The 72,089-nt window shown below is 37.2% G+C and overlaps 2 protein-coding genes and 1 non-coding gene across 3 annotated transcripts; 2 read left to right on the top strand and 1 right to left on the bottom strand.

Annotated features, from left to right (window-relative positions):
* Positions 1-38,975: 38,975 nt before the first annotated feature.
* Positions 38,976-60,914, top strand: LOC132619589 (uncharacterized). Its single transcript, XM_060334445.1, has 9 exons — positions 38,976-39,414; positions 57,686-58,547; positions 58,635-58,802; positions 58,889-59,317; positions 59,404-59,955; positions 60,040-60,138; positions 60,267-60,365; positions 60,452-60,550; positions 60,624-60,914. Exons 4-9 carry the CDS (start codon positions 59,297-59,299, stop codon positions 60,912-60,914), a joined length of 1,161 nt encoding a protein of 386 aa, XP_060190428.1. The 5' UTR covers positions 38,976-39,414; positions 57,686-58,547; positions 58,635-58,802; positions 58,889-59,296.
* LOC132620652 (small nucleolar RNA R71) lies at positions 49,248-49,353 on the top strand. Its single transcript, XR_009575089.1, has one exon. It is a non-coding gene; the product is annotated as a small nucleolar RNA R71 (small nucleolar RNA).
* Positions 60,915-62,984: 2,070 nt separating the features above from the next.
* LOC132619587 (uncharacterized mitochondrial protein AtMg00810-like) lies at positions 62,985-64,824 on the bottom strand. Its single transcript, XM_060334444.1, has 2 exons — positions 63,952-64,824; positions 62,985-63,008 (listed from the first exon to the last, which is right to left on the bottom strand). The coding sequence occupies exons 1-2, from the start codon at positions 64,822-64,824 to the stop codon at positions 62,985-62,987; spliced, it is 897 nt and encodes a 298-aa protein (XP_060190427.1).
* Positions 64,825-72,089: the final 7,265 nt, after the last annotated feature.

The raw sequence follows: 72,089 nt of genomic DNA, 5'->3' as shown, positions 1-72,089 counted from the left end.
GTACCATTAATGTTGATTATGTCAAATCTTGTGATAATCTTACAGATCCATTAACCAAGGCCTTGGCAAGAGAAAAGGTCTGGAGCACATCGAGGGGGATGGGATTGAAGCCCATAAATTCATGAGTCGTATATGAGGAAACCCAACCTGGGGACTAGAGATCCTATAACCAGGTTCAATGGGAAAAACGAATCATATGATGACTTGTTGAGAAAAATGCACTATTTTATTTATTTCCTCCCTATGATGTAAGTGCATTATTCTGTAACAATTTGTGGAGGTTGAGTTTATAAACTCTTAATGAAACTCTGTAGCTGGTATGAGTGGGGTGTTAAGTTACAGAAGCACTCTTGACAGATTTCACCTATGTGAGTGTGGAAGTAGGCCGCTTTCTATGAGAATTGGGCTCGTTCTCAAAAGCACTCATGAAAACCGGGATAGCACAAGGCCGTAATGTGCTGGCTATTAAAGCTCATGTCAACATCTTGATTATTATGTGTAAGCAGTAATTCTTTATTTCCCTAAAGCAGTCATAGTTCAAGTCTGAGACCACTACGGCTCTGGAGTAAAGATTATCGTTTTACTAAGTGGAGGTTCAATGCAGAGCACACCTTCATTATGCATATTAATCTACCTTCAACTGATAAACTCTCTTATGTTAATATTAAAATGAGTGGGGGATTGTTAGGTTTTTGAGCATTTTAATATTGCAAATATCTTTCATATTTTTGTCCAAATTCCTCACATGTTTTGTGCCTTGCCATGTAATTTTATTTTCATTTGGGTAGCCACAAAAGTTGACCATATCTTTCACATTTTTTGTGGAAAAAAATGTGAAGACCATGGTAGCCACCATATGAACATATTTGGTCTTAGTTTCACATTGCTTTGTAGTAAAAAATGTGACAATGTTTTTCACATTTTTTGTTGAACAAGTTTTTCACATTTTCATCCATTATAAAAGGATGAATTATGATTCACCATTTCACACATTCAAGAAAAAAATAAGTTCAATCCTTAAATTGTGGGTGTAGAGAGGAAAAGTGAGGAAAGTGAAAAATAAAAGAGTTTATTAGTTGAAGGAAGGTGTTCTTTTGGTGGAGCTTTGGACTCAACATCTTGTCCAGAGTTCATTGAGTTATACGACGTGTTCGGGCTGTTGTATCCTGGAGGGGACAAGTCAGAAAGATTACTGCTGGACCGGTAAATTTGCTGCAGTGGGCTTGAATCTCCTTAAAGAGAGCGAGATATCCGCGCCTCAGCCATAAAATTTTTTTTATTGCGTCATTGTTATTTTTCAATTGTAATTGTAATTTCACTGCAAGATCACCAACACTTCGCCAATTGAATTGAACTGCCGAGCTTTAAGGAATTTTTGTTCAGTTACAAACCGCTGCGAAATTAATATAAACTGCTGCTGTATAATATTTTGCGGTTATTCTCCCGATTGTCTAAACCGCCAGAAAATGGTTTTACAACAACTTATCAGGAGACAGGTCTAAACACTTGCTATTCTGTCACAAAATGAAGCAGCAAACTGCCGTAAAGAAGCGTCTTTTCTGTAGTGTTTTAGCCATCAAGCCTTGACCTAATGGGCCTCCCCGTAATAAGCTTATTAGGTTTTTAAACAGGGCCTACAATACTGTCAGCCCACACATATATATGAAGTGGTTCAGGCCCAACAATGAATTCAACATATAATTGTCCTAAGTCATGTCCCCTACTATATCTATTAAGCCCGTTTTGTAAATCACAATAATTAAGAATAATGTTAGTCCACATTTAGTAAATTCCAACACTACTATCCATTATCCAATATTTTAAATTTCATTGGAAAAAACTTGACATTCTTTGTGAGTTGATTAGTTTTAAAAAAAAAGTAATAAGCATTAGATTAACGAATATCATTTTTATATATTGCATAAAATAATAAGGATTAGAGTTAACAAATGTAGTTTGCATAGAGGAAGAATAATAAGGATGATTAATTCGGGCAAATTAGTCAAGTTGAGTGATTTTGCTAGTTTTTTTAAAATTGAGGGTATAAATCATATTTCATATTTTTTTAGAAAAAGTACCTTCAAACACCAAATATTATCAGTGGGGAAATTTCAATAATGTACAATCTAGCATAAAAAATTACATTAGCATAGCCATATTTTTAAATTACACCCCGCATAGCCACTTTTTCACAATGTACAACTTTATACATCTGAAGTAGACAATGTATCAACCTTGTATAAAAGTGTATAATAATGTATAGAATGTATAATAATGTATAAGAGGTGTTTATATCCAAGAAAATTCAATTGTATACAACATTTTTTCAATTGTAGTGAGGGTACAAATATACAACAGACTTTTAAAGTGAGGGGTACAAATTGAAAAATTTCGGCTAATTTTACTAACATGGGCTATTTCAGGTAATTATTTTTCCTAAATAGTCATAGACGGTTATTTTCTCAATATTTTATTTGCAAAAACTATAACTAAACACTACTCCGTCTTCAATTTCAACTTCAAAAATTCCAAATAAAGTGAAAATGGTTTTGATTTCTATGGCGAAACGCATATTTATTTTGCAATTTTTGCTTCTTCTGTTAAATTATGTAATTGGATCTTTAGGGAAGAATAACACGTTCTTCGAATGAACTGAGGAAGAGGAAAAACTGAAGGCATGCAACGCACTCTTGCCTAATTTCGTTGCACTTAATTAAACAGTGCACTTGTATCTTGTTTAACTTTATTTGTTATTTGTAACTATTTTTAACGACGGAAAGTTTACATAAAATTAAAGACGATAAAGGCCAAGTCTGATTAAGAAATAAGGAGCTTCCAGCTGATTCATGATGACACTAAAAACAGATAAGTCAAGTCAATTAACAGAAGTATAGATAGGTTGAAGACTTGGCTTACCATAAAGTACTTAAAAAAGATGTACTCCATATAAAAGGTGGAGGTGGGGAGCGGGGGTGGGGGGTTTGACCGGTGCATAGTATTGAAATATCTCATAATAATTTGCAACTCAAAGTGACGCCATTATTAGACCCCATTACTGATTCAAAATAGGATTTAAGTTTTATGCACTAACAAATTTATGGGTGTCAAGTGGGCCGGGCGGGGCCATTTTAACGTGGGCCACAAGGGGCCGGGCCGGGCCGTAAGTTAAGGGGCTGGGCTTGGAGAGCGAAAGGGTGTCCGGCCCAGCCCACCTCTGATAGGGGCTACACCTCGGGCTAACCGGGCCCGGTAGTGGGCCGAGCCGGGTTTTAGTTATTTTTAAAAAAAATTCTAATACTAAATTTATTAAGTTTTATACTTTAAAATCTAGTTGTTGTCCACTTTATTTTAACCATCAAGTTCCTTAAATTATACTTTGGCCGTATTTTCAATCTATAAATACCATTCATTCCTCTCCATATTATCTCACAATTCCCTACTCTCCTCTTTCTCAAAATTTCCTACTCATCTAAATGGGAACAATGCACATGAGTTTTGATACTAAACCAAAGTTCTTAATTTAATTATCTCATCTGATCCTAAGTCCTAATGTCATGTGCAGATTGTCACACCTCCATCATCGGCGGAGACATTTCAATACGCTAAAAAATATTTAATTATTATTATATATAAAATATTTGAAACTAATAAGATATATATATATATATATATATATATATATATAACTAATAGTTTATATTATTATATACTGTATAACTTATTGAAATATTTTTGAACTTGTGTAAGCCAACAACTGGATAGTAACTTAAAAGGGGTATTTGATTTATTTCACGCATCAGCAATTTCAGAGGCTTGTCATTTCACTGATTTTGTCAGCCTCTTATAATGTCTTGTTGCTTTTGGGCACTGATCAATGTTTGTCCCTCCTTGCAGAAATTTATCTTGGAGTTGCTGCTTGTGTAGGATTAGTTTTACACAATTACATTTATAGTTCTATTTTGACTGCGTACAGATTATTATTCTTGTAAATAAAATTATAAATAGAATTATAACACAAATTTGAAAAGAAATTCAAAGGCTCAGTGAGCCTTTAGTTTTATTAATCGATAATTGCAAAGTCGAATTTAAACTTTAAAGCTTACAAACTTACATTTACTTTTCTTTGATTTTGTAAACTTAAAATAGAAAAAGAAAATTCAATTTGACAACTCTTCAAATTTAAATCTACATATTTTCCACCATTTTATTCAATTCTTCCATATTAACATTAGGAGGAATTGACTCAAAATTTTCATAATCGACATCTCCATACATTGGAGATGTTTGTACCGATGTACATCTCCATATTAATATTTTCATAATCGACATCTCCATATTAACATTAGGAGGAATTGGCTCAAAATTTTCATAATCGACATCTCCATAATTAAATATTAACGGATCCGACTCCTCTCCATTTTCATTGTCTCCATTTTCCCCAAGTTCTTACTTGAATAAGAGACACATTACATGAGTTAAAATTAATGGTTAAGTTTTAATTAACTAAAGTAAGATTCTAACTATGGTTTGAATAATTAATAAATATTTCATATATTTGCTTCCAAAATTTTAAGAATCCCACAATTATAGCTACAGCTATTTTATTGGGATACAATGTTTTTAAAATACTTATTATTAGTAATAAATGTAGTACTTATCTTTTTTTTTTTTAATTTGAAGTGGGCCGGGCCGGGCCGGTGCCTCGGTGGGCCATCACCCGGACTACTGGTGGGCTGTCCACCTTGTCCGGTCCAGCCCCCTAATAAAACCCACCTAGCCCAGCCCCTTACACCTCTTAGTGGGCTTGGGCAGGGCCGGTGGTGGGTCGGGTTTACTGGGCCGGGTCCGAGCTGGCCCAGCCCACTTGACACCCAATATTAAGGAAATATATGTTATCCCTTTGAATAAGTCAAAGCTATATATCTAAAAATAAAAAGTAAAAGGAAACACATGCCAAAATTAGCCTTCTAACTGTGCAAAATAGAACAAAATTGTCTTCTGTTAATAGTTGAGGTCAGTTATGCCCTCGTCATTACTAGTTGAAGTCAAACTTGCTCCTGACTATGCGAAATGGAACAAATTTGCCGTTATTTTTAGACGGTGAAAGCTTAGCACTTGGTGATGCGTGTGTCACGCAGTTATCATAAATATTTTAAAATGAAGGGTTAGTTTGAATGTTTCGCATAGCTTGGGAGCAAATTTGACCACTCCTTGAGTTTTTAAAAATTTCTTGTTCCTCCTTCATTTCTTCCCATCACTACCTCTACCACTATCTACTATTTTTAATTCCTCCTTATCTCTCCCTCCCGCCATTGTCATCATCACCTCCACCACCACCGACTTCTCTTCCCTTTTTCTTTATCTTTTTTTTTTTTCTCCCTGTCACTCCAGCACCACCTACACCACTAGGAGGGAGTGTGTTAAATGACTTGAACATGCAATATAGACTACTATTTTAGCACAGGTGTATAGCCGCATAGGGGATAAAGGAGGAAAAAAGAGTGATTGGTGATAGAAGTAGTGTCGCGGAGAGAGAAAAAGAGGAATAAAATTTGACACCTATGCGGCTATACAATTTTTTATTCCTCTTTTCTCTCTGTGCTACTACCTCTAGCGCCAATCACCCTTTTTTTCCTCCTATGATCCCTATGCAACTATATATCTTCATTAAAATAGTATTTTATATTGCATGTTTAAATCATTTAGCATATTTCCTCCTAGTGGTGTAGGTGGTGATGGGGTGACGGCGAGAGAGAAAGGGAAAAAAACTGGAAGAGAAGATATGTGGCGAGTTGATGATGATAATGGTGGTGGGGAGAGTCAAAGAGGAAGGAGCTGGAAGGAGGAAGAAAGGGTGATTGGTGGTTAGGTAGTGTTGGGGAGAGAGAAAGAAGGAACAAAGAAAATTAAAAACTCAAAATTAGGGGGTATTGGTGAAATTTGATTCTTGAACTAGGCAAAATCGTCAAATTTGCCCCTCAACTATGCTAAAGGGTCAAATTTTCCGCTCAACTATGCGAAAGGGTCAAATTTATCCTCTGTTTTAAAAAATTAATCCTTAGTTGTGTGACACGTGGAGTCACAGATGCTAAGCTTCCACTGTTTAAAGATAAGGGTAAATTCCATTTTGCATAGTTCAGGGGCTAATTTGACCCCAAGTAATAACAACGAGGGCATATTTGACCCCAATTATTAAATGAGGACAAATTTATTCCATTTTACATGTATAGTTCAGGAGCAAATTTGATCCTTTTTCCCTTTCTAAAAATAGCAATCTGTTTTATAATACTATAACATAATGAAGAAAACTTTCCTACAAATAAGCCTATTTATACGAGGCTTGTAGCAATATAAGCTGACGATACCTGCTCCTGCATCATTCGATTCTTGTAAGATCTTTATGACAATAGCTAGGAAATTGAACCAACATTTACATGGTACTTAATATATAATTTTCACATTATAGGAATCTGCTTTAATTGGGCACTTGTCACTTCTGTGCTACACACAATTTAATGTGATGTCACATGTGTTGGAAATCAGGCATACACAGCGGAAGCAAAAAGCCAGGATCAAACTTGCATGTAATATAGACAACACATAATCAAGATATTAATCAAACATAAAATTGATACTTATCTCTTGAAGCGTGACCGTGACCAAGAATTGAATCTTCAACCACGAGCACACACTATCCAGTTGATCGTCATCCTTCAGTTCCACAGTCTTCTGCTGTGTAATCCGAATAATACCAGAATTTGTGAAATTCGTGTGGGCGAATTTCTATGGAAAAAGAGTAGAAACTTGTAAAACCCTTAGCCTCCTTATGAAATAAGACCCCTATTTTATAACTACAGGTTTAGGGTTTTCCCCTTTTTCAAAACCTATTGGGTCTTTATTTTCCACCAAGAAATAATATTCCATATAATTCTTTATTATTCGGGCACAACAGGGACCACAGAATTTAATTAACGAGGCTTCCTATTATGGAATTAATTCAAGAAATCTGAATTAATCATACCATAATAAATTACGAATTATTCCACTAAAAAATCGTAACTGCACTCCTCAGTTCAATTTCGAAATCATACATTAAAACTTATTTAACTCCCCATGTTAAGATTACAGATACCAATCAATTAAATTAAATTACTGACAATTTAATTCATTGAGTAATTGAATCCTTTATATCTCTGCTTAACTTACATCATGTAACGGATACAAAATCCACCTGCAGGGTTTTCACATGAGACTTATAAGCATCCATAAAGGGGTATCATCAATCTCAAAGTCAAGACATGGATTCTATCAACTAATTATTATTTCACAAATGTAATTTGTCATTATCCAATTCACCAGTAATACATAGACCCGCAATTGAGTCATACCTTTTAATAAATCAAAATAATGAACAAATCACATTGATCATAATAATTATATCAAGATTAAGAGTATAAGTACATTTAATGATGTCACGCCCCAAAACCCACCCTAGACGTGACCGGCATCCGACGTCCTGAACAACATCGGAAGAACCTAAACAACACAATAATAATACTTGAACCCGCCAGGTTCAACATTCGCCTCCAACAATTTATAAATTAAATGTAACAAATCATGAATACATGAATTAAATCAGCGGAAGTCTTTATACGTAAATAGTCATAAACGTGGCAAACACCCATTAAGTCGTACGAGACTTTGACAATCTACCCACAATTCTGACAACTATCTATGGAGCTTCTAAGAGACATAACCATCTTCTAACTTCGGGACGCAGCCTGGAAATCTAGAATAATAAATGAAACAGAAGGTGTCCCACGAACGAGGATGTGGGCTCACCAAATCAACAACAGCAGCAAGTTCTCCTAAGCGTCGATAGTATCACGAACCTGCTCTTCTCCGTTTCCTAACATACCATCAAAAACAACAATGGTATGCCTGAGTACTGGGTACTCAGTGAGTGTCTCGGGGACAACAAATATTATAAAAATAAAATAAAATAATACATAAAGAAATCAGTTCTGAGAAGATGGCATAAAAACAGTCATTCCACTTTTTGATTCTTAATATCATTTGTTAAACAGTTTACAAAACCATTAACCAATATAAAACAAGTATTCAGCATGTGTATCTCAATAAGAATTATCAAAACCGATTATAAAGTCTTTTGTCAAGTTACAACTTTCAATTATGCCTTTCAATTTGATCATGATTGTCAACAACAGTTCCATGAGAGATTACGAATATCACGCATGCCGATATAGGCCCAAGAATCAATCACATCGAGGGGATCACCATAGGGTTCCCTTGTCACAGCGCACCGCACCGGATTATAAAATCCTCGGTGACCACTCATCCTCCCGAATGGCTAGGCATAAACACACCAGAATATGAAATCCTCGGTGACCACTCATCCTCCCGAATGGCTAGGCGTAAGCACACCAGAATATGAGATCCTCGGTGACCACTCATCCTCCCGAATGGCTAGGCATAAGCACACCGGAATATGAGACCCTCGGTGACCACTCATCCTCCCGAATGGCTAGGCGTAAGCACACCGGAATATGAGATCCTCGGTGACCATTCATCCTCCCGAATGGCTAGGCATAAGCACACCAACAGAGTTCATAGCATAAAAGTCGAATTACAATTCATCTCAAGGTAGTCACATCACCATTTACCATTAAGGTTCGTTATGCCATATCGTAAAGATAAATCGTTTTAAAGAATGTCCTGAAAACGTTTCACCTCTTTAAACAAGTTTCAATTTCCACAATTCGTAATAACATACTTTTATGAGTCAACAACCTTTCAAGTAACTAGTTAAATCATCCATCAAGAGAATTCCAATATCATTACCATTCGTTATCCTTCATTATTAAGCATCTCTTATAGAGGAAGACATTCATAATATCATATACATATATAGGGGTTGTTACAATCTAGGTTTAATGTGGGTTTGTCCCCTCACACACATTAACCACCATTTAGTCATGAATTGGAGTTCAAGAACCATGAGAAGCATTACTTTTCCTTTCATTCATTACAGAATCTTCAATAAAATTAATACTTCCAACAATGGTTTCAAAAGTGATTTTAAAAGAGACATACAAATCACAACCAAAGAGTTAGTAAAAACCGATAGAAACAGTATGTTCAAAAGAGACATACAGATCACCTTTATAGTTAAAAAGGATTTTATTTTTGAAGAGACATACATTCAAAATAAGGTTTTTTAAAAGGGAGACATACCTTAATTTGTTAAACAAGATTTAACAATTCACTTTTCTAATGAAGAACACCCAAACCCTAGCTTGAATTACTTTGGAAGGAATTATGTTGCAAACCCTAGTTTTTGGTCACAATAATCATGTTAGAAAGGGATCAGGAACTTGAATTCAACCTAGAAACATGGTAACACTTACCTTGTATGGTTATTGAGGCTTGAGACTTGTTCTTATTGACTTTAGGGTAGTTTTTCGTGAATGGGGTGCTGGGGAAATAAACCCCAAACCTTAAATATAACTTAAAACGCGTAAACCAGAATTTTTGACCCGAATCTGACCCGATTCGTGATTGGTCCGCGATACGGGACCATCGCGCAATGTTCTTCAGCTCAATACTCAGACTTGCGCGATCGGCCCGCGATGCGGGGCTATTGCACGCGCCTCCACGCGCCTGAAAAGGCGGCGTGTGTCTGTTCTGCACAGTGTTCGGTAAAATGGACATAACTTCTTATACGTAGCTCCGTTTGGGCTGGGCGACCTACCGTTGGAAACATATTTCAAAGGGCTACAACTTTCATGAAGGAAGTTGTTCCAAATTCTCAATACATTTTCACGAAAATCGTCCAGAAGACAGACCTACCAAAACTTAGGCGAATTTAAGAGGCCTTAAGAACTTCACTAGTTGGTTTGACTTCAAAACGACCATCTCCCACTCGAATTCATCAAGAATGGATTCATATAGATATAATATCATCTTAATACTAGATTTTTACATATTCACACCTATTTCAAGTTTACGGGGTGTTACATTATCCCCCCCTTAAGATCATTCGTCCTCGAATGAAAGTCATGGCCAGGATTCTTCACTAAACCTCAAATTTCAGAATTTCAAGAATTCTTCTAGCAAGGTGAAACATCCTCAGAGATATCATACGACTATCCATATAACGAATGCATCATTCAAGCCTAAACACAATTGTGAGATTTATACTTCACTCTAAACTTTCACAGGAAAAAACATCTAAAAGGTTCAACACATACCTGTAGTAGGGAATAATATTCAAGGTAACACGGCTTGAATAATACTACAACAACTTGATAGAACTAAGTCCCTTTTTCATTTCACCCCGCAAGTCTTAAGATATGACATAAGTCTACTCCGAGTTTTTAACAATATCACTTTTTCACTCTATAACGGGTCCATCAGCAAATTCAAGCCTAACTATTTCTGATTGACAATCAAAAGTTTCATAATACTAGGAAATCTAGTCTATCCCCAAAAATCACATCAAAGTTTGCTATCTCTAATTCAAACACCTCAGTCGTAGCCTCACGTCCCTTAACTACAACTACACAGTCTCTATCAACTCTAAAAGAATTAATGGGCGCTAGCAGGGGTATTCATAGAGAAGGTTTCTAGCAATTATTTTGGTCCCACACAAAAAGAATCTAGGGGAAGATACTGAGTTATATAAGTAAGAGTCGAACTCGAATCGATCAGCAAATATGCTTCAAAAGAACATATGGTAAGAATACATGTGACCCCAGCATCAGGATCTTCTGCCGTCTCCCTACGAGTCAAACTATAAAGTCGAGCTTGTCCCCTATTAGCGGTTTTAGCAACCGTTTTACCAGTCCCATTACCACGAGCATTGGGGGTGTTGTTAGCATTTCCATCAGACGAATTATTCCTTTGGCCTGAAGAGTTAGCCATTTCACGAAGCCACTTCCTACAATATTTCTTGATACGAGCATTGGGGGTGTTGTTAGCATTTCCATCAAACGAATTATTCCTTTGGCCTGAAGAGTTAGCCATTTCACGAAGCCACTTCCTACAATATTTCTTGATATGACCCCTAATCCCACAATGGTGACGGGCACGATCCTCCCATCTAAATGCTTGTCGGTTACTACCTTGCGAATATCTGTTCTGATCATATTTCCTCTGACCTTGTCTACCAGATGGAACACCCATATTAGACTGAGAAACAAACTGTTGAGGTGCAGAATTTCCTTTCCATTGCCCTCCATCATACAAACCAGTGAAACCACCCGTAGATCGGGCCTTCTTACTTTGTTTCCGGTCTAGCCTTTCTTCTCCTTTCCAATTCTCTTGCTCGGAAAACCCAACCAATGAATTACCGTTCTTGACCCCAGCAGTGGTACGGTTAGTGACCGTGGCGGCTCGTCCGCCAGTCGATGAGTTAGAAGCACCATTGTTTCCCTGATTACCAGTCCTCGCAGGAGTTAAAGCCATTTCTGCGAGGCACAGATTATTGGACACTTCAGAATGATCCTAATGGCAGTTCAAGCTCTATAGCACAATCTAGAATAAAGAAGAATAGAAAACACCTATAAATGCCCTGGTAGTCTTTCGATCATGCAGGTGATCAGGCTGCATAAGGAAGACTCCGCTAGACACAGCTCCTCAGACACAGACAACTCCTAGGACACATTTAAACCTAGGCTCTGATACCAAGCTTGTCACGCCCCAAAACCCACCCTAGACGTGACCGGCATCCGACGTCCTGAACAACATCGGAAGAACCTAAACAACACAATAATAATACTTGAACCCGCCAGGTTCAACATTCGTCTCCAACAATTTATACATTAAATGTAACAAATCATGAATACATGAATTAAATCAGCGGAAGTCTTTATAAGTAAATAGTCATAAACGTGGCAAACACCCATTAAGTCGTACGAGACTTTGACAATCTACCCACAATTCTGACAACTATCTATGGAGCTTCTAAGAGACATAACCATCTTCTAACTTCGGGACGCAGCCCGGAAATCTAGAATAATAAATGAAACAGAAGGTGTCCCACGAACGAGGATGTGGGCTCACCAAATCAACAACAACAACAAGTTCTCCTAAGCGTCGATAGTATCATGAACCTGCTCTTCTCCGTTTCCTAACATACCATCAAAAACAACAATGGTATGCCTGAGTACTGGGTACTCAGTGAGTGTCTCGGGGACAACAAATATTATAAAAATAAAATATAATAATACATAAAGAAATCAGTTCTGAGAAGATGGCATAAAAACAGTCATTCCACTTTTTGATTCTTAATATCATTTGTTAAACAGTTTACAAAACCATTAACCAATATAAAACAAGTATTCAGCATGTGTATCTCAATAAGAATTATCAAAACCGATTATAAAGTCTTTTGTCAAGTTACAACTTTCAATTATGCCTTTCAATTTGATCATGATTGTCAACAACAGTTCCATGAGAGATTACAAATATCACGCATGCCGATACAGGCCTAAGAATCAATCACATCGAGGGGATCACCATAGGGTTCCCTTGTCACAGCGCACCACACCGGATTATAAAATCCTCGGTGACCACTCATCCTCCCGAATGGCTAGGCATAAACACACCAGAATATGAAATCCTCGGTGACCACTCATCCTCCCGAATGGCTAGGCGTAAGCATACCGGAATATGAGATCCTCGGTGACCACTCATCCTCCCGAATGGCTAGGCATAAACACACCGAAATATGAGACCCTCGGTGACCACTCATCCTCCCGAATGGCTAGGCGTAAGCACACCGGAATATGAGATCCTCGGTGACCATTCATCCTCCCGAATGGCTAGGCATAAGCACACCAACAGAGTTCATAGCATAAAAGTCGAATTACAATTCATCTCAAGGTAGTCACATCACCATTTACCATTAAGGTTCGTTATGCCATATCGTAAAGATAAATCGTTTCAAAGAATGTCCTGAAAACGTTTCACTTCTTTAAACAAGTTTCAATTTCCACAATTCGTAATAACATACTTTTATGAGTCAACAACCTTTCAAGTAACTAGTTAAATCATCCATCAAGAGAATTCCAATATCATTACCAATCGTTATCCTTCATCATTAAGCATCTCTTATAGAGGAAGACATTCATAATATCATATACATATATAGGGTTTGTTACAATCTAGGTTTAATGTGGGTTTGTCCCCTCACACACATTAACCACCAATTAGTCATGAATTGGAGTTCAAGAACCATGAGAAGCATTACTTTTCCTTTCATTCATTAAAGAATCTTCAATAAAATTAATACTTCCAATAATGGTTTCAAAAGTGATTTTAAAAGAGACATACAAATCACAACCAAAGAGTTCGTAAAAACCGATAGAAACAGTATGTTCAAAAAAGACATACAAATCACCTTTATAGTTAAAAAAGATTTTATTTTTGAAGAGACATACATTCAAAATAAGGTTTTTTAAAAGGGAGACATACCTTAATTTGTTAAACATGATTTAACAATTCACTTTTCTAATGAAGAACACCCAAACCCTAGCTTGAATCACTTTGGAAGGAATTATGTTGCAAACCCTAATTTTTGGTCACAATAATCATGTTAGAAAGGGATTAGGAACTTGAATTCAACCTAGAATCATGGTAACACTTACCTTGTATGGTTATTGAGGCTTGAGACTTGTTATTATTGACTTTAGGGTAGTTTTTCGTGAATGGGGTGCTGGGGAAATAAACCCCAAACCTTAAATATAACTTAAAACGAGTAAACCCGAATTTTTGACCCGAATCTGACCCGATTCGCGATTGGTCCGTGATGCGGGACCATCGCGCAATGTTTTGCAGCTCAATACTCAGACTTGTGCGATCGGCCCGTGATGCGGGGCTATTGCACGCGCCTGAAAAGGCGGCGTGTGTCGGTTCTGCACAGTGTTCGGTAAAATGGACATAGCTTCTTGTACGTAGCTCCGTTTGGGATGGGCGACCTACCGTTGGAAACATATTTCAAAGGGCTACAACTTTCATGAAGGAAGTTGTTCCAAATTCTCAACACAGTTTCACGAAAATCGTCCAGAAGACAGACCTACCAAAACTTAAGCGAATTTAAGAGGCCTTAAGAACTTCACTAGTTGGTTTGACTTCAAAACGACCATCTCCCACCCGAATTCATCAAGAATGGATTCATATAGATATAATATCATCTTAATACTAGATTTTTACATATTCACACCTATTTCAAGTTTACGGGGTGTTACAAATGAACTAGAGAATTTGTTTTATATATTCACTACAAAAACACTTATCTCTACTTGGTCCGTTCAATACATACAAAATGTACTAGCACAAGAAGGCGAAACTATACCGTTCCCATAATGAAGATACATTATATTAATCTTGGGCTACAATCATACCGATGGCTTTGTCCAATTTCCATCTTAGATTGTGAACATAAATTTTATAGTTATAAGAACCGACGATTTAATCTTCCGTGTATAAGCTAAATTCTATACACTAAATCATCTACTATATAAGTAAAGGACACACATACTGGTACATGATCTATTTAATTCTTTATTAAACAATGAATAAATAATTGTTCTATAATAAATACTATATCCAAACACATAGTTAATAGTATATATCCCAGCAACATGCACCTGATCGATTGGATGAAACTGGGTAGTTGCTGATAGATATACCTAGCAACGTCCAACAAACAGAAAAAAGCACTAAAATCCCATAACCGTGTTAGTTGGTGCATGTTCACTGTCATGTTATTGCTAAATACTTTGACGAAGTCAGAAAATAAAAAACACAAAACATCGTTAATTCTATCAAATTTAGAAGTGAGTGCAAGCTACTTTAGAGGCAGACAATGTGGGTTAAAGCAATGCGCACCAATTAAGATTAATTGCAGTCCGTCATATGTGGGTTAAAGCAATGCGCACCAATTCCAGCGGCAGACAAAAGAGGGAAGTGCACAAGTAACCAGTTTTTATGCTCCCTATTTAAAGACTAGCCAAAATTTTGGGTATGAAGTTAGGCTTCGGCAGAGCCTAAGTCAGTTTTTGAATGTAGTTCAAATTCAAATTTGATCATTTTGAAGTTAACCCGAGGTCTGAAGAAGAAGGAAAAAAAAAAGTAGTAATTGTAGCATGAGCCTTTTGAAAATTTTCAAATCTAGCTAAACTCTAAGTAGTTTTTAAAAATTGAATATGTTTAAGATGAGTTGGTGTACCAGCAGCTATCTGGTGTAATTTCTACAACCAAAAGTCTGGTATTTAAGTGGAGAAGGATAAACTGTGAGCTTATTATCCACCGATTTTCATATCGTGCGTCGATGACTTTTCTTTAGGATTATAAAAAGAAGCTAATTTTATATAGGGTATATTACAGCCTAATGTCTTTGGGTGATCTAGTTTATAAAATATGACAAATGTATAGCTTTTGTATTTTAATACATATAAGAGACATATAATATTCATATTCTACATACATAATATACATATAATATTCATAATCACTGTATAATTTTGTATATTTCTGCCATATTGATAAATAAGTTAGGCCGAACTGTAATATATGAGTTTTCTCGAGGGACTGCTATAATATGTGACTCCTAATTTGTAATTTTTGCTTCTTCTGTTAAATAGTCTAATTCGATCTTTAGGGAAGAATCACACGTCCTTTTTATGAACCGAGCAAAAGGAAAAACTGAAAGCACAACATGCTCGTCTAATTGCATTGCACTTAATTGAACTGTGCACTTTTATCTTGTTAACTTTATTTGTTACTATTTGTAACTCTTTCAAACGAAGGAAACCTTACATCACATAAAATTAAGGGAAAAGAGTGAAAAAATCACTCTACTTTGTTTTAATGGCTAAAAATATTCTCCGAACTAATTTTGGGTCATTTATGCCTCAGCAGTTATGAAAGTTAACAAATATATCATTCATTTGACGGAAATTGCCAAATTGATTCAAATAATCCGATTTCACAAAAAATAACCCACTTCATATTTTACCTGTCCCGACCAGCCTCCTAAAATCAACTGAAACAATGGTGTTGAAAAAGCTCTGATTTCTTGCTATACCATACCAACTATACCTTTATCTCACACTAATTGACCAAGAACTTGAGAACGCATCAAGAGAATAATATGCAGCACTTCAAATTTTCAGTACAAAAGCAACTTCAAGATATTATAATGAAAGTTCAGTGGCAAACAACAATACGATTAAAACACATTAGATAATAAAATCAACCGATTTCATTGAAGCCATGTGTTGAAAAAGCTCTGCTTTCTTGCTAACTGAAATCAATGGTAGTGAAGATGTGCTGGCAGTCGTCTGTGGTGGGAAAGGGAATGGGAGAAGTGATTGGTCGGAGGTGAGTTCGTCGGAGCGGTGGGCTTGAGAGCCAAGTTGCCGGAGGAGAAAATATGAGAGAGAAGGAAGACTTAGGTTATTTTAGGAGGCGGGTCGGGACGAGTAAAATATGGGAGTTGGTTATTTTTTGTGAAATCGGGTTATTTGAATCAATTTGATATTTTCATCAAATGAAGGATATATTTGTTAACTTTCATAACAGCAGGGGCATAAATGACTCAAAATTAGTTGGGGGAATATTTTTAGTCATTAAAACAAGAGTCCGGAACCTAAATGACCCAATAAAAACCCAATTAAACCAAAATACCCCAAGAAAAAAAAAAGATACAAATTTGTTGCGTTATATAAAAGTGAGTTGGTGGGTTATGAGTAAATAACTCCAGAAATTGACCCTGGTTGCATAGTGCAATAAAATTATGCGTTATGCAATTTGTTTTTTTTTTTTTTAAGAAAAATCGGTAATGAATTTTAATGAACGTTAACTCACTTTTATATAACGCAGAAAAAAGGTGCTTGATTGGTACTTTGCTTTTTTTTTTTCTTGAGGAATTTTAATTCAATTAAGTTTTTATTGGGTCAGTTAGGTTCAGGAACTCTTAAAATAAAGTAAATGGATATTTTTTACTCTTTTCCCTAAAATTAAAGAAAAGGCCAAATCTGACTAGGAAATAAGAAGCATCTAGCTGATTCATGATGACACTAAAAACGGATAAGTCAAGTCAATCACCAAAGGTTAAAGACTTTACTCACCATATAAAGTACTTTTAAATCATTGCACTTAAAAAGGAAACATAAAAAGTGGGGTGGTGACCGGTTAGAATCCATTACCAATATAACTTAAAGATATATATACAACTAGATGATGAAAGGATCACTGATTTAGGTAAATATCTAATGCGTTTCTCGATCGAAAAAGATATTTTTGGAGGAGAAATTATGCATTTTTGGGATCTGTGTGTTTTATGGTTAGAGCCTCTAAGGGTCCAAATAGGTTAACACAAAAAATAGTATCATACTTTTCTTTTTAGTTTGTCTTAAAAAGAATAATATATTTTTATGTTTAGAAATCAAACTTGAAACTTCTCCTTTTACCTTTAATGAAATGATTTAAATCCACACAAATATCTATGACTTGTTTTAGGCCACAAATTTCAAAGATCTTTCATTTCTTTTTTAAACTTCATGCTCAGTCAAGCTATGTCACATAAATTAGGACAGAGAGAGTACCTTTTAGTAATATAATTATGAAATTTTTATTATAGAAAGTATTTTAATTCAATTAATTGAAAATATCAATAAATTATTTTACTTAGTCCGCTTCTCCCATATATGACTTGTAACACCCCAAACTTTTTTTTAACTCGCTCTTGAATTTTTGAATTGACCATACCTTGATAGTAAGGGTATATTTTACTTCGCACTCCCCGAATGTGAACTTGACGACATTTGAAACTTGTTTGAAGTGTTATGGTGTAGTTATATAAACTACTCTTACTATGATTATCTTATTAAATTTATTAAAAGGATTAGATATTTATAGAAGTGGGCAACCTTTTTATTTTATTTTATTTTATTATTTTCTTTCATTCTTATCAAGGAAGATACAAATTATTTTATTATTTTTTTCCATTCTTATCAAGTAAGATATATATCCCTTGTCTCTTATTTCCCCTACCTCTATAATTTCGTTTTTCTCTAGAAAAAGAAGACCAAAAACTTCTCTCCTCTGGTAACATTCACCCACTAAATCAATCATCAAGATTTGCCTTGGTTGATCCCCAAACAACTCCACACGATTTAGGTAAGTTACAAACCCGTTTTTGGATTGGATTGCTGTTAGTGTTTTTAGCATAACTGTTACACCCCGGAAAGTTTGCGTCACCAAGACTGTCGGCGGCTTAATATGAGCTCAAGGGAGAGCAGAGTTATACAAGAATTAGGGATGAAGATTGTATTATCTGCGTATACAAGAATAAATCAGTTAACAAGTTACCTGATAATAGCCCTCGTAACCATAAGTTAAGGTGGGGCCCACATGTCGGGATTTTATAAAGGACATATGAAGAGATATATGGGTAGTACATGTGAAGTTGAGCAAGTTCTAAGAAGGACCCAAAAGCCAAAAACGAGTGTAAGCCCTCCAAAAGGACGATTTAAGAAAACGTTTTCGGGTGATCTGACTTCGAGGGGCCAAAACGGTATTATAAGTTTGGAATTTGGGAAAACTCCCAGAATGAAAGTTGTAGATAATTAAAATACCTTTCCAACCATAGGTCGTAGGTTCACAGGCGACATCGGGATAAGGAGATATGGACGTTTTAAGGTAGAAAGGTCAGTGGGCCAGGCCCAACCCGAGCCCAACCGGGTCAGGCCCATTACCCACACCTTTTTAAGTGAAATTTCAGCCTTATCTCCTCATTTTTCATACCAAAACACCCAGAAAATTCTGGATAAAAAGAGAGAGGAGAGCCTAGAGAGAAAAATCAATTTTGACCAAAATCTGAGCCCCGAATTTCGAAGCCCATGAAGAGAAAAGTATCGTACGACGCGTTGCCTTCAATTTGAGTTAAAAATCAACTAAGAAGAAGAGGGTGGACGTGGTGGCTGCACACTTGAGGTAAGATTAAGGTTCCGTTTCATTGTTAACAAGTTTATTCAGAGTTTTAACGGATTAGAACGGAGAGAATAGTGATGAATTCGTTTGTTGGTGTTGCCGAATTATGGATTTAGGCTTGAAGAGAAATTTGGATAAAAATATATGTATTTATTTTGTAGGATGTTGAAGATGTTATCAATGTTGTTGATATTAATTTCGGCTTCCTTACGGAAATAAAGTTATTAATTAGTCGTATCGTAAATTGGTTGGTTGAGAAAATGGGAAAACAGTGTGTGGGCTGTTTTATGGCATATGTTGTGTTGGAAATGATGTTATTACTATAGGTATTGTTGTTGATGTTGTTGGTTATTGAATTGGAATTTCGGCTAGGCATATAAACAAGGAAGATGCTGCCGAAATTTCGGCAGATTATAAATGAATTTATTTGAAGGACTAAGACAAACGTGTAATAATGAGTCTAATGATTTTGTAAATCCTCTTAAATGTAGACTTGCGAGCTTGGACGAATAAGCGTAACTAATAAGAAGTGAAACAGGTATGTAAGGCTTACCCTTTCTTTCTTTTGGCATGTCCAAGAGCTAAGTAAGTTATGATACGTATCTTGGGGTAACTCTATTCTTGATTCCGAGCTTGTTAATGATTCTTATTCACTTCTTGATATGAGTATACTTAGTATAGGTGAGCTTATTGTACGATTGAATAACAAGCAAAGCATAAAGAGTTCTTGTTTTTTTTTTAAAGAGTTCTGTAAGTAGTAATGTCCCTAACTCTCGTAGATGGTCTCGGATTGTCTTGGCCATGTTCGTAGAGGTTTCTATAATGAATAACGTTCCTAACTTTCATATGCTAACTCGGATTGTTCATGGAGGTTTCTATAATGAATAATGTCCATAACTTTCGTACACTAACTCGGATTGACTTGAAACGTGTTTATGATTTACTAATGATTTCGAGAAAAAATAGTTTTGTACTAAAGGAAACATAAAGTTGATTTTCAAAACCACTCCGAAGGGGGTGCGAGATTTTACTATTTCGTTTCATTTACGATTTATGTTTACACTCCATAGCATTATTTCTTTGTATTGATATTTGTGGATTAAGTTGTGTTGACGCCCACATTATTATTATGCCGGAAGCGGCATGCCCGAAGGGGCCAACATTATTGTTATGCCGGAAGCGGCATGCCCGAAGGGGCCAACATTATTGTTATGCCGGAAGCGGCATGCCCGAAGGGGCCATCATTATTATTATGCCGGAAGCGGCATGCTCGAAGGGGCCATCGTTGTTACTATGCCGAAGCGGCTGTCCGAAGGGACTATTGTGATACTATATTCACATTGTGTATGCTAGAATTTGTGTAAGGTACTACATGGCACGGATTAAAATGCTATTCCAGGTTACTCCCGGGTTGCTTTTAAACTGGTTTACTGTTACGCCTTTCCTTGTTTATGATTCAGTAATGCTTTACATATTCAGTACATATTCCGTACTGACCCCCTTTCTTTGGGGGCTGCGTTTCATGCCACGCAGGTGTATACAGATGAGTAGAAGACATTGGCTATAGGATGCTCCCATGCTACTAGCTGGATTGGCGAGCTCCATCTTAGTTCGGAGTGTTGCCGGGTCAAAGTACTTATGTTATGGTATTTGGTATATGTTAGAGACTTTGCAGACAGTGTCCTGTGGATAGGGCGTCGAGAAGTGCGAATCATTTGTAGATTTTAAAAAGAGTATGTATTTTAGATGATTTCATTTGGTTTAAAGTACTTAATTGATTGAAAGTTTTCATAATCATTATAAAGATAATGATTTCTATGTGAAAAAGTTTCATGTTTTTAAAGGTTTTTGAAATGACAGGTTTTGATAGAGCGAATGTTTAAGGGTTCGCTCGACTCTGATGAGAGTCGGGTGCCCGTCATGCCCTGTCAAGATTAGGGTGTGACAATAACTCCTTGTATAAAACTTAGTTTTAAGTGCTTCAAGATGTTCTAAAAAGCTATTTTATAGCCCTACAACTTTCGTTCAGGCTTGAAAACTTAGTTTTGCTCGTATTCACTCGCAAAGGGGCGAAGAAGTGCAGGGCAGGTGCTGCCCAGATTTTCGTTTTGCGAAACCTACATGTACTGCTTTTAGTATTTTGAGCATATCTCTTTGTACAAAATTGCTATAGGAGTGATTCGAATTTCTCTAAGACCCTAAGACATATATCTACAACTTTCATTAAGGCCACAAAGTTTATTTTTTCCATTTACCCCTTTGAAACTGAGCGACAGTACAGGGCAGTAGTGTTGTCCAGAATTCCTGTTTTGATAGTTTAGGCTGATTTTCACTGATTTCATGTTTAGTTTCGATGTGCTGAGACTTTTGAACTTAAGTGGATATTGATTGTGTATTTAAGGTATATATGCTCTTGTACAAGCTAAGAGGAATTGTTTGACGAAGTGGACTTTGGTTGGTCTATGGCGTAGACGATTTGAACTCCTCGAGTTGTGGTAGAACTTGTGGTGTGGTAAAATGCCAAGGTTTGTGTATAAACTTGAACTTGGAATGTCATTGTTTTCTGAAATTTTTGAAGTACCTTGATGGGTTGTTTCCTTACTCTTCATGTTATATCATGGTATGGTTGTTATCTCAAGTGTTGCACAACTTTCGCTAAATCGCCCACTTGTACGAATTGCTTGATCATTTTGCATTCTTGTTGGGACTTTGTCCTTCTTGTTAATGTGACTTTGTCATCGATATCGGCATGCCTCTCGATTCGGATCTTGCCCATCTTGACTTTGGATTTACATTTCGTCTTGATGATGGATTTTCATCCATTTTCAAGTACGAGTGGAAAGCCACTTTTAACATTGTTCTTGATTCTCTTGACTATTGGGTGACGACCCTTCTTGATTTGGGGCTTCGGTCCATCTTGATATTGATTGTGCTTGGTGTGATGGCATGACGTACATATTGGGCGAAAGGGGTTATTTGACAAACTCTCTTGAATTGAATTATAAGCTTTCTTGATACGTGAGCCTTCGAATATTAGTAGCGATATTTTGAAACTCTGCAAGGTTGGTATTTGATACTTTGATATACTTGTTTACTTGGTTTATTGTTATCTTTTTGAGCTACCTACGACGGACAAGGGAATTGGAGAATCTAATGGCTCCAAGCCCAAAGTTTATACATCACTAAGCTTTATGCTTAGCGATAGTTGTTTTCTATCGTAGGTAATGTGCGGGAAGAGATGTGAAGATGGCCATTTGGAGTAGACTTTTTGGGAGCCTTAGTGAAGATCACATTTACATATGCATCTAGGTCTTGTAAATTTTGGGGACTTGTACATGATCCATGTGTGGCACTTATGTATGAAATTTTGAAGGCTTGTTGGACGCAAGACCATATGCTTGTAACTTGAACTTGGTGACTTGTTTTGCTATTTTAGGGTGTGCTACCAACCCAAGTCATGCCATGTATTGGGTTTACATTTTGCCCTGTAATTATGTACAAAGGAAGATACTAGTTTCTGTGATAATCGCATGTTTGAGTTTTGTGTATCTTATGGACCCGTAATGGTGTTGATTTGAAAATATAAATTTCAAAACGATGTTTCTTAAATGTGTTGACTATTTGAGAAGGGAATTACCGTTTTAAATTGATACTCTGATATTGTATTTCATCTAAGAAATTTTTCGGAGGGTACAATGAAAAAAAAAAATGTCGCACTTTCAACTCTGTTTCGCATGGGCCTATTTCCGCTATTAAATATTTTTGTGAATATCTTTTGGCAAAAATTCCTTCTAAACACTGTAAGTGTGAAATTAGCTTTTGTTTTGTAAGTGGTATCCTTCCAAAGGGGATGGTACAATTTTTGGTATCAGTGTTATATCCCGCGTTTTGTGCAATCGGATAATTCAAGACAATCGCGGGAAGACAACAAGCAAAGCAATATTTTATGTTGTTTGGCACATGAGTTGCTTATGAAAAATCTAGAAGTGGAAAGACGGAGAAAGACGAAGGGCAAATTTGGAAGTTGGAAAAAAAATGTTTCATAAATTATAAGAATTAGCCAAGAATACAAAGTGGGCTTGAAAGTATTTTTTTTGAAAAATTTGAAGGCCCAACCGGCCATGCTTATGGGCTAGGCCCAAAGTGAATTATATTTTGTGAAATAAAAAGATGACTAAGTCATCCTTATCACCAAAAACCTCTAGAAATTTCAAGAGTAGAGAGAAGAGAAAAGAAGGAGAAAACTTAATAGGCCATTCGGCCATAGAGGATTCCATGGAAAAAAATTGATAAAAATTCTTTCAAAAATCATTTCCTACCAAGTGAAGGGTGCATAACAAGGTGAAGTTGTTGTTGGAGCAAGAAGGATTCATAATCATTCAAGTTGTCAACTTGTAGTCAAGTGAGAAGTTGAAGAAGAAAGGTGAATTTCAATCTTGTTTTATGTGTTATACATGGTTTATATGTGTTGTAGTATGCAAAAATAGATGAAATTCATGAAGTAGAGGAATATAGTATATGGCCGTGTACATATATATAGGTGTAGGAATTATGTTTCAACTATTTCATCTAGTATTTGGTTATTATTGTCGTGAATGTTATGTTAAAGTCGGAAGTTGAATGATGTTAGTGAAAGTTAGCCGTGTGTGTGTGCTTGGTGTGTGGCCGTGTATAGATGTGGTATGATGAATGGATAGTGACCAAGTTTTATCTAGTATGTTGGTCGTGGTATTGTGGAGTTTATATTACAAACGAAAGCCTAATGAGCTTAGTGAAGCATTGGTAGTCGAAAGCTAGTTTTGGAAGGTTATGTAAATTGAATGTTATGTTCTTGCATGTAAGAAGTATAATGATAGTAGAATGGTGTTGTTGGAATATGTCATAAGATTGTTATTGTGTTAATTGAAGTCGGAAGGTTTTGAAGAAAGTGGTAAATTGAGATCATATGTATTGAATGAAATATGTGAATTGCTAGTGTAGTTATTGAATTATGTTAATAGTTTGGCCGGGTTTGAATTCCCGGATTTGTGATTGATGAGAATTTGGCTATGTTGAATGTCGAGGATGGTGTATTTACAGAGGAAATGCTGTCGAAATTTCGGTAGCCAAGTGTTTCCTTAAGATTCTAACTCTAAGTATACTAATGAGGGTTTTGGTAAAAATGACCAATTTGCAGATTTCGACGAAATTGTGACGTGAATTCGGACTAGCAATAGGAGCGGAAAGAGGTATGTAAGGCTTCACCCTTCTTTCTATGGCATGTCTTAGATGTAATAAGTCGGTTACGAGCCTCGGGGACAACCCCATTCCCCGGAATCCGCACCTAAAGTTTTCCACTTTTTGTTCAATAGAATTGAACTAGAAAGTGTGCCAATTGTGGGAAAAACCTCCTAAACCCTTAGAACTTGTATAAATGGGACCCGATTACCCTAAGACCCTCACAAGTAACGCTATGACACGTAATATATGTAAACCGTATACGCTACCCCATCCGGCCCGAGGTGGGCCCGTTACTCTCGGATTTTCCTATAATCTTGGTGGACTTACTTGAAGCGAATCCAAAGGAGACCTTTGATCCCGATGTCGTCGCCAATGATAAGTACTATGACTAATCTAACGAGAATGTTTCTATGGTGATAATGATAATGACAATGTTAGACAAGAGAATGTACTTACGATAAGTACGACCGGAACGAATCTATCACTAAGCTAAGTATCTTATGTAAACAATGAAAGTGATAAACTAATTTTTGAATCGTATTTATATTTCCTAGCTATAACTTTATTTTCTAAGACTCCAAAGCCTATGACTGTCATCTATAATGCCCACGATTTCATTCTACGGTTAGCGTAATATTATTCTTCGTTGATAGTCTCGCCTTAAAATACTTGTTCCTTCAAGGTGAGACAGAGTTATCACTAGCATTCCATGATGTAATCGGAGGTCACCGACCTTACGTCACTCCGATGGATACATGATTTTTCCTTGGGCTCCCTTGTGTGCTTATATGATATATATATATATATATATATATATATATATATATATATATATATATATATATAACATGTATATGTATATATATATATATATATAAAACATGTATATGTATATATATATATAAAACATGTATATGTATATAAGATATGTGTAAGTATATAAAATATGTATATGTATATAAGATATGTAAATGTATATAAGATATGTATATGTATACAAGCTATGTATATGAATACAAAAATATGTATACGTATATAAGATGTGTATATGCATACAAAGTACATATATGCAAGCTATGTATATGAACCTGGGCTGGGGGGAAGGGTTATATGGGGGAACGGGAAGGGAAATATGTTTCACTACCACCTGATCAGCTGGGTTATCATCCCGGACGCGGGGTGCCCGGACGCGGGGTGCCCGGACGCGGGATATATGGGTGAGCCGGTGCGTATCTACATCGGCTCTATGTGGGTGAGCCGACATTGTTCGGCGCTATGATATGACCTACCATGTCATGACCAGACATGCTATGATACGATATGCTATAACATGCTATGCTATGATATGATACGCTATGATACGCTATGCTATGATAAGTTATGCTAGGATACGACAAGCTATGCTATGACATGATATGCTATGATATGCCATAACATGACATACTACGACAAGCTATGCTATGATATGATAAGCTATGCCAGGATATGACGAGTTATGCTATGACACGTTATGCTATGACATTGACATGATATAACACGATATGACATGCTGTAATAAGACATGATATTACACGATACGATATGCCATGATAAGATACGATAGGTCACGACCTGACACGCCACGATAAGATACGGTAGCGCACGATAGGATATGATACGATAAGATACGACATAATATAAGTTCTATTTTCTACGTTCATGGAGGGAAAACGTTTTTAAAAAGGAAAGACAAGCCATGCACGATAGCCGCCCAAAAAGGGGCCTTCCTATGTACAGGTTACCTCCTTGCCTCATTATATGTCCTATGATTCCATGATATTATTAATCGTACTATATGTTACTGCTTGTATTATCTTCCATGCCTTACATACTCGGTACATTATTCGTACTGACGTCCCTTCTTGTGGACGCTGCGTTTCATGCCGCGCAGGTCAGCATACAGGTGGACTTAATCCTTAGGAGCTATACCAGCCGCACTTGACAGCGCTCCAGTTGTTCCGGAGCCTCACTTCCGTGATACTATTTTGTGTATGTATTTTCGGGCACGACAGTACTCGGCCCTTCCTATGTATAAGTGTACTATGTCTAGAGGCTCGTAGACAGATATGCACAGTCAGTTATGTATAGTTAAATATGTGGTATTTTGTCATCTTAATGCTGCTGTATGAAGTAATAGCGAAGCTTACTAGTCTATGTTCATAATGACGCTGCTAATGTTAATGTTCAGTTCGAAAAAAAAATATGGCACTGTTCATACGGCTTGCTAAGAGGTACAGGTAAAATGATAGGTAAGGGGTGCTCGGTACAAGTATCGGGTACTCGTCATGGCCCCTAGTCGGGTCGTGACAATCAGAGCCTAGGTTTGTGATTCTAGGATTTTTGTTGTGACTTGTTGGTATACTTGTTCCTTTTTTCACAAGTTTTGTTGAGTGAATTACGCATATGCATCGTGTACATGTCCCTAATGCAATGTGATCTTCCCTTATGTAGGAATTAAGTCATGGCCTCTTCTTCTTCTAATAGACCTATGGAAGCCGCTCGTGAAAGTTTAAATAACTCTACTGCCCAACCTCACTTACAAGAAGGGGTTGGAGAGCGTTTTTCTGATTTTAATCTTCCTCGTACTAGTGGATCCGAAGTGGGAGATAATCAGGGTACAAGAGTTGGGTCACACCCTCAAATGAGTCATAGTGCTCTTGCTGTTGATCTTCCTTTTCAACAAATGGCTGATTTCTTTCGTCACATGGCTAGAAGAATGCCTGACCCTAATAAAATGAACTTTGAGAAAATGAGAAAAATGGGTGGAGCTGAGTTTGAAGGCACTGTTGATCCTACGGATGCCGAGCAGTGGTTGGAGAGGATAGAAAGAGTGTTTGAGCAATTAGAGTGTTCAGACGCTGCCAAATTTAAGTATGCTGTCTCACTGTTACAAAAAGATGTCTATGACTGGTGGGTAAGTGTACCGAATGCCAAGGAAAAACCTTTTGTTCTTACTTGGAATGATTTTGTGAAAGAGTTTCATATGAAGTATGTCCCTCCTGCTTATCATGATGCAAAGGAAAAAAAGTTCTTGAATTTAGAGCAAGGGGGTATGTCTATTGCTGAATATCAGCAGAAGTTTCTCAGGCTTTCTCGTTATGCTGGTGGTATTATTAATAACGAAAAAGATAAGTGCAGGCGATTCGAAGACGGTTACCATCAGGAAATCTGTAGCGGTCCTACAACATGAAAACTTTTGTAAATTAGTTTCAGCTGCTCTTACTTGGGAAATGATCGACAAGGAACAAGCTAGTAGAAATGAAAACAAGTTTAGAAAAGCTGATGCCGATTCAGGAGGTCTATCTAAAAGGGGAAGGTTTGACAATTCCAAAGCCAGTACTGCTCACAAGTTAGCCCAGCATAAGCAAAATAGATCAAATTTCTCTACTGCTAGCACTCCAAGCTATGGCCAAGGCCAGACTCGTATACCCACTTATGCACAATGTGGAAAGAATCACTTTGGTACTTGTAGAAGAGCCTCTGGTGCTTGTTTTAATTGTGGGAGCTTCGATCATAAAGTTAAGGATTGTCCTAATCCTAACCCCACTTCTTCTCCGCGTACGGAAGGCTCAGTTCAAAAACCTATTACCACTCCTTCTCAAGGGAATAGAGGTGCAAGATCTAGAAACACACAAGCAACGGGTGCAGGTGGAGCCAATCAAGCTAGTGAGTCAAGAGCTACAGCACGAGCTTATGCTATGAGACAGAGGGATGACCAAGATGGAGCAGACGTGGTTGTTGGTAAATTTCACTTATTTGGCTTATGTGTTGTTACATTATTTGATCCTGGTTCTACACATTCCTATGTTTGCTCATCATTGTTTTTTCCTAAAAATGTGAAATATGTGAGACTTGATTGTGGTGTGCTTGTCCAAATTCCTTTGGGTCAACAAGTTGTTTGTAATCAAATCTATCGAGGTTGTCCCTTGGTGATTCAAAATCTAGCCTTCCCTGCTGATTTGATTGAAATGCCTTTCCAAGACTATGATGTCATTATCAGTATGGATTGGCTTCATAGGTACCATGCGGTAGTTGATTGTAGGTCGAAACATGTGACCTTTAGAGCTCCTTCACTTTCAAACATCATTGTTCAAGGTGAAAGATCATTGACATCTAATATTATCTCTGCGGTTGTGGCAAGAAAGATGATTAGTCAGGGTTGTGAAGCTTATCTTGCTCATATATTTGATACACACCTGGAAAGTCCAAGCCTTAAGGATATACCAGTGGTGTGTGAATTTCCTGATGTTTTCCCTGAAAATCTTCCTGGACTGCCCCCGGAAAGGGAGGTTGAATTTCTTATAGAGGTTATTCCTGGAACTACTCATATTTCTATAACACCTTATCGAATGGCCCCAGCAGAATTGAAGGAGTTGAAAAATCAATTGCAAGAACTTCTTGAGAAAGGTTTTATTCGCCCGAGTGTTTCTCCTTGGGGAGCTCCTGTTCTATTTGTGAAAAAGAAAGATGGAACTCTTAGGCTTTATATTGATTACCGGCAACTGAACAAGGTAACAATTAAGAATAGATATCCACTGCCTAGGATTGATGATTTATTTGACCAGTTAAAGGGTGCTAGTTTGTTCTCAAAGATTGACTTGAGGTCTGGGTATTACCAACTGCGGGTAAGGGAACCAGATGTCCCTAAAACTGCCTTTAGGACTCGATATGGCCATTATGAATTTTTGGTGATGCCATTCGGGCTGACGAATGCTCCTGCGGCATTCATGGATCTGATGAATCGCGTGTTTAAGCCTTATCTTGATCAATTTGTGGTGGTCTTTATAGATGATATCTTAATATATTCCAAGAATAGTGAAGATCATGGAAAGCATCTTCGAATTGTTTGGCAAATTTTGCAAGAGAAAAAGCTTTATGCTAAGCTTTCCAAATGTGAATTTTGGCTTGTTGAAGTGGCTTTTCTGGGACATATTGTGTCGGCTGAAGGTGTGAAGGTGGATCCTAGTAAGATTCAAGCTATTGTTGAATGGAGACCACCTAAAAGTCCAACTGAAGTAAGGAGTTTCTTGGGTTTAGTGGGATACTATAGAAGGTTTGTCAAAGGCTTCTCCATTATAGCCTCTCCTTTGACTAAACTCTTGCGGAAGGATGTCAAGTTCGTATGGGATGACAAATGCCAAGAGAGCTTTGAAAAGCTCAAATCTTTATTGACACAAGCTCCTATACTTACTCTACCAACTGAAGGGAAAGAGTATGTGATATATAGTGATGCTTCTCATCATGGTTTGGGTTGTGTCCTGATGCAGGAGGGGAAAGTGGTTGCGTATGCCTCTCGAAAATTGAAACCACATGAATTGAACTATCCTACTCATGACCTTGAGTTCGCTGCCATAGTGTTTGCTTTGAAAATTTGGAGGCATTACTTATATGGCGAAAAGTGTCACATATTTACTGATCACAAGAGTTTGAAGTACTTGGGTACACAGAAAGAGTTGAATTTGAGACAACGTAGATGGCTTGAACTCATTAAAGATTATGACTGCACGATTGATTATCATCCGGGTAAAGCCAATATAGTGGCAGATGCTCTAAGTCGCAAAGCCTTTGCTAGTTTATCTCTAAGTCATTTGCCTTTGTTTCTTAAATTAAGAGCCATGAATGCTTGTCTTGCATTTAATTCTGATGGCTCTATTGCTGCTAGTTTGCAAGTCAAGCCAGTTCTACTTGAGCAGGTGAAAGAAGCACAGAAGTTAGATGAGAAACTTGTGAAATTGATCAAAGAAGTTCAAACTGGAGAAAAACTTGATTTTAAATTGGGGGAGGATGGTGTTCTACTTTATCAAAATAGGTTATGTGTCCCTAAAGCTGACAACTTGAGAAAAGAAATTTTGAAGGAAGCACATACTTCACCATATGCTATGCATCCTGGAGGTACTAAAATGTACCAAACCATCAAAGAACACTACTGGTGGAATGATATGAAGAAGGAAATTGCGGAATTTATTTCTAGATGCTTAGTTTGTCAACAGATAAAGGCCGAGCATCAAGTCCCAACTGGTTTGTTACAACCCTTGTCGATACCTGAGTGGAAATGGGAAAGAATAACTATGGACTTTGTTTCTGGGCTTCCACGCACTCAAAGAAATCATGATGCAGTTTGGGTTATAGTTGATAGGCTAACCAAAAGTGCCCATTTCTTGGCCATCAGAATGGACTACCCACTTGAACGTTTAGCGGAATTGTACGTTAATGAGATTGTGAGGCTACATGGTGTTCCTGTTTCTATTGTATCTGACCGAGACCCAAGGTTTACATCCAGATTCTGGACTAGCTTGCAAGAAGCTTTGGGCACTAGGTTGAACTTTAGTACTTCTTTCCATCCTTAGACAGACGGCCAGTCCGAGAGGATTCAAATCTTGGAAGACATGCTTCGAGCTTGCATTATGGAATTTGAGGGTAGTTGGGACAGACACCTAGCCTTGATAGAGTTCGCCTACAATAATAGCTACCAATCAAGTATTGGCATGCCTCCCTACGAAGCCTTATATGGGAGAAAGTGTAGAACTCCCCTTTGTTGGAGTGAAATTGGTGAAAGAAAATTGGTTGGTCCTGAGATTGTGCAACAAACTGAGGATAAAGTAAAAGTCATCAAGGATCGTCTAAAAATTGCTTCGGATAGACAAAAGTCTTATGCTGATCTTAAAAGGCGTGAAATTGAGCATCAAGTGGGAGATAAAGTATTTTTAAAGGTTTCTCCATGGAAGAAGATTATGAGATTTGGCCAAAAAGGAAAACTTAGTCCTCGTTTTATTGGACCATATGAAGTACTTGAGAGGGTTGGTCCAGTTGCGTATAAATTAGCTCTTCCACCGGAGTTGGATAGAATCCACAATGTCTTCCATGTTTCTATGCTTAGAAGATATCGCTCAGATCCATCTCATGTTCTTCCTGTTGAATCCATTGAGGTCAGCCCAGACTTGACATACGAAGAGGAACCTATCCAAATCTTGGCGCATGAGACAAAAGAGCTTAGAAACAAGAAAATCCCATTAGTAAAAGTCCTTTGGAGAAATCATTCTGGCAAAGAAGCTACCTGGGAGCGAAAAGAGGATATGCGAATTAAATATCCACAGTTATTTTGAGGCTAGTATAAGGTAAATTTCGGGACGAAATTTCTTAAGGGGGGCAGAGGGGGGGGGGGAGAGTTGTAACACCCCAAACATTTTTTTAACTCGCTCTTGAATTTTTGGATTGACCATACCTTGATAGTAAGGGTATATTTTACTTCGCACTCCCCGAATGTGAACTTGACGACATTTGAAACTTGTTTGAAGTGTTATGGTGTAGTTATATAAACTACTCTTACTATGATTATCTTATTAAATTTTTTAAAAGGATTAGATATTTATAGAAGTGGGCAACCTTTTTATTTTATTTTATTTTATTATTTTCTTTCATTCTTATCAAGGAAGATACAAATTATTTTATTATTTTTTTTTCATTCTTATCAAGTAAGATATATATCCCTTGTCTCTTATTTCCCCTACCTCTATAATTTCGTTTTTCTCTAGAAAAAGAAGACCAAAAACTTCTCTCCTCTCATAACATTCACCCACTAAATCAATCATCAAGATTTGCCTTGGCTGATCCCCAAACAACTTCACACGATTGAGATAAGTTACAAACCCGTTTTTGGATTGGACTGCTGTTAGTGTTTTTAGCATAACTCCTTGTATAAAGCTTAGTTTTAAGTGCTTCAAGATGTTCTAGAAAGATATTTCATATCCCTACAACTTTAGTTCAGGCTTGAAAACTTAGTTTTGCTCGTATTCACTCGAAAAGGGGCGAAGAAGTGCAGGGCAGGTGCTGCCCAGATCTTCGTTTTGCAAAACCTACATGTACTGCTTTTAGTATTTTGAGCATATCTCTTTGTACAAAATTGATATAGGAGTGATTCGAATTTCTTTAAGACCCTAAGACATATATCTACAACTTTAATTAAGGCCACAAAGTCTATTTTTGCCATTTACCCCTTTGAAACTGAGCGACAGTACAGGGCAGTAGTGCTGTCCAGAATTCCTGTTTTGATAGTTTAGGCTGATTTTTACTGATTTCATGTTTAGTTTCGATGTGCTGAGACTTTTGAACTTAAGTGGATATTGATTGTGTATTTAAGGTATATATGCTCTTGTACAAGCTAAGAGGAATTGTTTGACGAAGTGGACTTTGGTTGGTCTATGGCGTAGACGATTTGAACTCCTCGAGTTGTGGTAGAACTTGTGGTGTGGTAAAATGCCAAGGTTTGTGTATAAACTTGAACTTGGAATGTCTTTGTTTTCTGGAATTTTTGAAGTACCTTGATGGGTTGTTTCCTTACTCTTCATCTTATATCATGGTATGGTTGATATCTCAAGTGTTGCACAACTTTCGCTAAATCGCCCACTTGAACGAATTGCTTGATCATTTTGCATTCTTGTTGGGACTTTGTCCTTCTTGTTACGGTGACTTTGTCATCGATATCGGCATGCCTCTCGATTCGGATCTTGCCTATCTTGACTTTGGATTTACATTTCGTCTTGATGATGGATTTTCATCCATTTTCAAGTACGAGTGGAAAGCCACTTTTAACATGGCTCTTGATTCTCTTGACTATTGGGTGACGACCCTTCTTGATTTGGGGCTTCGGTCCATCTTGATATTGATTGTGCTTGGTGTGATGGCATGACGTACATATTGGGCGAAAGTGGTTATTTGACAAACTCTCTTGAATTGAATTATAAGCTTTCTTGATACGTGAGCCTTCGAATATTAGTAGCGATATTTTGAAACTCTTCAAGGTTGGTATTTGATACTTTGATATACTTGTTTACTTGGTTTATTGTTATCTTTTTGAGCTACCTACAACGGACAAGGGAATTGGAGAATCTAATGGCTCCAAGCCCAAAGTTTATACACCACTAAGCTTTATGCTTAGTGATAGTTGTTTTCTATCGTAGGTAATGTGCGGGAAGAGATGTGAAGATGGCCATTTGGAGTAGACTTTTTGGGAGCCTTAGTGAAGATCACATTTGCATATGCATCTAGGTCTTGTAAATTTTGGGGACTTGTACATGATCCATGTGTGGCACTTATGTATGAAATTTTGAAGGCTTGTTGGACGCAAGACCATATGCTTGTAACTTGAACTTTGTGACTTGTTTTGCTATTTTAGGGTGTGCTACCAACCCAAGTCATGCCATGTATTGGGTTTACATTTTGCCTTGTAATTATGTACAAAGGAAGATACTAGTTTCTGTGATAAAATTGAAGTGCCTACGTCTATGGAATAAATATTAAGTACTATGACATATTAGAAATGTCCACATGGGATTAAAAAATAGTTGGGTAAAGTATACAAGTTATATAGCTTATGGTACAAGCATTCATTGCATGTACAATTTGTTAAGCTTTTGATACAAGTTTGGGCAGTTGTGTTCGTACCCCCAAGCCACTTATATATATTAGCAATATGGGAAGAAAATAAATATTCAGCAAAAACGTGAAAAGTCAAAAGTGAACAAGTAAAAGTTCACGGAGGAAATAAATGTGTCGGAGAATTAAAATAGAAGTGCACACGTGTATACATGAGAAGAGAATAAATATTCAGTACTATGACATATATCCACGTGGGATTTATTAATTCTTAAAGAATGTGAAAAGTCAAAAGTGAACATATTAAAGTGCAGGGACGAAATAAATTTGTATAGGAGAATTAAAATTTGAAGTGCATACGTCTATACATGAGAAGGAAATAAATATTAAGTACTATGATATATGTCTACGTGAGATATAAAAATAGTTGGATAAAGTGTTCAAGTTATATAGCTCATGATACAAGCATTCATTGCGTGTACAATTTGTGAAGCTCATGGGAAGAAAATAAATATTCAGCAAAAACGTGAAAAGTCAAAAGTGAACAAGTAAAAGTGCACGGAGGAAATAAATGTGTTGGAGAATTAAAATAGAAGTGCACATGTGTACACATAAGAAGAGAATAAATATTCAGTATTATGACATATATCCACGTGAGATTTATTAATTCTTAAAGAATGTGAAAAGTCAAAAGTATACAATTTGTGAAGCTTTTGGTACAAGTTCAAGCAGCTGTGTTCGTAACCCCAAGTCACTTATATATATATATATATATATATTAGAAATATGAGAAGAAAATAAATATTCAGAAAAAACGTGAAAAGTCAAAAGTACACAGGTAAAAGTGCACGAACGAAATAAATGTGTCGGAGAATTAAAATAGAAGTGCACACGTGTATATATGAGAAGAGAATAAATATTCAGTACTATGACATATATCCACGTGAGATTTATTAATTCTTAAAGAATGTGAAAAGTTAAAAGTGAACATATTAAAGTGCACGGAGGAAATAAATTTGTGTAGGAGAATTAAAATTTGAAGTGCATACGTCTATACTTGAGAAGGGAATAAATATTAAGTACTGTGACATATGTCTACGTGGGATATAAAAATAGTTGGATAAAGTGTACAAGTTATATAGCTCATGGTACAAACATTCATTGCGTGTACAATTTGTGAAGCTCATGGGAAGAAAATAAATATTCAGCAAAAACGTGAAAAGTCAAAAGTGAACAAGTAAAAGTGCACGGAGAAATAAATATGTGTCAGAGAATTAATATAAAAGTGCACACGTGTATACATGAGAAGAGAATAAATATTCAGTATTATGGCATATATCCACGTGGGATTTATTAATTCTTAAAGAATGTGAAAAGTCAAAAGTGAACATATTAAAGTGCACGGATGAAATAAATTTGTGTAGGATAATTAAAATTGAACTGCATATGTCTATACATGATAGGAGAATTAATATTCAGCTAGAATACGAAAAGTCAAAAGTGAACAAGTAAAAGTGCACGGAGGAAATAAATGTGTCGGAGAGTTAAATTTAAAATGCATACGTCTAGACATGAGAAGAGAATAAATATTAAGTACTATGACATATGTCTACGTGGAATATTAAAATAGTTGGATAAAGTATACAAGTTATATAGCTCATGATACAAATATTCATTGCGTGTATAATTTGTAAAGCTCATTATACAAGTGGGGGCAGCTGTGTTCGTACCCTATATATAATGAAAAGATATACATGCTTCGTCTCACTTTCTGGGTTTGCAATTTTCCACGTATTCGTGCATAGCTCTCGGAATATTTTAGGGCTTATGATAGCGGTTTTATTGCTCAGCTAAAGTGTAACAATTCGCAATTATTCCTGGTGCTCTAAGTCCTTATTTATTTTTTATTTTTTAAAAAAAAAAAGCTTTGTAAGATGCCAAGGACTAGACATGTAAATCGGGCCCAGCTCGACTTTTCAGGACCAAAGTATTTAAGGGAATACAAGGGAAAAAGTGCAAATATACCCATTAACTTTACGATTTATAACAAATATATCATTCGTTAAAAAAGTGATATATATATATATAGGGAAAAAGTGCAAATATACCCATTAACTTTACGATTTATAACAAATATATCATTCGTTAAAAAAGTGATATATATATATATATATATATATATATATATATATATATATATATATATATATATATATATATATATACATACCTCTGCCATTATATAATAGTACAAATATACCTTTTTGGCTGACGAAATTTTTTTTAAAAAACATTTAGCTTATTTTTTAATTAAAAAAAATTCATGTGGCTTTTTAAAATGTCTACCCATTTTTTTCGAGTAGCCATATTTTTCAAAAGCCACATGATAATTTTTTTTCCTAGTGAGTCAGGTCTGGTTGATTTTAAAAAATGGGTAGACTTATTTTTTAAAAGTCGCAGAGGTGTTTTTTTAAACGAACCAGACCCGACACACCAAAAAAATTTACCATGTGGCTTTAAAAAAAATGTCTACTAAAAAAAAGGGTAGACTTTTTTTAAAGTCACGTGACATTTTTTTAATTAAAAGATAAGCTAAATGATTTGACTTTTAAAAATAATTCGTCAGCAAAAAGCGTATATTTGCACTATTTGTATAACGGCAAGGGTATATATACACCACTTTTTTAACAAGCGGTATATCTGCTCTAAATTGCAACATTGAGGGATACATTTGCACCTTTGCCCAATTGACAATTATAAACAACTCTAAAGAGTAAGTGGCATAATTGACAGTCGCATTTATAGAATAACAATATGAGATAATTTCAATAATATACAATCTAGCATAAAATATTACATTCATGTAGCCATACTTTATTTTACATCCACATGACAATTTTTTTTTTGCGACAATGTTTATACACACAATATACAACATTATACACTTACTGTAGATAATATATCAATCATGTATAAAAGTGTATAATAATATATAAAAGAGTCATTCGGGTAATATTAGAAATATGGGCCATTTCGAATAACTCCAAATAGACATAGAGTGTTATTTCCCTAAAAATATTTCGCAACATGTAACTTTTATAATGTTGCCTCTCTTTCTACACATTTTTCTCAAACCAACCCAGTTCTCTTCTCAAACAACCCCTCAATAACTCATAAAATTCTCAAGGTGGTCATCTGTAGCGCTGGAAGAAATGGGTGGTTGGAATGCATTGGAAGCATCTAGACAAGATTATATACAAAATTTGAGGAAGATTAAAGGTAATTAGACTAATTTAGAATTAAAATTCAAAGCTGAAATCGACTTTGAGCAATATTACTACGGCAGTGTATATATCACAGAGCTTTTCACCGGAAAGATTGGATTGATCTGCCTTTTGGAGTCAAAATTCATAGTTGAGATAGACACGAAAAATGACATTACGACAATGTCGTGCGCATTACTGTATATGACAAACAATTATATATATATATATCAGTAACCTACTACATGAAGATAGTAATTAACACCCTTCCCATTTTTTAATTTTTGAAAATGCCCTTATCAACACAAGTTTAGCACATTAATTCGAGGGTCCTCTTTTTGTCTTTCAACCAAATTTTCAAACTTCTATCCCTCCTTTACATTTAGCCATTTCCCTCCTAAAGTGAACTCCATGAAACCCATTCTTCAAAGCCTCCATCTCCTCCTCAATCTTCTCCTTTAATATTTTGTGCTGGAATTTCAATATAATGAAATTAACACTTTGCACTCTTTTATCAAGCCCTGATGCTTTTATTGAAATATGAGGGCTTTCTGGGCAATATCTTGAAACCCATATAAAAATTTCTCATTTATCTTTTGAACCAAATTAAATTAAAATACTTCCATTACTATTTATCTATTTTATTCTTTTCTTTTTTGGGTGGAATATATCCTACTGCCCAAATTTGCTAAACTAAAAAGGAGAATAAATACAGTGGCTTTTCTGCTGTGCATACAACCACTGTCTTTAGTACTAAGAGAGTAAGGGTCCTGGCTATATGTAGGGGCGAAGCTAGGTAGGCTCCAGCAGTTCATTCGAATCCTTCGGTGAAAAATTACAGTATATATATAAGGTTAAAATTATTTTCTTATTTATCTATAGTAGATGTTGAACCCCCTTGCCTTCTTCATATATTTACTTCTTCATACTTTTGAATCCCTAAGTGAAAATCCCGGCTCTGCCACTGACTATATATACTTCAACCTAAAGCAATTAGCATTAACTTGAAGGGCTTCATGGATTGCCATGCATGCAAGTAATTGTTGGGCTAAAACGGCTTAAGGATACTCTTAACATGATGTGATATTGTCCGCTTTGGGCCAAGCCCGCACGGTTTTCCTCAAAAGGCATCACATCATTAAGAGTATCCAATTCTTTATAAATAACTCCCTTTTCTTTTCCGCTATCAATGTGGTACTTTGTTCGCACACCTAACAATCTCCCTCTCGAACAAAGTTCCACGTTGTTGACACCCAATTTTGTCCCACCATTCCTCCGAAATAACTATTTCACGCTCCTAATATTTTGGCAACTTTTTTTTTAAAAAAAAATTATTTGCATTTTTTCTTTACTATAATTATTAGCTTTTATTAATACCGGCATTTCATTATCCTGTTGTAGTCACTACTGTTATTATCTTCTATTACAATTACTAGCCATTATTATTACTATTATTATTATTATTATTATTATTATTATTATTATTATTATTATTATTATTATTATTATTATTATTATTATTATTATTATTATTATTATTATTATTATCATTATTATTACCACTATTCGTTACTATTATTTATTACTAGTATTATTATAATTTGCGTTTCAGCATTTTTTATCACCTTCTGCATACGCATCGCATTTTATTCCGCACAATTAAATGATAGCGTTTATTTATTGTTAAAATATTAATTGCACGGCTATTACAACATTATATAATTTTATTACCTGAGCCCTAATAATTACATATTTTGTATTAGGTAATATTTTGTCACACTCAGTATATGGTTAATTAAAATAGGCCTTTTATTTAAATTTAGAAGCCAAACTATTTCTTGCACTCAGTCCGTATTTTTTATTTACCTGACCCAAATCAAAGCCCAATCAACTCATAAACATTTTTTGGACCAGCCCATATTTTGATTTATCAAATCCAATTTTCGGACCAGTTCACATTTCAATTTACCAGTCCAAACCAGCCCATACCCGGTCCAATTTCGACCCGCCCCATCTTTAACAAGGAACCCATTCCTTGTTCATTTTTTCTCCTACACCGCTGCTCACCTCTCCCCTCTATTCTCTTTCCCTTCTCTCTTTTCTTTCCATCGTCATCTCATCCCCACCACCGTCGTTCTCTCCCTGTTCCCCGCTGTCCCCCACTTCACGTTGTCCCCCGCTCTTCTCTCTCTCCCGCTCCTCCTTCTCTCTTTCTTCAGCACAAAACAAAACCCTATAAAAGGTGGCGGGTTGAATCGTTTAAAGGGAGGGATTTTGGAATCGCAGAAACCCCCCTAAGAATCAAAGCTTTCAGTCGCAAAAATCCCTAAAATACGAGTTCTATTGGCAGTTTTAATCTTGTTTGTTATCCAGTAAAAATACTAAATCAATTCTTCGTTTGCCTTGGTGTTGTTGCGAATCCAAGCATCGCAAGTTCGGATTCGATAGTGTTCGAGTAGATATCGGAACCTCGCGCCTCACTTCGCTGCACCTGAAGAAGGTCAGTAAACATCTACTCTTTATGTATTTATCGTTGAATTAAATGCTCTCTGTTATCTTATGTGTTTATATGTTTACATACCTATTATTTAGTTGACAGATTAGTCTAATAGTTGTTAGTGGTGATGGACGTTATGTTGGTTTCTGTTCGGATTAGGCTTATGAAGTTCGTATATGTCCAGGATATAAACTAGTTGGGTTTAAGTTGGCAAATCAGATTGAGACTAATGACAATTATTTTGCGATAGATTAGTATGTGTCGGTTGGCTATGTATGTTTGTGTGAAATCTAAATGCCCTCATATGGTTTATTTGCTACTAACATAATTCATAATGGTCATTCGTTTAATCCGAATCAGTAAATCTTGGCCTGTAACTTGTGGTATGGTTAGGTGTTTGAATTTAGTTATACAAGGAAGTGGCAATGAAATATGAGTGTACATAAGGCTTTTCTTCCTAAATTAAGAACTGATTGATTATTAACCTGGTTGGTCGTAAAGCATAAGGGTTCCTTTACTAAGTTTTGTCGCAAGCATGACATTTAGTTATCTAATCAAACAGCACAAAGGGTATGCCGCTGGTCAATTTCTTAAATTTGAGAGGTTTAAGGATTAAATAGGCATGATACCAAGGGAATTTAGCGAAATACCACTGATTCGGTAACTTGTCAAATATGTGATTAACTTGGTCGCTCATCTAGTTTTCAGTTCTAACATTCCTTCTATGAATACTCTTAAAAACTATTTTTTGTCATGACTCCGTGTAGAAACCTATATGTGAATTTGTGAAGTCTTATAACTGGAAAAGAAAAGGTTATTAAGTTCGATCAAATAAAAGGGTGATGTTTTGTTCGAGAGAAAAGTTATTCTTTTAAGGAAAGTTGCTGTTTTTGATATAAAAAGAAAGCTACTGTTTTTTTTTTTACTAAAATAGCTACTTTTTTTGGGGTTAAAAAGTTACTGTTCCAATTAAGAAACAACAGTTACTGATTTTAGGGGATTACACTTGTTGAACGTGTAGTTTGAACAACTCCGTCGCTCGTCTAAATCTTTGTTTGAAGTACTTATGTGGATCTATTTTTGCCGCATTTAGTTAAAAACCAGCGTATAAAATAACATACAATGTTGTTATAACTTAAGATAAGAGGGCCATCGATTTGATTAGTGAAAAGGATGTGATTAAGTGATTCAATACTTGTCTGTTCTTATTTCCTGCATTGTGATTAAGTGATTCCATACTTGTTTGTTCTTATTTCATTCATTGTCATTCATGAAGGCATGTATTCAGGATCATTCAATTTTCCATTTTTAAGAAAAGTGCTAATTTGTTTAGATCGCAAAATGGTGTTATTATTGATCATTTTTAATTAAAATGCTAGTCTGTGGATTATTTGATCTCGGGGTTGTTTGGTTTGTTTTGCTTCCACTTTGTATCCATGTTTCACTCTTAGAAGATGACAGCTATTGTTTTGTATACCTTTTTTTTTTTTTAAAAAAAAAAAAGGGGGCTCAAGATCGGATTAAGTGTAGCTTGTTTGTTGAAATAATTTTTGAGGTTGAACTTTCTTTTTGGGTTGCTGCTTTGGCCATTCTACGGACTTATTTTGGCCAAGACTTTGCTGCAATTTTTTTGGCCATTTTGCCGCTGCTTTCTTGCCATTTACCGCTGCCCTTCAAGGGCAGATTGTTGGCCTGAATATTAATTAATTTGAGTTGAGTTATGCCACTAAGTTAAATGCTGCATTTTGAGACTGAAAGATGCCATCTTTGAGTCCAAATGGCTGCACTCTTGAGCTGCTACTAGGCTGTTACGTTCGCTGTAAACAGCTGCTGAAATCTTGGTCATTTACACCTCTTTTTGGAGTGTTTCACTGAAGGTATCTTGACTGAAATGTTACTGCAGTTTTGAGCTGAAATATATGGCATTTTGCGACAATAGTGAAGGCAAATAATTGATGGTTTTGGCTCTGTGTTGTTGCAAAATTAATGTTAAATAGTTGTTGCATCTTAAGCTAAGTCGAAGCTGCACTTCGAAGAAAGCAAATGCCGCACCCTGAGCCGAATTGCTGAGGCATTTCAAGGCAAGCAGGTGCTTCATTTTGAGCTGAAGTGCTGCTGCGATATGTGGCAAATAGACGTTGCACTTGAGCTGCTATCTGATGAACTACTGCTGCACCTTAAAGGGTTAAATGAGTTGCATTCATGAGATACTTCACGGCGAATAGTTACTGCATTATTTTGTCGATGATCTACTGCATTCCTGAAATATTATCATCCTGTTGCCACATGCTATGGCTATCTGTTGCTACTACTGGTATTGTAATGTTTGCTAATTTGAGACACTTCAAGTTTGAAAAACAAAATACATACTGTCCATTTATGACCAAGTCACTGCCTTGTCAAGGATGGTATTGGATGGGTTGTTGTTGCTTCGCTGAAAATATGCAGCTGCTATGCTTTAATATTAAACTGATTTGAACACTTAAAACTTGCGTAAAAAGAGAGTGGGGTTACTATAGTTAAGTTCGGGTGCAATTAATATGCTAAATTATTTTTTTTCCTTATATGTTATTTTTTTACATTTGATTCTTTTATCTAGCTTTTAATAATTGGGATTATATAGACTTTTTTTTTCCTTATTGAGAATTGTTTCTAATCCTTCTTCCGTTCAATTTATGCATGACCATCGCATACGAGTCCGATGGACTCGTTCTTCTCCCGCATTCGGAGTTGGGGCTAAAAGCCCAACGAAATCTTTCCGAGTCATTCCCTATCAATCATGTCCGCAGCAGAAAATAGAAAACAGAATTTATTGTGTCGAAGCCTAATAGCAGGCAGATCCGCGACATTAAATAAAAAACGTGGGCTGAGCCCACTCTCACCAACAGCAGCAGCAGCTGTCCCTCAAAGTGGGCTGGCCCATTTGATATCATTTGCCCTTTTCATTTTTTTTTTTGTGCACATTAATTTGTATTATGCAACTAACTTTTTTTTTTTTTTTTAGTTTAGATAAATCCTGATGAATTAGTTGGTTTAGTTTAGGAATGGGTAGTTAGTTTAGGGAAAAGAACTAAAGAATATTTTGTAAACATCTTTTAAGGCTATCCAAATTATGCATACTTTTAGCCGAATGTAGTTAATAAAACATGATTTTGTTTATACTTTAAAATGCAAAGTTAATTAGTACCCCGTCGTTTAGTTTGTTTCAAGTATTTATTAAAACACTGCACAAACCCGCGTTTTCTTCTATTTATATGTTTTATGCAAATCTTATTTTAAATAGTATTATTATTTAAAGCCTTTGCAACATTTATAAGTTATTTTAAATGGCATTTGAAGTTTCCTTTTATGCAAATTATTATATTTTCTACAAATCTCATTCTAAATAGCATTTTTTATTTAAAGCCTTAGCAACTTTTATAAGTTTTATTTTAAATGGCATTTAAAATCTTCTTTTATGCAAATTATTATATTTTCTCTAAATCTTATCTTAAGCAACATTCTTATATTTTTTTAAAAACCTTAGCAACATTTCTTAGCTCTTTTTCTTAAAATTTCAAGCATCTTATTTAGCATTAATTAATTAATCTAAGTTTGGTCGGATAACCGTAGTTAACGGATTCTAAAGGATGCCTAACCCCTTCCCTTTGGAATGATATCGAACCCTTACCTAGAATCACACTGATTAAACAGACTGTTAACGAAGGTTTAGTTAGCTTTACCTTAGTTAATAATTAGGTGCCCTAATTCACCTTAAATCAATTAGGTGGCGACTCCTTAAAATAAAATAAATAGGAATCACTAATATGTTATACTCTAAATTAACCCGGTTAAAATAGGGTATAACACACGTGGCTCATTATCATACCACGAGTCAGAGATTCAACATGTCTGTGTGCCACCCACATTGTCAGAGTATTTACGGTCACCGAAGCCCAAAGGCTGTGAATGCGTCTTCAAAGCTACGGGTAAAGGTCGTAAACCGGCCCATAGAGGGCAAAGGCACTAAGCCGGGCCCTACGCCACACTCCGCCATCTTCATACTCGTCCCGCCAAACCATTGGCTCTGATACCAGTTGTTGGGCTAAAACGGCCCAAAGATACTCTTAACATGATGTGATATATTGTCCGCTTTAGGCTAAGCCCGCACGGTTTTCCCCAAAAGACCTCACATCATTAAGAGTATCCAACTCATTATAAATAGCTCCCTTTTCTTTTCAGCTATCAATGTGGTACTTTGTTCGCACACCTAACAGTAATTCCCTTAAAACAAGCCATGGAATGCGAGCAAATAACTAGCAAAAACAAGGGAGCAAACAATCCACGAACTCACATACCTTAAAATGGAAAGAATTTGATTTCAGCCCTTAAGGAAGGAAACACACCCGAAGAATCACTACTAGGGTGACACACACATAGATGGACAGAGTAATGGGGCAGGAAGGGAGTGGTGGTTGTGGGGTGGTGAAGAGAGGGGGACGTGGGTAACAGTTATGGTAGAGGGAGAGGTGGAGAGAGAGAGAGAGAGAGAGAATCGTAAAAGAAAATAATGGGGAGAGAGAGGAGACGACGTGGGTTACAATACCACTTACCCTAACGACGCGTCAAAAGGACGGAGCGTCAAACCTATCGTCGAACTTCCATTATTTCCAGTGACGAATCATTCAGGTGGTCCACTCCAACGGTGCATTCGACGTCTCGTCGAATAGATCGACGTTCCGTCGAATGTGCCGTGTATCTGCTTTCCTAGCAATTTCTGGGTTCAACACTTAGGTTTCTCGACACAATAACAAACATCAAAACAACACAACAACAAATATCAACAAAATGAAAAAATAAACATATTGCGAAAATGACCATGGGTTGCCTCCCAAGAAGAGCACAATTTAACGTCGCGGCACGACGTAATACCACTTTTGGTGTTAAGGTCCGGTGCCATGTTTCAACCGCTGAGCATCAACAATCCTGTCTCCATCATCCATCCAATGGTAGTGCTTTACCCGATGGCCATTCACCCTGAAAGTACGAGTCCCATCGTCGGACTTTAACTCCATCGACCCATTGGGTGACACACTCACCAAAGTAAAAGGGCCGGACCACTTGGATTTAACTTGCCCGGAAAGAGCTTCAACCTTGAATTGAATAGCAACACCGAATCACCCAGTTGAAAATCTCTCTTCAGAAGTTTGACATCATGATAGTGCTTCATCCTTTCTTTATACAAACTCGCACTCTCATAGGCATGATACCGAAACTCATCCATTTCATTCATTTGAAACAACCGCAGCTTGGTTGCTTCGTCCCAATTCATGTTCAATTTTTTTAATGCCCACAAAGCTTTGTGTTCAAGTTCAACAGGTAAATGGCAAGCTTTACCGAACAACAACCGATAAGGAGAAGTACCAATGGGTGTCTTGAATGTTGTTCTATAAGCCCAAAGAGCATCATCAAGCTTAGATAACCAATCAGTTCTATTTGCATTAACCGTCTTGGCTAAGATGCTTTTTATCTCCCGATTGGAGACTTCGACTTGCCCACTAGTTTGGGGATGGTAAGGAGTTGCCACCCTGTGCTTCACTCCATATTTCTCCATGAGATCAGCGAATTGCTTGTTGCAAAAATGAGTGCCACCATCACTAAGGATTGCCCTTGGAGTGCCAAACATTGTGAATATGTTTCTTTTGAGAAAATTGGTGACATTCTTGCCGTCGTTGTTGGGCAATGCTACAGCTTCGACCCACTTGGACACATAGTCAACCGCAACAATGATGTATCGCATACTACGAGAACTCACAAATGGGCCCATAAAGTCCATGCCCCACACATCAAATAGCTCAACCTCTATGACAAAATTCATTGGCATTTCGTGCTTCTTCCCAATTGACCCTTGGCGTTGACATTGGTCACAAGATTTCACCATCAAATTTGCATCATGATAAAGGGTGGGCCAATAATAGCCACATTCAAGCACTTTAGCCGCTGTGTGGTTCCCACTGTGATGACCCCCCACGGGAGAGTCATGGCAAGCTTTCAAGATTTTCATGGCCTCGGATTCGGCCACACATCGCCGAATGATGTTGTCGTCACAATTGCAGAATAAATAGGGCTCATCCCAATAGTATTGACGACTATCTCTCAGAAATTTCCTCTTTTGATAAGCCTTGATGTCGTCGGAGATAAGACCCGTTACCAAGAAGTTGGTGATATCTGCATACCAAGGAGCAACCTCACAAGATACATCCAAGAGTCTCTCATCGGGGAAAACATCATTTAACTCAAGATTTCCACTCGGTCTCCCAGCTTCCTAAGGTCTAGATAGATGATCCGCAACTTGGTTTTCACAACCTTTTCGATCTTTGACCTCAAAGTAAAACTCTTGCAACAACAATACCCAACGAATCAACCGCAACTTTGCATCTTTCTTTGTCATCAAATATCTCAAGGCCGCATGATCCGTATAAACAACCACTTTGGATCCAAGTAGATAGGACCGAAACTTCTCAAACGCGTAGACAATGGCTAGAAGTTCTTGCTCGGTGATGGTTTAATTCATTTGAGCTCCATTGAGGGTCTTGCTAGCATAATAAATTGGGTGCATGATTTTTTTAGGCCTTTTCCCAAGCACCGCACCAATAGAAAATCCTCCCGCGCCACACATGAGCTCAAATGGCAATGACCAATCTAGAGATACAATAATTGGAGTAGAGGTGAGCATTTCCTTCAACTCATTGAATGCCTTAAGGCACTTCTCATCAAACGCAAACTTAGTTTATTTTGGAGAAATCTTTGATGAACCGCCGATAGAAGTCGGCATGTCCCAAGAAGCTACAAACTCCTTTGACAGAGATTGGTGGAGGGAGCTTGGCTATAACATCAACTTTTGCTTGGTTTACCTCAATACCCTTCTCGGAAATCCTATGGCCAAGGACAATCCCTTCCTTCACCATGAAATGACATTTCTCCCAATTAAGTACAAGGATGGTTTCTTCACACCGCTTCAATACCTTACCTTGATTGGCAAGACATTCGTCAAAAGAGTCACCAACAACCGAAAAGTCATCCATGAAGACTTCCAAGAAATCTTCCACCATATCCGAGAAAATGGACATCATACACCGTTGGAAAGTAGCTGGGGCATTGCATAAGCCAAAAGGCATGCGGCTAAAAGCAAAAGTGTCATAAGGATAAGTGAAAGTAGTTTTGTCCTGGTCCTCTAATGCAATGTTAATTTGGTTGTACCCCGAATAGCCATCCAAAAAGCAATAATAAGCTCTTCCGGCTAGCCGATCAAGCATTTGATCAATAAAAGGCATAGGGAAGTGGTCTTTACAAGTCGCGGTGTTGAGCTTTCGATAGTCCATACACACTCTCTATCCGGTAACTGTCCTTGTAGGAATCAACTCATTCTTGGAATGAGATACAACAATGATGCCCCCCTTCTTTGGCACATATTGCACCGGACTAACCCATGGACTATTTTCAATTGGGTATACAACACCCGCATCCAACCATTTGATTATCTCCTTCTTGACCACTTCTTGCATAGGAGGGTGTAGCCTTCTTTGATGCTCTACACTTGATGAACTATCCTCCTCAAGTTCGATTCTATGTTCACAAATACCGGAGGGAATCCCCCTAATATCCGCAATAGTCCACCCAATAGATCTTCGATAAGCCCGCAACACTTCAAGCACCTTTTGAGTTTGTTCCTCAATTAACAAATATGAGAGAATAACCGGTAAAGTATTATCTGGGCCAAGAAAATCATACTTCAAATGAGAGGGAAGTAGCTTGAGATCAAGTTTTGGAGGCTCAATAATCGAAGGCTTAGCCGGAGGAATGGTTCTTTTATCAAGATCAAGAGATAATTTCTTCGGCTCATAAGAGTACGAACCCCGGCCAATAAGAGAATTAACCGTTTCAATATACCCCTTCATGTCATCTGCCTCGAAGTTCACCAAAATAGCCGAAAGTGTTTCGTCAAAGTGCTCCTCCTCTAACTTATGATCCACCGCTTTGTCTACCGCATCGAAACAATCAATGACCGAAATGCTCTCATAAGCACTAGGCAATTTTAACCCCTTGCTAGCTTGGAAAGTTACCTCTTCATCATTCAGCCGAAATTTTATTTCACTTTTTCGAGTCTATTAGAGCTCTCCCGGTGGCAAGAAATGGCCTTCCCAAGATAATTGGGACTTCTTTGTCAACCGCACAATCAAGGATGACAAAATCTGCCGGTAATAAGAATTCCCCCACTCTAACAAGGACGTCATCAATAACCCCTACTGGTCTTTTGATGGTTCTATCGGCCATTTGGAGACGCATGCTCGTTGGTCTAGGTGTTCCCAAACCGGCTTGCTTATAAATGGCTAGTGGCATCAAATTAATACTAACCCCATTATCACATAAACACGAGCAAAAGCATGATGACCGATGGTGCAAGGGATAGTGAAAGCCCCGGGATCTCCCTTCTTCTCAACCTTTAATGACGAAATAATAGCGCTCACACGGTAGGTGACTCCCACCGTATCATGCTTGATTGGTCTTTTCTTTGTCAACAAGTCTTTCAAGTATTTAGCAAATCCCGGCATTTCTTGGAATGCATCAAGAAATGGGATATTCATTGACAACCCTTTCAATTGGTCGTAGAAGCGTTGGCACTTGGCATCCTCCGTTCTTTTCATCAATCTTTGTGGGAACGGGGGAGGAGATTTGTATATTTGAGTCAAGGGTTTAATTGCCCCCGTGACCTTGCTCTTTTGGGTGCTACCCCCGGTAGCTTTTTCAACACTTGGCTCCTCATCACCCTCGAGAACAATAGGGTGTGCCTCCTTCTCTTTCTCAATAATAATAGGCACTTCAATTGGTGCCTCCAGTTCTTCTTCAATTTCTTCCTCAATAACCTCATCAACAATCGGCTCGACAATGGTAGGTTCAACCACTCTCTGATTCACCGCATTAAGGATCTTTCCACTTCTAGTAGAAATAGCTTTGCATGAGGCAATGTGATCACCTCCACTACCCCTTGGGTTCGGAATTGTGTCGCTAGGAAGGCCCCCTCTTTGTGGTGGATGTTTCTCACGAGAAAGCTCTCGCATTTGTAACTCAAGTTTTTGAATCGAAGCGGTGTGAGAGCCTACCATTTCGGTCAAATTTTCCATCTTCTTGTCACTCTTATTTTGGTTGTCCAATATCTTTTCAAGCATAGATTCCATTCGAGAGGTCCCTTGATCATTGGAAGGACCCTCTCGCCAATTTTGAGAGTTAGAAGAACGACCCTTTGGTGGAACATAGGCATTGGAATTCTAATTGCCATAATTTTTGTTGTTGTAATCCCTCTTGTCCGAACCACCATATTCATTTCAGTTATATTGATTGCTTTGTTTTTGGGGTCTCCATTGCTTTTGATAACCCCCTTGAGAGTTACTGATATAATTAGCATCCTCGCGTTGTGGCTGCCCCTCTAGATAAGTTTCCTCTGAGACTTGGTACATTCCGGGAGCATGAGATGGCATCTCTTCGACAACATTCACACTTTTAGCTTCTTTCTCCGCAAGCCTCTTTGACAGCAAATCCACGGTGGTTTGCAATTGAGCAAAAACATGATCTCACTCATGATTTTCTTTGCCCACCGCGGCAACAGAGGGACTACCATATGACAAGATTTCACTATCATTTGAGTGCCAAGCTTGATTGTGGGTGGTGAGCTTATCGAGCAACCTGGTGATGTTAACAAATGATTTGTCCATGAAGCATCCCCAGCTGCAGTATTGACAGCAATTTGATTCATTGTATCTAACCCCTTGTAGAACTTCTCGGTGAGAATAGCATCAGGAAACCCGTGAGTTGGAGATTGAGCTAGATAGTATTTGAAGCGCTCCCATGCCGAATATAATTGTTCCCCCGGAAGTTGTTTGAACTCAAAGATCTTATCCCGAAGTTCAGCCTTTTTGCTTGGTGGGAACTACTTCTTCAAAAATTTATTGGCTAACTCGCTCCAGGTGTGAATAGAATTGCTGGGGAGCTTTTCATACCATTCCCTTGCTTGGCCAGCCAAGGAATATTTAAAGACCCGTAACCAAAGTGCATCAGCAGAAACAACACCTTGGGATTGTTGAGCACACACATGTAGGAAGTTCTTCGAATGTCGGAGTGGACAATCCTCGGAAGAATTTCGGAAATAACCTTCAAGTTTCAGCAGCTGATAGATAGAACTATAAATTTTGAAAGTAGCATTTCCAGTCCAAGGAGGGACCACAGCAGAAGCATAATCAGCTTCATTGATGAATTCCGCAAATATATTCTCATCTTCATCCTCTTCTGGTGCAGGTGGGTTCACTTGGAGTACACCTTGGTTTCCTTGATTTCGATTCTATCTTTCTGCCATGTTCACATGGTTCACAACAATAGCAAACAAGGTGTGATGGAATAGAAAAATTTTTAAAGAAGAGTACACAACAATCAGTAATTTCAAAACCGTATTCCCCGGCAACGGCGCCAAAATTTGATACGCTCAAATTACAGTTATTAATGGCGTAAAGCGGACGTTGTCAAATATAGTAACCCAAACAAGGTTGGGGTCGAATCCCACAGGGAATATGAGAGAAAAAGGTACTAATTATTTATGTAACTAATCTCTAGAAACTTTAATTTTATTCTGAATAGTCTAGAGGAGAGATTTGGTTTGTATTCGCTATTTTGAAGTATTTGAAATTTGTTTGGATTGGGAGAACAAAAGTTGTGTCCCCGCGGCGATTAGATGTTATGCTATGGGTATCAATATGATATATTTCTAATGGGTCGGGGTTTTGTATGCACTTAATCTCTAATGCACTTTCTAATATTTTTCAATAGTTAGAAAGTATTTCTTTTCATGATTTTCCCAAATGTAGAAAAGTTGTAAGTAAGGTCGATTAAATATGCCAAGTAGAACTCATCTTATCCCTAAGTGAGTTCATTAAACGAGGGTTAGCGCCCCGAGTCTTGTTATGTTATTTCAAATCACACCCTAGTTCATCTTTCCAAATAAACTAGGGTTTGTGCATAAGCAAGTGTTTGCAACCACTAACTAACAATGAATGTGAGAAATAATAAAATACATCACAACCCAATATATATATATACAATATTAGACACCCATTACATAACACCCATCATTTGGGACCACAACTTTGATTAAAGAAACTACTCACACATGATGGTCTCAAAAGTAGTAAGCAATAAATGAGACATAAAGCTTACTAAATGCGATAAAGATGATGGAAAATGGAATCTTATTGTCTTCACTAAGCTCCAAAAGTGGAGTAATCAATGCTCACCCACCAATGGAACTTTGTTCACGTGCATAAAATGAAATCTGACTGCTAAAAATAACCTATAATGTTCTTTAAATAGGCTCCAAAAAATGCACAGCAGCGACTGACAAAATTGCCCCTGATAGCAAGATCGACGGACCGTCGATCGTTCGACGATCTGTCGATCGTTCCACGATCCGTCGATTCCTCCGTCCTTTGTATCTTCAGCGATGTGATCCATTCGACGGTGCCGTCAACCAGTTCGACGCTCCGTCGAGTATTTCGTCTTTCTCTCTTCTTGTTGACAGATATTGATTGACGACACAAACGACGAAGCGTCGATCAGTTCGACGCTTCGTCGATGTCTCCGTCCTTTGTCGTCTTCAACTAAGGTCATCACTGGAAAATCGACCTTATCGACGCTTCGAAGGACGGTCCGTCGGCTGATCTACGAGACGTCGATTCTTCATTTCTGGAAAAAAAATTATTTGTTCTTTGTTTTTGCTTTTGGGCCATTGTTTTCCTAAAACACAACAAAAACATATTAACAAGAACCAGACTTACTTGAAAACAACCAAAATTCATAGTAAAAAGGCGTCGAATGTGCCACAAATCCGCGTCACATCACAAGGTAGAGCTAGTAGTTTGTACAACGTTTCGGTTAGTGTCTCTTGTTTCCTACACGGAGTTAGCTCATGTAGGCTTAGAGACATTGGCCTGAATGACGTTCATATGGAAGTTCGAAATTCATCTCAAGGTGGAGATTGTGAAGTTGAGAAGAAATTCAAGCCAATTCCTACTCAAAAGCGGAAAGAAATAAAAGGAAATTTTTTCTTTGTTAGTTTTCAAGTGTTATTGGGATTTAGATCCTTTCTAGGAAAGGATTAGACCTAGTAGTATAAATACATTCTAGCTTGGATTTATTAAGTAGGACAGAACATAGAACCTAAGAGTATTCACTCTTGTAACTTACTTTCTCCCTTGATATTAATAAAAGTGTCGGCCGTTCTCTGTGGACTAGGACCGCATTGATCCGAATCACGTTAATTACTGTGTTTTTATCTTTTCCGCACTAATAGTTAATTTAAATGATGAATAACTATTAGATATTTCACTACAACGGGTCATTTGTTCACGGAATAAGTTATCTGGGGATTATAATTCTTGAACTAATTTATCCCACTTAAGAGGTAAGATAAAATAATATCAAGATTGATGGGATATACAAGGTGGGATATCTAAATTAAATTTGGATTAAATTTATATTTTGTTTGGTTGAAGGCATAGAGAAAGGCACATAACAGAGCGCGCGCTAGCTCGGGTAGATAAGTATTAGGTCCACCATTGCACACAAATTTTGAATCACCACAGAAAACTCGGTTCTTTCATATTTATATCTTCAATCAAATAAAATATAAATTTAATCTCAAACTTAATCCTGAAATATCCCATCTTACTATTGATGGATAACAAGCATATATATGCAGCAGAAGCAAACAAGCAAGATCATACTCTTACATGTAAATTAGACAAATATAATCAAAGTGGCAAGTGTATCCTGCTGTGTATCCTGAATTTCTGCTGTGTATCCTGAATTTCTATGAACAAAGTGGCAAGTATTGCGGCTAAAGAATGAATATCACTTAGGGTTGAATGACCTTGTTTATATACACACGTTTTTAGGGTAAAACCCTAGCAAAAGACTGTCACGCCCCGAACCATGGTGTAACACGACACTCGGTGCCTGACAGCATGTGACCGAGCGAACCACATGGCTTGCTGAATCATCATGGGGCATACATGAGCGAAAAATATAACATGAAATATGATGGGCTTGAAGAAAATACATGAAGTCATAATAATCTATAAAATACTAGTTTAAAACATAAACGCGAATAATATCATAACTGAGTCAAAATGGCTAACTGACTCTGAAAGTCTGACATGACATACTGACTTGTCTAGTCTATGAAACCTCTAACATGAGTCTGAACATGAAAAACATATTTGCTGGGACAAGCCCCTAGCATATCTTTAGATGCAAAATTAAATAAAGAATGACAATATCTAAACCCCGGATGAGATGGGGATCACCAATAAGATGGTACGTGCAGATCCTAATAAGCAGAGACGTCGTCCTGTAAATCAGTACCTGCATCGTGAAATACAGGCCCCCAAGGCAAAAAAAAAAAAGGGGGACGTCAGTACTTTGAATGTACTGGCATGTCAACACATGAGAGAAATAAGCAAGCACATAATATATAGACATGAAACTGAAACTGAACATGAATGCTGAAACTGATCACAAACATGAATACTGAAAACATGAAATAATTTGTAACTGAGATGAATACATGATAACAACTGTAATACCGACATGAACCACCACGGGGAGAAACGTGGAGTCTGATCTCTGCCCGATTAGCTAAGCCATCTTGTACCTTGCTGGGGTACAAGACGTGAACATGACATGAATGGATCCAAAATCCCTCAATGGGGAAACATGAAGGAATCGTCCTAACTGGGCGGAGCGATCCTTATCCTACGTTGGCATACATAGTTTTGGGCTATCTGAGCCTTCTCGGTATTAATACAACTCCCGAGCATGAAAGGTAACTGAAGACATGATTTCTGATTCTTAACATGAACATGGATACATGAAGACATGACAACAATTACATATATATATAAGCTTTTCATGGAAATAGGCATAATATCTCATATCTTGTGTTATAGAACCCATGGGATGCAAATTATGAGTTTTCCATAGATTACGGACTGAGTCTCAATCACCAAAACAGTAATTTTAAGACTAATCAACGGAATTATAACTGACCATATAATATATCATGGTTCAAGTGTCTAGAGTTTATCATGAGTATACCTAGAATCCTAAACCTAGTGTGTATAAACATGGAATATTGAAACATGGGGAAGAACAAGGATGTTCCCACACGTGGATAGCATCTACATACCTGGTAATGTTCCAATTTGCAACAAAAATCTGATCTTGGGAGGAGAATCCTAACCTTTGGTCTTGAATTCCTATAATTGGGTTTTCTTGAAAACCCTATGTTAAGAGCATAAGATTCTACTTAGGGTTCAAGGGAAATTAATGGAATTCACTTTGGATAGTGTTAAGAGGCTTAACTTGATGCTTGGAGAAGTTGAGAGGAGAGGGTTTTCGTGTTAGAGCTTGAGAGGAATGGAAATAATGAAATAAAACTGAATTCCCGTTCTTTTACCGTTTCAGTCGCGGCATCGTTACGGACGGTGTTACGGTCCGTAACACTGGACCGTAACATGGGCCAAAATTCCAGTGAACAACTTAGTTTGGAGGTCAGGTTACGGTCACCTGTTACGGGCCGTAACACATGTTACGGGCCGTAACACATGTTACGGTCCGTAACGATTAACCGTCCTTTGGTCCAAAAGTTACGAGACGGTGATTTTCCAAGCGTGTCTGTTATGGTATGACAGACGGACCGCAACACATGTTACGGGCCGTCCCTTGGAGCGTAACATATGGTTTTCTGAACTGAAACATATTTTCGATTCTAACACTCTCCTTCTTGGGTTTCTAACCTCCTGAGTCATGAATATGGTTTAGTACGGATTTTATGAGGTGTTATAAAACGTGTAGCCCTTTCCTTACCCACTACGGATATTATTTTTCCTTTTATTTTCCTGGTTCTAGAATATTCAAGCACCGCAGGGACCACAGATTTAATAATGAGGCTTCCTATTGCGGTATTAATTCAGAATATGAGTGAATTAATCCTACCACAATAAATTACAATTTATTCCACTAAAAAACTGTAATTGCACTCCTATGTTTAATTTCGAAATCTTTCATTAAAACTTATTTAACTCCCTATGTTAAGATTACAGATACCAATCAAATAAATTAAATTACTGACAATTTAATTCATCGACTAATTTAATTCTTTATACTTCCGCTTAACTTATTTCATGCAGCAGATACAAAATCCATCTGCAGGGTTTTCACATGAAAACTTATAAGCATGCATAAAGGGGTATCATCAATCTCAAGGTCGATACATGGATTCTATCAACTAATTGTTATTTCACAAATGCACTTTGCCATTATCCAATTACCAGGAATACATTGACTCGCAGTTGAGTCGTACCTTTTAATATATCAAAAAAAAATATTGAACAAAGCACATTGATCATAAAAATCTTATCAAGATTCAGAGTATAAGTACATTTAATGAGTTAGAGAGGTTGTTTTGTATATTCAGTACAAAAACATTTATCTCTACTTGGTCCGTTCAATACATACAAAATGTACTAGCATAAGAAGTTGGAATAAAACCATTCCCATAATCAAGATAGATTATATTTTCATCTTATGCTACAATCATCAAGATACTTTGCCTAGTTTCATCTTTGATTGTGAACATTAACTTTGTAACTTATAAGAACCGATAATTTAATCTTCTGTGCATGAGCTAAAACTCGATACACCAAATCGTCTACTATATAAGTAAATGGCACACATATGAACAAATGATCTATTTAAAAAAAAGACTTTATTGAATTGAATAAATAAATAAATAAATAAACAATTGTTCCATAAAGAATAAAACATAATACTATAATCAAATCGCATGGTTAATAGTATATCGAGCAACTATAAACCAAGTGACCCCCGAGAATTCTTAGACCATATGTGTTGTAATTTTCCCCAAATCTTTATGTCTTTATAGGTCCGATAGAGATCTCAACAATTGCACTTTTAGTCGTGCAATTAACAACTATTTTAAGTACCCAAGGATCTGACGGGTATACATGAAATGATAACGTGGAAAGTTACAAATCCAGGACCAAGTCACGTTTCAATTAATTAACTAATAAATGACTGATACCAATGGTTTCTGACCCTCTTTAGTCTTTTCCTATCTGTTTTTAGAAACATTGACTTGACTTTGCCAGTTTTAGGCTAATGCACAGTCAGCTGAATACTCCTTGTACGCAATTGCCAACTGAATACTTCAACTTTCAACTGGCCGTTGCCTTTAATTTCTCAGCATTTTCCTTTAACTAATGTAAAGTTTACATTTGTAAAAGAAAAATAAAGAAAGAGTCAGAAACGATAAAGGAATAAAAGATAAAAGAGCTCATGTAAGTGCAACGCAATTAAGCTTAGAGTGTCTCACGCTCCAAAATTGAGTGAGACTTAATTGACATCCAATTCTAATTGATACCCGATTCAAATTGCCTGTTGAATGAATCCTATATTTAGCTGTCTGATAGATAGTTTAACTAAATTGTTTGAATTAATTGGAAGGGCCAATATAGTTAGCAAAATGGAAGCATTTGAGTCTATAATATTAAAATTATACTGAAAAACTGACTAACACGCTACACCAAAAAAGGTTTTCAGCAGCAATATATTTTACTTTTAGCGGCAATGGTTATTGCCACAAAAACATTTACCAGCAATTGATTAAATGCTATTAGATCCAAGGTAGCTAAAACCTTTAGCAACATTTATTGTTAGGGCTAAAGTTTGATATTACCGATAATAATTGATTCTAGAATACAATTAGCGGCAATTAAGTTATTGTCATTAACTAATTGCCGCTAAAAGCATATTTTGTTGTACTGATCACTGCGCTAAGTCATAAACTCTAAATAAATATTGAATAAAAATGGAGCTAGATTATGAGCTGGTCCTAACTGGCAGGCATGGTACCAGTATCGGCATCAGTCGTATCAGCATTCAAAAATGAAAGTAGACCCTTGCGTCTTGGGTCCGGATTAAAATGCCCCCAAAAAATCATTTTGAACCAAAATACCTCAATAAAAAAAATATTACAAAACTACCTTTAGCGCAGTAAAATACTGCGCTAAAGCACTTAACCGTAACGGACCCGTTAAGTGCTTTAGTGCATTATTTTACTGCGCTATAGAAATTTTTCTCACCTATAGCGCAGTAAAATACTGCGCTATAGTAGTCCACATTAAAACCCGTCGGGTTCCACCACTGGTCCCTCCAGTGGCAAAAAAACAAAAATTGAAAACGCCATTGGAGGCGAAACCGAGGTGGTCCCCACATCCAAAAACGTCATTTTCTATTAAATTTCGTCCGGAAAGTTTAGATTCTCGGCATATTCAAGTCAAGGAGCAAGATTCGAAGTTCGAATTTTGGAAAAAAGCGACGTACAACTCGATTAAAATAACTCTACAAAAAATCTTCGATTAAGGTTTTCTACTATAAACTTTTGTTATTAATTTGTTATATACATTATATTCTAAGCATGCTTAACATTTAATCCTTGATATTTTCCAAAAAAAAAAAAACAATTTTTTTTGTTCTTGTTCGACTGGGCAGTGGCTTTTGCCAATGTTCCGGTTTTTTTTTTTTTGTTTAATTCATTATTTGTTAAATATTTATGAATTGTTAATTTGTTATATGTTTATGAGTTGTTAATTTGTTAATTATTTATGAATTGTTAATAAATTATTATTTTGTTAATTGATTATTTGTTAAATATTGATTATGAATTTATTAGTTGTTAAATATTGTTTATGAATTGAAAGAAGTTGATTGGTAATGAATTATTATGTTGTTAACACTTTGTTTGGATGATCGTTATGTATTGTTTCATAATATATCATATTGTGTTGTATTGTATATAACCAAATTAGTGGTTACATAAAATAAGACCTTTCGTTGTTACATAACAATAAAATTAAAGTAACAATCAAAGCAAACATTGTATTTAAACTAACAACATAATATAATACAATAGGTAACAACCATCCAAACAAGTTGTAAATTATTATGAATTGTTAATCTATATTATTTTAAAAGCGTGAATATCTATGTTAAATAAAAAAAAGATTATCTAAAAAAGAATAGTTAAATTCACATATTCCCTAAAAATTATTAATTAGTTAATATAATTTATCTTTCATTTCAAGAATAATGACTAATTTATTTTGTACAGACCGGACTCTTTCATGGATCCGAATGTTCCCCCAGGGCCCGATGTTCCCCCAGGGCCCGATGCTCACCCGGGGCCCGATGATCACCCAGGGCCCACTATTCACCCGGGGCCCGCTGATAGGTCAGTATTGTCTGTGCAAGACAACCATAGGTCAGAGTTATTATGGGCCGGTACTATAGGGATATCTACTAGGCTCCGTCCCCGTAGGCTGCAGAGAGTGTGGACTCTTTTACGCGAGCACTCCCCACACCCTCGCGTCTTCGAGATATTGTTTCGAGGCGGCATCTACCGTTGCGTGTCCGTTGGTCGGGTACAGCATGATTGGGCGCTCATCACGGCCATGGTTGAGCGGTGGAGGCCAGAGACACAAACCTTCCATCTTCGCACTGGTGAGGCCACGATTACACTTCAGGATGTGGAGGTCCTCTTTGGATTGCGGGTAGATGGAAAACCACTATACACTCGGTACGAGCCTCCTCCTGGTCAAACGTGGGCGACAGAGTTGACTAGGCTCACCCACTTCGTGCCTGATGCCGAGGGCCAGATTTCGGGACAGAGTCGGGTTAAGATTAGTGCACTCTGCACTTATTTGAAGGGTCTGTATCCGGTTGTGGGCGGCACACCGCAGGACGATGTTGATCGTCATGCCCGTTTGTACCTGCTTATTATATTCGGGGGCATCTTGTTCCCGAACTCATCAGGTGCCTTTGTCAGTTTACGTTATTTGGTTTTCTTAGAGCATCTGGACCGTTTGGGAGACTACAGCTGGGGCGATGCTGTTTTGGCGTATCTTTATAGATGCCTGTGCCGAGCGTCTATTGGTGTTGTCAGAGATGTGTGTGGATTTTTTGCTTTTCTCCAGGTAATATTTTAAGTGTGCCTTCCTTTAATGTAGACAAACCTCTTGAAACGACGACTTAAAAATCGTATTTTCTAATATCGCTTACAGTTATGGGCGTGGGAGAGTATGCTGCCTTTTCAGCCCGTACCTAGGCATCACCTCGAGATTGACATGCCTTATGCGAGGAGGTAGATAGCGGGTTTTGACTGGGATGTGGATACGCACCACAGTATTCTTTCATTCTGAGACCAACTTGATCACATGACGGACGATGCGGTAAAACTATTTAAATTTACATTAATAATTTAATTAAACGTCTTTTCTAATTGGTGATCATTGATTTGTATTTATATGTTATGCAGCTATTTATATGGACGTCGTACGCTGCTATATTACATGGTTTACCGGCCTTTTGCAGGGCAGGTTAGGGGGTTTGGAGGTCGCAGCGTCCATTGATACACCTGGACATCGTAGAGGACCACATGCCCGAGCGTGTCTTACGACAGTTTGGGCATACACAAAGTATACCCCCTGACATCCGTCATGAGCTCTGACACTACCAGCGGGGCGATTGGGCTGCTATTGATGATGCTTTTCTGGCTTTCATGGATGTCCAGCTCCACCGTTGGGAGAACAGGTTGGGCACTTTAGCGGTGGTCGGCCATTTGACTCCTATTAAGCATTACATGCGTTGGTAGCATCAGATCACATGCAGATTGATCGGCAACCCAGCTTTGCGTCCCCCTAGGGATGTAGGATACTCAGCACTCATGGAGCAGTACGAGGCATTGGTAAGTTTATCATATTTAGATTTATTTAATTGCATTAATTGTTATGTTTTAAAAAATAACTTTTTTTCTGTTGAACACAAATGCAGCTGGTGGTCGTACAACGTTTACGCATCTTGGGGTTAGAGCATATGCCTTACCCTGGGCTTGCGGGGCTTGCGTCTAAGATGGTACGGATATCCGAGGATGGTATCCGGCAAGCAGGAGAGATTAGGCGCAAGGAGGAGCCTGTTCCGAAGGCTGAGTATCAGGCAGTGCCAGGAGGAGGACCGGGTGCTCCCAGAGGAGGAGGCCGTGCTGGCAGAGGACGCCGTGCTGCTGCTAGAGGACCTGGTGGTGGAGGACACCATCTGGTAGATGAGGCGGATGAGGCCGATCCCATTCCAGAGGGCGTTCACGGTCTAGTCCATCCGCAGCCGTTCCATACCGGTGGCAGCTCACCTGGGGACTTACCTACGTTTACGCCGTCGCTCTTACTTGCTGAGATACCTGGGTCTTCATCACAACCAAGCCAGAATGCATACATGGAGGAGTGTGATAACGTTGATTGGGCGGCGTTACGCGCTTCATTAGCTGATGAGCGGCCTGTGAGGAATTTAGAGGGAGCCAGGATTCTTGACTTCGATGAGTTTTTGATCCCGGTTAGTATTTACAATACTTATTTGTTCATTTAAATTATTTATTTTAAATATATATGTGTTACTCATTAATATTTTATATTTTAGGATTCGGCGCCAGCGGGTCCACCAGAGCCACCCACTCAGGCGTTTTCTCATGAGTCTGCCGAGCCAGCGGTGTCTTCCCATGTGACTGTCGAGCCATATGTAAGCTTTTTTTAAAAAAATTATTTTATTCAATATAAGGTCAATATTTAATATACATATTTGATTATTTAAATTATTTATTTTAAATATTTATGTTATTTATTATTTCATTTTTTTTCATATTTTAGGATTCGACGCCAGTGGGTCCACAGGAGCAACCCATTCAGGAGTATTCTCATCAGCCTGCCGAGGCAGAGGTGTCTTCTCATGAGACTACCGAGGCGCATGTAAGTTTGTTACTTAAAATTAATTTTATTCAATATAAGGTAAATATTTATTTAATTTTTATGACCTTTACTTGGGCTTCGAACAGCATCTCGTCCAGGAGACTACCTCATATTCACCACCAGACCCATCTCAGAAGCCTACAGACCCATCTCAGGAGCCTACTCAGGCGCCCGTTGACACACAGGTTTGATTAAATAAATAATATTAATGTATTCAATATAAATAAGAAATGGTACTAATTATTATATATTTTTTAGGTTCATCCTTCGGCGCCCGCGGTGGCAACTCCTGACGAGGAAGAGTCCGAGTTTCCAGACCCAGGTCATCATGAGGTTCTGCCCGTGCGAGCGGGACTAGATCCCAAGAAGAAGCACATTCTGGTCAAGGGCACACGGGCCAGGGGAAGAGGAGATGATCATGACTTGGAGCGCCCGGTTATTAAGAGGAAAAAGGGCGATGGAGACGATGGCGAGGGCGATGGGGATGGTATGAGCCTTAGGCCTAGGGATAGTCTCCGGCATACTACATGTGGGACCCATCCTCGATAGTGTATATACATTAGTGTTGAACAATTTTTCGTAAATATTATATATTTTTTGCATATTTATAAATATTATCTTAGTCTTTATTATTGTTTATAGTTTCACATCCTAAATTGATAATGAAAAAAAAAAACGTGACACATTCGAAGTAAATTTAAGCATTAATTTAAAAATAAGACGAAACCCTAAAAGATAAATAACGTAAAGCTAATGGCTACAAGTCTTCAAACAAAAAAGGACTTCGAGCACTTTTCAACCACTAAAACGACAATCCAAAGTATTTCGTATTCTTGATGTATTGAGCCTATCTTATTAATTGTAGGGTTCTATATAAAATATTGAAGTTCCGGAGTCTCAAAGCATGATTAATATACGGCTAAACTACGTAAAAAGGAGTGAAAATGTAATAAGATGCTGTTAGTGAAAAATGGTGGAGTCCTATAGCGCAGTATTTTACTGCGCTATAGGCGAGGGACAAATTGTTATAGCGCATTAAAATACTGCGCTAAAGCACTTAACGGATCCGTTACGGCTTTAGCGAAGTATTTTACTGCGCTAAAGGTAGTTTTGTAACATTTTTTTTTGTTGGGGTATTTTGGTTCAAAATATTTTTTTTGGGGGCATTTTGGTTCCGGACTCTGCTTCTTGCGAGCTAAGTATCACTAGGGTTGTTCATGGTTCGGTTTAGGTCGGTTATTGATGAAAACCATAACCAAACCAATTTAGTCGGTTTTTAAATGTCTAAAACCATAGCCAAACCAAATAAAATAATAACCAACGGTTTGGTTCGATTTTTCGGTTTATGACAAGCAACCATGAGACTGAGTAAAACATTAAAAAGTTGAAAAAGATGTGTTTTTTTTTTGTTCAAACGATAACTTTTATTTATAGTTTAAGGTGGAACATGCATCATAGAAACATTTTCACTATTAGTGATAGTGTAGTACTCAAGTTACCCAAAGCTGCTAAACTATTACATATAGAGCTAAAAACTTAGTAGTGACTGCACCATTTTTGTCATCTTTATACACATACCTGGAAATAAAGTAGAGCATAGGAGCTTTTAGTTGTTGTTACACACATACATATTAATTAAACATAAAGACCACCTAAAATTAAAATAAAAATATATGAAATAAAAAAACTTTGTGTAATGATCCCAAACTTTGGGGCAGTACTTGCATTCTGCCCTCAATTCTCCCATTTTATTAAAAAAACTTTGTGTAATGATCCCAAACTTCAGATGTTTTTCTATCATTATCCCCAAGGCTAGGTTCTCGACTATAAGGAATTGTTCTTTTCTGCTTTTTAGGAGGATTACCCACGGAAGAAGTATTAGGGCATTACCATGTGCTTGAGTTGTAGCAAATGTTGATGTTACTGAAGTATCTTCTATAGGAACCTCCAAATTTACAATCTCTGTCCTTTTCATATGAAAAATATTAGAAGTTTAGGACTCATTCAGACAAGAAAAAAGAAAGGTATAAATTCGAGGAAAAAAAAAAACCTAAAATCAAATGGCTGACAAAGAAAGGCTAAAAATTTAAGTTAAAGACATTAGACTCTAATGTGAGCTTCTGTTAGTAGGTTTACACTTAACACTTAAAAGAGTTAAAGGACTTAAAGACATGAGCTTGGACATATTCTTAAAAACATGATAAGTAGAACCAAAATCAAATTAATGATTAAAAGGTATAAAATATTTATAATTATTTATGAAAAACTAATATTATACATATAAATAATTATAAAATTTATGTATATAATTTATCGGTTTGGTTTGGTTATTTATTCGGTTATTTTTTAATAGAACCATAACTAAACCAAATATTATCGGTTTTTAAAATTTAAAACCAAATCAAACCAAATGTCGATATTTTTATTCGATTTGGTTAAATTTTCAGTTTGGTTTTGATTTTAATTAAAATCGTGAACAACCCTAAGTATCACCAACAGGATACTCATGATAAATCTCATGGACTACATTCTAAAAAGGTGGAGTACGACTTTTTGGGTAAAATAGTATTAAGCAAGAAAACACTATCAACATGTAAATATACAATTTAAAGTCTGAAATTAAGACTGAACTAAAAGCTGAGTCTGTAAAATGATAAATGTAGCTGAAGACAATTGAATTAATTCTGGAAAGAATCTTTTACTAAAAAGGTGTTTATACAATATGGCCTTGCGTACGTGAAAAATGTCACCACGCATGCGGAGTATTGGACTATCTTCCACCGCAAATATATAATACTATTCTCTACGAGTGTGGGGTAGCTAACCTTGACCCTTATGACACATATATATACTCATACAAGAAAGGTCAGCTAGCTCTTCCGTCAGAATGTGATCACACCAATAACTAGATTTGAACCAAGTAAAATAGCCACAAGCAATGAATCTCAACTAACTACAATAAGTCACGGGGCATTACCGAGCGCTCTTCCACATTTTACTATTTCCGTCGTTCATTACCTGTTATTGTCGTCCTTTGTTAAACTGACCAAAATAATCAAAAGAAGATAAAAATTCAATACACGTTGAAGTCTCTTATTAATTACTAATAGATAGGTTCCATGCGGGACCTTCATATAATATGGGAAGTCATCTCACCTAACGATCTAAATTTGATGATACCGTCATCTTTCTTTTTGCTTCTTTCTCATTCCTATTTCCTTAATGTTGTATCAACATCACATGTTTATGTATAGTGGTCGACGTAAGATTTAATACGTTAACTTGACGTAGTTTTTGTAGAAATATTTTCCGTGTCTCCTTTCATTCCTTGAATTGGTTAATATACAAAATATTCTGACCTAAAATAGGAGATTATATTACAAAATATACAAAATATTCTAACCTAAAAGAGGAGATTACAAAATATTCTAACTAATATTTACATAATCTATCACACCCCCGCAGTCGAAACGGGAGGTTTACGAACGCTTAGACTGTCTCGAAAATCTTCAAAAAGGACCCGAGGAAGACCTTTAGTGAAAATATCCGCAATCTGATATCGGGACGGGACATGAAGAACACAAACCTGTCCCCGCGCAACCTTCTCACGCACAAAATGAATGTCCATCTCAATATGTTTGGTGCGTTGATGTTGCACCGGATTTCCTGAAAGATATATGGCACTCACATTGTCACAATATACCAACGTAGCCTTGCGAACCGGACAATGTAGTTCCAATAAAAGATTGCGAATCCAGCAAGACTCAGAAACAACATTAGCAACACCTCTATATTCCGCTTCAGCGCTAGACCGAGAAAGAGTATGTTGTCGCTTTGACGACCAAGAAATCAAGTTGTCTCCCAAAAATACACAATACCCCGATGTAGAACGACGAGTATCCAGACATCCACCCCAATCTGGATCTGTGTATGAGACAAGGTCGGTGACTGAGGAGGGGTAGAGATGCAACCCATGGTCAAGAGTGCCCTGAATGTAGCGCACAATTCGCTTAAGAGCATGCATATGATCGTCCCTCGGAGAATGCATATGATCGTCCCTCGGATCATGCATATGTAAGCACACCTGTTGTACAACATAAGAAATATCTGGTCTCGTGAAAGTGAGATACTGAAGAGCACCTGCGAGACTACGATAATGAGTGGGATCCTCATAAGGAGCACCCGAAGTAGTACTGACCTTCGGTTTTGTGTCAACCGGAGTGAGAGAGGGCTTGCAAGAAGACATACCGGCGTGATCAATGATTTCCTCGGCATACTTCCGTTGAGAGAGGAACATCCCACTCTTGTGACGGGTCACAACAATACCAAGAAAATAATTCAAAGGACCTAATTCCTTCATAGCAAATTCGGAACCAAGACGATCCATAATGGAACGACGGAGAGTGTCTGAGGATGCAGTGAGAATAATATCATCAACATATAGTAAAATGTATGCCATGTCAGTCCCCCGTATAGTAGATGAACAAAGAATTATCGGACCTGCTATTTGAGAAACCAATGGAATACACAAAATCTGTAAATCGTTTATACCAAGCACGTGGAGCCTGCGTAAGTCCATAGAGAGACTTACGCAATAGACAACCATAATCAGGATGCGTGCGATCCCGAAAAAACCATAGGTTGATGCATATACACAGTTTCCTTGAGCTCACCGCGAAGAAAAACATTTTTTACATCCAGTTGATGTATAGGCCAATGCTTGGACAAAGATAGACTAAGAATAGTGCGGATAGTCGCCGGTTTCACCACCGGACTGAACGTCTCACCACAATCTATGCCAACCTGTTGAGTTTTGCCATCACCTACAAGTCGAGCTTTATGCCTCTCAAAATCACCATTAGACTTTTCTTTATGAGTAAAAATCCACATAGATCGAATAACATTAACATTAGGTGGACGGGGGACAAACTCCCACGTCTTATATTTAATAAGAGCATCAAATTCATCAACCATAGCCATTTTCCAATTCGGGTCACGAACGGCGGTCACAGGGTTACGAGGGAGAGGGGATTTCGTAACCATGGTATTCAAGTTAAACGTATGTTTTGGCGTAAAAATACCATTTTGACTCCGGGTCACCATTCGGGGCGGATTGGTAGAGTGGGGTGGTTGGGGTGATGTTTGTACGGGTGAGGGAGATGGAGCTGAGGGTTTTTGGCCCAAGGCAGAGGGTAGAGGGGTAGGCGCGGTAGGGGAGGTGGCTGCCAACGGAGGGGACTGGGCAGTACGTGCCACGGTGGGAGGGGGTAGTCGGCTGGGTGACGGGTGCCACGGTGGGAGGGGTAGCAGTCGGTTGGGTCACGGGTGCAGCGGGGGGTGGGCTGGGCAGATTACCGAGATCATTAGCCATATGATGCAACCAAAATGGTGAAATCCCATCGTCCAAAAAATCATAAGTAGTTGAAGTGGGAGAATGTAAATTGGAAAATGGGAAAACATTCTCATCAAAAATCACGTGACGAGAAATAATGATTTTGTTGGACGATAAATCATAACACTTATACCCCCTATGATTCGTAGGATACCCCAAAAAGACACACGGTGTAGACCGGGCTTGCAATTTGTGGATAGTCGGAGAAGGAAAGAGGGGATAGCATAAACACCCAAAAACCCGAAGATGAGAGTAAGATGACTTTCTTTGATAAAGCACTTGAAGAGGAGAAACATGACCTAATAATTTGCTTGGTAAAATATTAAGAAGATATGTTGCCATTTGTAAGGCGTGATGCCAAAACGAAGAGGGGGTGGGGAGAGGCATGAGCAAGGAGAGTCCGAGTGATATTATTGATAGATCGGATTTTTCTTTCGGCTTTCCCATTTTGTGATGACGTATGTGGACAAGAAAGACGAAAGGACATCCCATTAGACTCACAAACTTTCCCGAATTGTCCATTATCATATTCCCTCCCATTATCACATTGGACATTTTTAATATGACGTTCAAATTGGGTATGAATGTGGGCTTTTAAAACTAAGAATTTCGCATAAACATCGGATTTCTTAGCTAAAGGAAAAGTCCATAAAAACTTCGCAAAATCATCCAAAAAAAGAACATAATACCGATGTCCCAATGAACTTAACACGGGAGAGGTCCACAAATCACTATGAATAATATCAAATGGCATCAAAGTTTCAGAAATAGAAGAATCAAACGGCAACTTAACATGTTTACCAAGAACGCAAGAACGACAAATACTAGAATGACTAGATTTATTACATTCAATGCTTTTATTACACCTAAGACAAGCTAAAATAGAATTTCTCGGATGACCTAAACGAGCATGCCAAAAAGGAGAGGACAACGCCGCAAAGGTTGATGGAGTGGTGGTTGGATATTTGATGGTGGTGATTGGATAAAGATCTCCCCGAATATCACACCGCATTAGTGCCATCCCCGTCTGGAAGTCCTTCACAGAAAACCCATATGGATCAAATTCAACATACACAGAATTATCAGTAGTAAACTTCCGGACTGAAACTAAATTCTTAATGCGTTTAGGAGCATGTAAGACATTCTGTAAGGATAAAAGGGGATTTGGGGGAGGCAAACTAGTATGACCACAACCACGAATTGGAATCGAATGACCATTTCCCACAACAATACCATTATTTTGATTGCTCAAATTAAAATAAGACGAGAGATTACCGTCCGAGGATGTCATATGAGAAGTGGCCCCGGTATCCATGTACCAATTTGGATCGGGCGGGTTCAAGGTCATGGTGTGCATTGCGGACTCGACGTCAGTTGGAACTGTTATATCCCGTATTTTTATACATTGGAATATTTTAAGCTAAACGCGACAAGTTAAAGATAAGACTATTTAAGGTACGAGGTAGAGACTTTTAACTTCCGATTTTATTTCAATGCACAAGTCGCCTATAAATTTCATTTGGTATAGGAATATTAATGTAAATTTGGGATTAATTAACCATGATTAGATTATTAAGTGGGATTAAAATTTAATCACTTCATTAACTAGCCATAAGTGGTCGTGTGGGCCCCACCCGTGATGTGGCCAATTATAATTGGCTTAAACATTGGGTGGGACACATGTCCAACCCATGGAACTCATATATATAATAAAAATGTTGATTCATTCATCACTAACCAAACCATTTCCATCTTCACAAAGTCAAGAACATTTAGAGATAGAGAAGGAGAGTCTCGGCCATAGCTGGCCGAGAATGAAGTTGCTCTAATTGATCAAAAAATTAAGTTTCTCAAGAAATTCAACTCCTTAGGAGGTGTATAATAACGTGGAGCATCCATTGATATAGCAATAACAAGTGTTAAAGGTCAAGTTACAAATTGAGGACAAGTTGAAAGGCCAAGTATCCAAGGTAAGAGTTGATCATTTTTATGTGTCTTATGGTGAATTGAATGTGTATAATTTTGCATGTTGGTATGGGATTGTTGTTGTTGAAGTTTAAAGTGAGCCGTGTGTGATAGGCCTATATGAAGTAATGCTCAAATTTCTTGTACATGTATTGAGGATGGTTTGAATGTGGTAGTGTGTATGAAAGGAATGAAAATTTTGGAAGTTTGTATGTTTGGTATTGAAGCCGTGTAGGGACTGATTTAGGAGAATTAATGGACTGGTTTATGTGATGCTTTAGTTGTTGATGTTATGGACATTGTGGTGCATTGTATGCATTATGAATATGTGAGTTGAGGTGAAAAAGAAATGTATATGTTGAAGTAGAAGAACAGTCCAAACCGTGGACTGTTTTAGTAAAAAGGATAGATTAATTCATTTTGAATGTTGATTGTTGTTATGGACGTGTAGTGAAGATGAAGTTTGATGATTCAAGTTGAAATTGAAATGGTTTGTGGGCTGTTGTAGGAGCTAATGTGATGCCAATATAGTTCTTATAATTGTATAAATGAAGTTGTTAGACGTGTGGATTATCGGTGCATTTCATGAAATCGAAAGAAAGAATGTGTTGTTGTGATTCTTGTAAACTTTATAGATATGTGTTGAACACAAGGAATTGTAAATGGTAATGTTATGTTGCTGTTTTGGCCGTGAGTAGGGACTGTTTTGATCAAGTATGATAGTTAATTTTAAATAGAATTATAGTTGTTGTCCCGAACTATATGGTGAAAAGATTGGAAAGTTAAAGTGGAAATTGTGTTGATACGACCCTATTGTCGTTTTTATTGAATTGAAGGAATTGGAAGTATAAGTATGCCCATATATTGTTATTGGTATTTCTGTATCTACAGGAGCACAATTGGAAATTTGGAATAGGTGAACCTATAGGGGAAGTGCTGCCGAATTTTCGTCAAAATGTTAGATAATAGGAAACTTAAGTAAGAATATATATGGACTGGAATGTAGGTCCTATAAAAGAATGAACTATAGAGTGGCGAACTAGAAAATATAATTACTAACGATAACATCACTTTTATATAAATAGGCGAAAAGAGCGATGAGGCAAAAAGGACTCACGGATAGTCGTCGACAGGTATGTAAAGCCTATCCCTTCTTTCTTTTGGCATGTCCTAGATGTAAGTAAGATATGATATGAACCTTGGGGAAATTCTATTCTCTCTAATTCCAAGCATGACTCATGATTCTTATTCGTTCTTGATGACAGAACTTTTAGGATAGTCGAGCTATTGTTTCGAGTCTATTACATGATTGACTAAAATATGATGTATAGAAATTCCTACTCCTAAAGAATTTCATAATTACAGGTATACTTGACTTTCATAAGCTATATCATGTTAAATTGATACATGTATATGAATCCTGAAACGTTCCTTGTTATAGTTTGTAATAACATTTAAGAAGAACTTAACATGATTATTATCCTGATATTCGAGAGCCGATTAGTTTACTTATCTATCGAGTCTCAAAAGATGATTTTTATGTATGTGGTTGCTTATTATTCTGCTCGTTCTTACCGTTACATCCTTCACTGAGTCCCCGGCCAGGACATGTTTTCGTGTGTATATTCACTGCATTACTCACCGAGTCCCTCACTAGAGGGCCGGGACACGTTATATATATATATGATATGATGACATGATGAGATGGGGACGGCGGCCAGGATGGCATATGATCATTATTCACCGAGTCCCTCGCTAGAGGCCGGGACACGTTATATATGTTATATACAGAATGATTATTTAACTATGATTATTAAACTCTATAATGATATGGATATGATGTTGACACTTATGATTTATGTTCAAAGGTAAGTCTTATGGTTTTCTGGTTGTTACACTGGGTCCTACACTCTTTGTCTCAGTATGATCCTATTTACTATATTTCATGCTTTACATGCTCAGTACATATTCCGTACTGACCCCCTTTCTTTGGGGGGCTGCGTTTCATGCCCGCAGGTACAGACGCTCGTTTCGGAGATCCGCCAGCCTAGGATATCTATTTAGATACTTTGGAGTGCTCCTTTGTTCCGGAGCCTACCTTGTGGTATAGATCCCTTTTGTTATATATGTATGTGTTTGTTCAGGGTACGGCGGGGCCCTGTCCCGTCATATGATACTGTCGTTACTCTTAGAGGTCTGTGGACATATGTGTGGGTCTGTATATAGTTGTTGTTTTGCTATGTAGACATGACTTATGTTTTGGGGCGTACCCATTCGTAGTGGCAGCCTTGTCGGCTTGCGTATATATACATATGTTTTGGGATGTTATGCGTAGTGGCAGCCTTGTCGGCCTGCGTAGACATATATATATATATATTTGATCTGAAAGTTGTAACTCCTCAGGAGACAGGTGGCCATGATATGTATATATGCGACAGTGTTAAGGCAACGTCTTGCCTTTATATATATATAAACCCTTGTTATGCTAGTTGTAGATGATTGTAGTTAACAAGTGTAAACGAGTGTCCAGCTCGGGCACTAGCCATGGCCTACGGGGTTGGGTCGTGACAGGAACATACGACCCATGAGGCGCCACTGCTGCCGTGTAGAGCTGCTGGGCTGGAGGAATGATATGATGAAGGACCTTGTGAGAACGAGCATGAATCTTGAAAAGCTCGGCCCATGTTCCGTATTGGGAGTTCTCCATCTCAAGAGTAACAGAGATGTGATTCTTGATATTCGAGACCGCTAGGGCTGGGTGGAACGAGGACTTAGCCGGAGTGGGTGTTGCCTCGGCCATGGCGGCTGTAGTGGAGAGGGTAGGTGACGGAAAAAAAAAGAGGAAGAAGAAAGAGGGACTAGGGCGTAGCGGAAGGAGGAAGAAGAAAGAAACCCTAATCTGATACCATGTAGGAAATATTTTCCGTGTCTCCTTTCATTCCTTGAATTGGTTAATATACAAAATATTCTGACCTAAATTAGGAGATTACAAAATATACAAAATATTCTAACCTAAAATAGGAGATTACAAAATATTCTAACTAATATTTACATAATCTATCAATTTTGCACCAATCAACGCGGTTTTAGTTATTGGGACTTGGTCCTAATTTGCCCTATGTTGGATTTTGCTGGTTTATGTATGCAGAACTACCCAGTAATGCCCGACCTACAGCAGGTGCATGTGACATAACATTAAACTGTAATTAGCAAAAAGATGACCCCTACAATATATTGTGCTTCAAGCCATAAACCACTACAAGAAAACATGAAATTAGCGACGGACAAAATTTCGTAGCTAAACAGCAAAATCCCATGCTAATATCATTTAGCTACGGAGTAGCGACGAATTATAAAAAAATCTAATTAACGAGGAACTATTTAACGACGAATTAGCTAGGGATTACCGATAAATGCCATAACTAATTCCATGTTCTCTTGTAGTGAACGTCTACAAGTAAATTTCTGCTCAGTTTCTATTCCTAATTTATGTATTGTTTTTAGTGCCATATGATGTATTTTGTAAGTAAACTACGGGTCGTCAGTGGATGATGCAAGAGCTTGCATTTGTATAAATATTGCTATCTCATAGCAATGATTTCATGCATTTTCAAAGTAGTGTAGCTGAAGCAAAACCCTGTGAAATATTTTGCTAATTGGTACGTTGTCCTCACTTTATTAATTAGCTGAACAACAACTTTGTACTTGCTTAACTTTAGTATAGCAAATATTAATTAAAGGTTGGTTTTTCTTTATTTTTCTATAGTACTATGCATATGCATCTCCACGTGACTCTTGATCGGCTCATTAAAATTTTCACAATAAATCCTGTTTGTCTTAGTATCTTACCACATACAATGAGGTCCCTAAACATATTACTCCCCTCCTTTCATTTTATACGTCACAATTTTTTGTTAGTCTGTCATATAAAGAATTATATATTTTTGTATTTAGAAATAATTTAATTTTAATTTATTGTTTTACTTTTGATGGCATCATTTTATAGACACCAAAATCTCATGACTGGTCTAAGAAACAAGTTTTTTAAAAGAAAATTCTTAAATTTGTGCCTAGTCAAACTCATAAACATATATTGAAATATTGAAATGGAGGGAGTATATGATTGATAGAAGTATTTATTGAATTACCTGCCTGCATGTTGCATTCTTACTTTTACACTAAAATCTATGGGCATTCATACTTTAAATTAGATCGATGTCAGTTTCTATATATTGAATTAGATTTATTACTTGGTTTACAAAGTAAGAAAACTACATAAGTAATTGTAACATTTATCGATCAATTGATTTTTAAAATCTTCACCAAGAGCTCCCTAAATTTATAATTTAGAGGTATTATCGAAGTAG

This window comes from Lycium barbarum, chromosome 11 (assembly GCF_019175385.1).
Source record: "Lycium barbarum isolate Lr01 chromosome 11, ASM1917538v2, whole genome shotgun sequence".
Lineage (NCBI taxonomy): Eukaryota > Viridiplantae > Streptophyta > Magnoliopsida > Solanales > Solanaceae > Lycium > Lycium barbarum.
Note: the sequence above shows the minus strand (reverse complement) of the source record. Positions and strands in the feature narration are given on the sequence as shown.

What these genes read in the sequence shown, in the direction of transcription:
- LOC132619589 (XM_060334445.1), top strand. Translation starts at nt 59,297, where the DNA reads ATGGAGCAGTACGAGGCATTG. An exon ending in ATGTGACTGTCGAGCCATAT is followed by an intron (nt 60,139 to 60,266) that starts GTAAGCTTTTTT and finishes TTCATATTTTAG; the next exon opens with GATTCGACGCCAGTGGGTCC. An exon ending in AGGCGCCCGTTGACACACAG is followed by an intron (nt 60,551 to 60,623) that starts GTTTGATTAAAT and finishes TATATTTTTTAG; the next exon opens with GTTCATCCTTCGGCGCCCGC.
- LOC132619587 (XM_060334444.1), bottom strand. Translation starts at nt 64,824, where the DNA reads ATGGCATACATTTTACTATATGTTGATGATATTATTCTCACTGCATCC. An exon ending in AGAAGGTTGCGCGGGGACAG is followed by an intron (nt 63,009 to 63,951) that starts GTTTGTGTTCTT and finishes ATCATTTTACAG; the next exon opens with ACTCAGCTTTTAGTTCAGTC.